Genomic DNA, 61,449 nt, shown 5'->3' with positions numbered 1-61,449 from the left:
TTCTTTTTCTTTTTTCCAGTAGCAACCGATGCTTATGATTGTGTCAGAGCACATTTTGAATCAAAACCTTGGGCATTTCACACAGGTGGTTGGTTGTTACGCTCTGGAAATGGAATGAAGGTGTCTGTTTTTAACCTTCTGGGGTACACGGACACGCAGCACCTCCAAATCACGAGTGATTTAAGCTGACATAAGCTGCAGCTTGTGTTGAAAGTTCGGAGTTCAAAGTATACAGAAATTTAAAAATGTTAATGACAGACCACTAAGTCCACAGTTATGATTAAAAATATATATATATCTGAGCTATGATCTTTTTCTAAATATTATCGTCATTATAAAAAAAAAAAATGTTCCTGTGCTACTGCGAGTGTAACTACCGCCCCTCCCCCCCTTCCCAGCGCAAAGCACAAGGCTGGCGTGCGGAGTGAAGCGGGAAAAAAGTGCGACTGAGATATGGAAGAAATATAGTATCATCAGAATTCAAGTATTTTTAGACATTGAATTTATGACACTGAATTTTTATCCTCCAAATTTCCCTGCAAAAATATTCACCTGAAAAAAATTCACCTGAAAAAAATTCACCTGCAAAAATTCACCTGCAAAAATTCACCTGCAAAAGTGATGAACTTTAATGACCCAAGCCAGAGCAATCAGCACCAGATCGAGTCGAGTGGCTCTCAGCCAATTAAATTACGCTGTTTGATCACATGACACCGTTAGCCAGCAGTGTGTCTCCTAAAAGAGAGCTGTTTAAAGAATCAGAATGGGGTTTATTGCCAAATGTTGAGCAGGTTTACAACATTAGGAAATTGCTGCGGTGCTTCAGTGCAAACATGCTGTCATAAATATCACTTAAATAGACATGAAAAAATAAAAGTAGGGATAAGAATTAAAAGTGCTACGTGGAAAGATATGTGCATGAGATATACATGAGATATATACATGAGAATAAGAATTAAGAGTGCTACGTAGAAAGATATATACATGAGTGCAGGTGGTGATCAGTGCCAAACATAGAATGATGCAGTGACACAGCGTAGGGTCATGTGTTAGTGGCGGGTAGAGGAGAAAGAACACAGCCCTGAGGGGAGCCGGTGCTGATGGTCCGGGAGTCCGAGACATTCTTTCCCAGCCTCACATGCTGCTTCCTGTCCGTCAGGAAGTCAGTGATCCACCGGCAGATGGGATCAGGCACATTCATCTGGGAAAGCTTGTCTCGGAGATGGTCTGGAAGGATGGTGTTGAAGGCAGAGCTGAAGTCCACAAACAGGATCCTGGCGTAGGTTCCTGGGGAGTCCAGATGCTGCAGGATGAAGGTGAGTGATTAAGTTTTTCTCCTAAATAGAGATCATTACAGAACGCCTAGTCCTACTTAAAATCCCATTTATTATTTTATTTTTTTTTTATCATCTACTTGAACTAAGGAAAACGTTTGACTAACTCAAAGACAATTTCCACGCCTCCCCTGCCTGACTGCAGAGGCAGTTTTGAATTTAGGAGCGCCAAGATGGCAGCGGAAAACCCTGGCGGCTCTCTGGTGAGTATATATTTTTTTTTATCTTCAAGTTAAATCCGTTGCTCACGTATAAAGTACACAGATGGGGTCTTTGCTCAACTCGTCTGAGGCGTGTCTCACTAAGCGCTACATGCTAGCATCCTGCTAACCGAGCTACCCTTTACATGCTGTGCTTTAGAAAATAGGATATTCGTTAAAAAAATACTCCGCAGATATTGATAGATAGACGAACACTGCAAATATAATGTTGGAAACGAGAACGGCCTTTGGTGAAGGGGTAAAATACACCATGAATAAAGCCATAGAGTGAATGGCTGCCATGGTTGCAGAACAGCCTGATTTAATGACAAGAATGGGGAAGAGTGAGGTGAAGTGAACCATAGCCACAAAACACGGTCAGACAAGGCGGCAAAAGGGCAGTGATCTGTCCGTCAGTATGAAGTTGGTGTGTGCTTTGGTGAACAAAAACTCCAGACTGGTAGCAGGAAGATGGGAGACTCGTGTTTCACTGGAATAGTGGTGAATTAAAACATCCTTTGTTGGGGACATTTCGGTGTAAATGCATCCATACAGGCAAGACAGAGGCAGACTAGACAGTGAAGAAAACAAGGCAAACATTAGAAATATAAAAACAGAAATATAGGATGAGTCGGGGATGAGTTCCTGCCCCAAGTGGAGGAGTTCAAGTATCTCGGGGTCTTGTTCGCGAGTGATGGGAGAAGGGAGCCGGAGATCGACAGACGGATTGGGGCTGCAGCTGCAGTAATGCGGACGCTGCACCGGTCCGTCGTGGTGAAGAGGGAGCTGAGTGTAAAAGCGAAGCTCTCAATTTACCGGTCGATCTACGTCCCTACCCTCACCTATGGCCACGAGCTGTGGGTAGTGACCGAAAGAACGAGATCGCGGATACAAGCGGCAGAAATGAGCTTCCTCCGAAGGGTGGCTGGCCTCTCCCTTAGAGATAGGGTGAGAAGTTCGGCCATCCGGGAGGGGCTCAGAGTAGAGCAGCTGCTGCTCCACATCGAAAGGAGCCAGCTGAGGTGGTTCGGGCATCTGACAAGGATGCCCCCTGGGCGCCTCCTGGGTGAGGTGTTCCAGGCATGTCCCACCGGGAGGAGGCCCCGGGGCAGACCCAGGACACGCTGGAGAGATTATATCTCTCGGCTGGCCTGGGAACGCCTTGGTATTCCCCCGGATAAGCTGGAGGAGGTGGCTGGGGAGAGGGAGGTCTGGGCCTCTTTGCTTAGGCTGCTGCCCCCGCGACCCGGCCTCGGATAAAATCATATGGAGACAATATTGGACACAAAAAATATATAACAATTTAGTTAAATGTAGCATTAACTCATAAGTCTTGCTAAAGTAAACCTTGTATTCTGATTCATCACAGCAGCAGTTCAGTTGGATGATGTCAGCAACTGCAGCAAGTGTCTTGCTGACTGAATAATTTCATCTTGCATAATCTGAAACAAACACATAAAGACAGAAACAATTTATAAATTAACGTTCGATAAAATCTAAGAATTAATCATTTATTAGATACCAATATGAATATGTCTACCATAAAACTTGTGTGGAGCGAAGTTACATTCAATCAAGATGGTCTGGCATGCTACAACTTTATAGTATTCTGGCTACAAGTATACATACCCATCTTGTACATGTTTTTTAACATTATTATTGTTATTATCCTACCCAATTATGTGTTTCTTTTAATCAGAGTATGCTGTTTTAATGACTTTACAATATCATTTACATTGTGTTCCTTACATTTTCCCTAATTGTATGTTATATTAATCCTATATTTCCATCCATCCATCTTCATCCGCTTTATCCGAGGCCGGGTCGCGGGGGCAGCAGCCTAAGCAAAGAGGCCCAGACCTCCCTCTCCCCAGCCACCTCCTCCAGCTTATCCGGGGGAATACCAAGGCGTTCCCAGGCTAGCCGAGAGATATAATCTCTCCAGCGTGTCCTGGGTCTGCCCCGGGGCCTCCTCCCGGTGGGACATGCCTGGAACACCTCACCCAGGAGGCGCCCAGGGGGCATCCTTGTCAGATGCCCGAACCACCTCAGCTGGCTCCTTTCGATGTGGAGCAGCAGCTGCTCTACTCTGAGCCCCTCCCGGATGGCCGACCTTCTCACCCTATCTCTAAGGGAGAGGCCAGCCACCCTTCGGAGGAAGCTCATTTCTGCCGCTTGTATCCGCGATCTCGTTCTTTCGGTCACTACCCACAGCTCGTGGCCATAGGTGAGGGTAGGGACGTAGATCGACCGGTAAATTGAGAGCTTCGCTTTTACACTCAGCTCCCTCTTCACCACGACGGACCGGTGCAGCGTCCGCATTACTGCAGCTGCAGCCCCAATCCGTCTGTCGATCTCCGGCTCCCTTCTCCCATCACTCGCGAACAAGACCCCGAGATACTTGAACTCCTCCACTTGGGGCAGGAACTCATCCCCGACTCATCCTATATTTCTGTTTTTATATTTCTAATGTTTGCCTTGTTTTCTTCACTGTCTAGTCTGCCTCTGTCTTGCCTGTATGGATGCATTTACACCGAAATGTCCCCAACAAAGGATGTTTTAATTCACCACTATTCCAGTGAAACACGAGTCTCCCATCTTCCTGCTACCAGTCTGGAGTTTTTGTTCACCAAAGCACACACCAACTTCATACTGACGGACAGATCACTGCCCTTTTGCCGCCTTGTCTGACCGTGTTTTGTGGCTGTGGTTCACTTCACCTCACTCTTCCCCATTCTTGTCATTAAATCAGGCCGTTCTGCAACCATGGCAGCCATTCACTCTATGGCTTTATTCATGGTGTATTTTACCCCTTCACCAAAGGCCGTTCTCGTTTCCAACATTATATTTGCAGTGTTCGTCTATCTATCAATATCTGCGGAGTATTTTTTTAACGAATATCCTATTTTCTAAAGCACAGCATGTAAAGGGTAGCTCGGTTAGCAGGATGCTAGCATGTAGCGCTTAGTGAGACACGCCTCAGACGAGTTGAGCAAAGACCCCATCTGTGTACTTTATACGTGAGCAACGGATTTAAATAAAATTAAGGTTTCAAAAGACAAACTTGAAGATAAAAAAAATATATATACTCACCGGAGAGCCGCCAGGGTTTGCCGCTGCCATCTTGGCGCTCCTAAATTCAAAACTGCCTCTGCAGTCAGGCAGGGGAGGCGTGGAAATTGTCTTTGAGTTAGTCAAACGTTTTCCTTAGTTCGAGTAGATGATTAAAAAAAAATAATAATAATAAATGGGATTTTAAGTAGGACTAGGCGTTCTGTAATGATCTCTATTTAGGAGAAAAACTTAATCACTCACCTTTAAACAGCTCTCTTTTAGGAGACACACTGCTGGCTAACGGTGTCATGTGATCAAACAGCGTAATTTAATTGGCTGAGAGCCACTCGACTCGATCTGGTGCTGATTGCTCTGGCTTGGGTCATTAAAGTTCATCACTTTTGCAGTTGAATTTTTGCAGGTGAATTTTTGCAGGTGAATATTTTTGCAGGGAAATTTGGAGGATAAAAATTCAGTGTCATAAATTCAATGTCTAAAAATACTTGAATTCTGATGATACTATATTTCTTCCATACTGAGAGAAAGGAAAAAACAAAACAAAAAAACCCCATGGCTCCCAATAAGGAGCAGGCTTGCGTCGTTCACTCGCGACCGACACATCACTAGAAAGAGAGAGAGCAAGTTTTGAGATGTGAGAGATTTGTGACGTTTAGCGTATAGTTAGTGCACTGTGTTGTCTTGTGTAGTCGTTGTTTTTTTGTTTTGCGTAGCAGTGAGGGCACTAATGAATGTCACAAAGGCAGATTGCAATGTAAACGCTGTCTCCAGGTGGAAAACCAGAAGAGTGATACACCTCCTGTTGTCAGGCCTGCAGGGTTTATCCCTGTGGTGGTCTCTTCTGTATTGTGTTTTTATTGGCACAAATAATTTGTGGGACATCTTATTGTGACACCTGATTGTTATAGTTATAGTAGTATTTTTAAGTTGTTGTACAAAATTTAAAAAAACAACAACAACAACAAAAAAAAAAACCCATGAGATGCGTGGGCTGAATTACTAGATAAATAGTTGCATATAACTTTGTTTACAAAATGTATGCATAACTTTACAAAAATTACTATTTATATTTCCATTTCAAGTTCTGAAAGTAATTTACTAAATATGTCTGTGGGTTTCACAGTAAAAAAAAATACTACGGTACTAGGATTTCATGTTTTTTGTGTGATTTCAGATCAGTTGTGTTAATACAGAATGTCAATGAAAAAATTACTGTAGATTCAGACACATGAGGTTGTGCTGAAAAGAATGATACCAAGCAAGGCAAGGTAAAAAATCAAATCAAATAAAACCATTTGAAGGTGAAATACAAATGTAAAATCAAAAGTAGTCAAAAATGGCCAATTATATTTTGCACCTCAGAGTCCAAAATATAATCCCAACAAATCGTGAAAAATAAGGTTTTCATTTTTGTTCATGACAGTGTAAATTTGTGTGAATTCAAGCATGTACCAATCTGATTTTTTTCTAACAAAAAAGTGAAACTTAAGTTAGACCTGTGTTTGTAAATCAACTGCCCCATGTTGGGTTGCTTTCTGGATTTTATACTTATTGGTAGGGCAGGGCAATATGGCCAAAAATATTTATCACGATATATATTTGAAAATGTGCGATAACGATTTAATTGACGGGAGACAAAATACTTTACAACTCCACAACTTTATTAGTGGGGGAAAAAAATCCATCAATCTATTTTCACTCAAACAAGCTGCTGTTTTTTTATGTGCATTAAAGTTATATAACAATCTAACAGTGCAAATGCAAATTCCTTGATGACAGTTTGGAATTTCCAGTGGATATTGGCCGACATATCCTGAGCATAACCATGTATAATATCCACAGAACTTAAAAAGAGGTTATACACACAATGCGGTAGTATTATGTTGAAGCACAGTACATATCACTCCGCGAGGCTCCTGACTACAGTAGCTGTAATTAGGGATGGGTATCGTTTAGGTTTTATCCGATACCGGTGCCAAACCGGTACTTTTGAAATGGTGCCGGTGCTTAAACGGTGCTCAAACCGGTGCTTAAAGAATGGAGAACACAAAATTGGTCCAAAAACCTCTCATGTTCAGCTGGTTTTTTGTAAAAAGATAACAATGTTAGCCTTTTCTGCAGCTATGGGGCATATATGGTATCACTCTTGGCTGGAAGCAGTGCTTAAACAATGGAAAAAACACAAACTTTGTCCAAAAACCTCTCATGTTTAACTGTTTTCCACTTTTTCTTTGGTCATTTTAGCCTTTTTGTCCAGGGTGAAGGGAGTATCTGCCATCAAACAAGAAGACAGCATCATGTAGCTATGATGATGTTTGCTAGTTCACCTTACATGCATTAATGTAATAACGTGGTTAGCCTACTCAACGTAAATTACACACGAACAACATTAAGCTACTCACGCAGAGAAGAACGGCTGCTGCTGCATCATCATCCGTCATCATTTCTGCTACACTGGCAGGGCTAGGGGCCAGGACTCTCCTCTTCGGGTTCTTGGGGGATGTTGCTAACTCCGGGTCCGATAACAGGCACCACACCCGCAGTAGATGCGCTCGGTGTGAGGTCTCACAGCAAGCTATCAAATATGGCACATTTCTCGGCTTTTAAAAAAAAAAAACGCTATGCGTTGCCAGGTGTTTCATCGGATTTGAGGTGTTACCTCCTTTGACAGTATCACAGTATCAGCTTAAAGCACTTGTTGCTGCTGAGTTTGCATATTTTGCTGCGCAGTACAGCCAGACTTTTGACCGCTTCGGCTTGGGAGTTTTTAATCTGTAGCTCTGCTCTAAAAGAACGTACGTACCTGGCCCCGCCTACTATCCTCGGAAACGTAAAATGATTGGCTAGAATCTAAAGTGTATCACAGCTCAGGAAAAAAAAAAGAAGCAAATGTGCGCTGCTTTTCGGTCTGGTTACTACAGTTTATGACAGGTACCGTTGGTACCCATCCCTAGCTGTAATGCTCCGACAATCCATCAAGCGGTGCAGCTTCATAGCTTAGCAAAGTCATACTAAAACATTTTTTGACAGATTTTTGAGCGCCGTGTACCACATAAAATCAGTTTGGTAATAACAATGGCCCGCTTGCATGCGCTACCAAAAAATGTGCTTTGGTGTGTATCTGACGGACGCAGCTGTTTCTTTGTGTTTGGACCTTTTGTCCACATGTAAACGGCTTTTCGAATCACCGAAAACGGACATTTTTTAAAACTCCTTTTTTGCGTTAACGTGTGGACCAGGAATACAGAGTTGGTCACTCAACGTGAAAGGTATGTGCCATGTCACGCTGTGCGCCACGTTATTGTTTACATGAGATGAATTGCAGAATGGCAGATATTCAGATTAACAGTATTTTGTCTCTAACTGCAGGTTTACACGCTTACATACTACATTAATGTCCCTCTATTTAAAAAGGCAGAGGCGTCACGGTGCAATTATTTTACGTGTAGTTGTTTTTTTCCTGTGTAATAATATTCAACATTGCTATCGATACATTTTTCAAAAAATGCCTCTCTGTGAAAAATGGGTTTAAAAACATAAAGAATTGTGGGATACTGTTTGTCCGTGATTTGAACCGGGGGAACAAATTGTGGCAGGATCAGCCTGATATTATTTGTATCCCGCTGTAACCTTACGGCATAAAGAGCTAACATCTTGAAAATGTCAGGAGTAGTTAGTCAAGAACTAAAAAGTGTTTGTGAACAAAAAATCCAGAATGTGGGATACTGTTTGTCAGGATTTGGACAGCCCAGCGCGTGCTCCCGACACAGGGGAAAACCAATTCTGCCGGGGAGACCTACCTTGGCACTTGTGCAGGTGAAGCCAAAGGAAAGATATGCTTCACCATATTTTCTAGTATTTGGCTTGGAAGGAAGTTGGTTTGGAAACATATTTGACGATGCTTTATCTTCTGCTTTGAGTTTGTGTGGGAGCCCCATCAAAAACCTGTCCTTTATGGTAGCAGTGTCCAAGCGTTTTGTTTGTTTGTTTGTTTTTAATTCATTAATTGCTCTGCGCTCGCCTAGGGAGCGCGCCCCACACTTTGGGAACCCCTGGAAGAATCAAATCAATCAAATCACTTTTATTGTCACATCACATGTGCAGGCACACTGGCACAGCACATGCGAGTGAAATTCTTGTGTGCGAGCCCCACAAGCAACAGAGATGTGCAAACACAACAACACAAACGAGCAAAATACAAGAATGGCCAACCTGAAACTAATAAATATATGTACAATATATAATAGTGTATGCATTTCTGGATGTGTATACTAAATATTTTCCTACGTGTGTGTGTGTGTGTGTGTGTGTGTGTGTGTGTGTGTGTGTGTGTGTGTGTGTGTGTGTGTGTGTGTGTGTGTGTGTATACACATTTTTACAAATTAAATAGTAAAAAAAAATAATAATAAAATATATAAAATATACAGAGTTGAATATGTGCAAAACAAGTGGCATTTATATACAGTGTGGAGTGCATAATGTTGAAGTTCCAGTAGTGAAGCTGAGGTGTCTATGAAGTGTTCAGCAGTCTGATGGCCTGATGGAAAAAGCTGTCTCTCAGTCTGCTGGTACGGGACCGGATGCTGCAGAACCTCCTTCCTGATGGAAGTAGTCTGAACAGTTTATGGCTGGGGTGACTGGAGTCCTTGATGATCCTCCCCGCTTTCCTCAGGCAGCGCTTCCTGTAGATGTCTTGGAGGGAGGGAAGCTCACCTCCAATTATCCGTTCAGAGCACCGCACTACTCGCTGGAGAGCTTTGCAGTTGTAGGCGGTGCTATTGCCATACCAGGTGGTGATGCATCCAGTGAGGATGCTCTCAATGGCACAGTGATAGAAGGTCCTGAGGATGCGGGGGCTCATGCCGAATCTTTTCAGTCTCCTGAGAAAGAAGAGGCGCTGCTGCGCCTTCTTCACTGTTTTGTTTGTGTGTACTGACCACGTAAGATCCTCAGCCAGATGTACACCAAGGAACCGGAAGCTGCTCACTCTCTCCACAGCAGCGCCGTTGATGGTGATGGGGGTGTGTACTTCTCTGCACCTCCGGAAGTCCACTATCAACTCCTTTGTCTTTGCGACGTTGAGGGTGAGATGGTTGTCTTGACACCAGTGGGTCAGGGCGCTGACCTCCTCCCTGTAAGCCGTCTCATCACCGTTGGTGATAAGACCCACCACTGTAGTGTCGTCCGCAAACTTCACAATGATGTTGGAGTTGTTAGTGGTCGTGCAGTCGTAGGTGTAGAGTGAGTACAGGAGAGGGCTCAGTACACACCCCTGTGGAGCACCAGTGTTCAGTGTGATGGGGGATGAGGTGATGCTGCCCAGTCTGACCACTTGGCGTCTGTCAGACAGGAAGCTAAGGATCCAGCTGCAGAGGGAGCTGCTCAGTCCTAGATCCTGCAGTTTCCTGTCCAACTTCGAGGGAACGATGGTATTGAATGCTGAGCTGTAATCTACAAACAGCATTCTCACATACGTGAGAAGAGGATTATGACAAGAGCAGCCTTTCCTTGTCCATGCCTCCCAGCTGAGGCTTTCTGTGCATTCACCGCTAGATGTCCCCACGTGGTCGACATAATGTGGTGCCGACAACTCCATAAGGCAGTGAACGGGTTAAAGCAAGTGGGCGGAGATTCCAGCTGGAAGCAAACCGAGAAAGCAACGCTCAAATCTGGAAAGGAAAATCACAGTTGAGCGCAGTTTTTGTTCATGTAATTTGGGACGGGATTTTTTCCTCTTTTAGCGATCTTTGAGTGGATTTGAAACGAGAGGTGCTATGAAGCTGAAGTGTGAGAGCAGTTGTCAGCTGAGGGTAGAGTAGACGTGGAAGGCTGCAGAGGCGTCAGACACCGAAGCCTGAGTTAAGAGAGCAGATCAACAGGACGGTGCAGAGCGCTGACTCTCACACTTGAAGACAATGGAACTGCTGTCCCTCACCTCACACGGATCATTCACTGTGATGAGCCCCAAACCCGCGTGTCTGTGGATGTGAAATGGTCTAAACACGCCACACTGTTTTGATTTGCACGGATCAGCTGGACTTATTCTGGTGAGCGCGCTGATGGGAGAGTAACACGGTGCCATCGGTTCCCGAAGAGATACGAAGCCGGTGTTTCCCTAAGCCTTTAAAAACACCCACAGGGACACCATGTGGAGCCTCGGGACGTGGATGTTGCAGGCGGCTCTGTGCTGCGTGCTTCTGCAAACAGTGCTGCCCAGTGCCAGAGGTAGGACGCAGGACTGTCTTCTTCTCAGCACAAATCACTGCCTGTTTTTGCAGCGGCCGTTGGGTTGTGTTTGGATCACACACGCGGAGCTGGAGCTCCTCGAAAAAACACTTCGAAGCCTCTGACAGTGATAAATGAAAGGACTACAGGCCCTAGGATAGATAAGGATTATTTTTAACTGTGAATCATGCAAAGCTATTGTGGAAATAAGATTGGAGCAAGATAAGATTTTTTGTTATTTATTCCCCATTCAGTGCCAAGGAAATCAACCTTATGTCACGCTTACCTTTAAATGGCCACACAGTCAGTCAGACAAATGTTTGAAACTATTGATAAATTTAATTAAGAGCTCACAAAGGCCATGATCACTCCAACTGATGTTCAGCTGCTAAATCAGAGCCTCCATGATTTCATATGAACAAGCAGCATGTTAAGAATATTGGCTGAGATTTTCATATCAGTTCTTTTTTTTTTTTTTTTTGTTACATCCCCAAAAATCAATGTTTGCATCAGCCTCCAAATTCTGTACTCAGAGTTATTCTAATAAATACGGAAAAGATGGAAATGAGCATCTGTTGAGGGTCTGTTTCCTTGGTCATTAATTTGAAATAGAAGTGCAACCGTGATAGGGATGAAAGTAGAAATCTAGCCTCTGCTCTGTTCCCGTCCCCCCTCAGGTCTCAACATGTGCATGAGTGGCAGTGCTACTTCCTGTGAAGAATGCCTCCTGATTCACCCCAGTTGCGCCTGGTGCGCACAAGAGGTATGGCTTAGTTGATCGATTATTTTCATCATGTACATTTACTTGTACAGGTCCAGTGAAGTGTGGGATGCATTCAGCACTTTTTTTTTTTTTGACCTTTTGGAAGCAGTATGAGTAATCAGGAATCTGAGATTTGTTGCTTTCTATATGCAGGATTTTGGAAGGGGGCGCAGTCTGACATCACGGTGTGACTTTAGTCAAAACCTGTTGAAGAGAGGCTGTGACGAACACTTCATTGAATACCCAACCAGCAGCATCAACGTCCTGCAGAACATACCCCTAAGTTCAAAAGGGTCTGGGTCAACCCAGTATGATGTGGTCCAGATTATGCCACAGAAGATCTCTCTCAGCCTGCGACCCGGTAAGAATCATAAACATTTCATATTTAGGATACGAGATAACCTTGGAACATTAAAAAAAAAAAAGTAATAAAAGCATCTCTTATAAATAATGCAAAGCTCACTGATTTTTTTTCATGCAGGAGACCAGACGTGGTTCAGCCTGCAGGTGCGGCAGGTGGAGGACTACCCGGTGGATCTCTACTACCTGATGGACCTCTCTCTTTCAATGAAAGATGATCTGGACACCATTCGCAACCTGGGCACTAAGCTAGCCCACGAGATGGGCAAGCTCACCAGCAATTTCAGGCTAGGCTTCGGCTCATTTGTGGACAAAAACATGTCCCCGTTCTCCTACATGGCACCAAAGTACCAGGAGAACCCATGCAATGGGTAAGTGGTGGCAAAAGGAATCGAGCTCTATAGCTGTAGGTGAAAGAGATTTACTCTGTGGCCACACTCTGTTTTTGCACCTTTCTGAATCCTGTACTCTTCATATTTAGAAGGCAGATGGAATAATGTAGTTCTTAAAAATGGCCCTAGTACTCCCACGGTCCCCTGGGGCTGGTGATGCAGGCAAACTGAAAGGGAGCAGAAGTGAAAGAGTAGAGAAAGCTGTGGTACACAATGTTTGCCCTGGAGGTGCGGCTAACTCTGTGCGCATCACTTCCCATTTAGGTTATGGCCTGGGCTGTGTGTGTGTGCCATGTTTAGATATTTTTGTGAGTGTGTGTTTGTGCATCAGTCACAAAACAATAATGCACTTTAGGGAAAAACTGAAGCGATTCCTGCTAAAAGATCTCCCTTCTTTCATAGCTATCCCATTCACTACATTAGAAAGAGTCTACAAGTACTGTATATGAAGTGAATCATAAGATACGCCATATTTAACATTTAAGCTTCTCTTCAACACAAACCAACCGTCAGAGCCAGGATTTATGCCTTTAAAGACACTTATTGTGTTTTTTAATTTCCAAAAATGTAAATAAAATCTTAACATGCAGTGTGTCTGTCACCCTGCACAGGTACAAGCTGTTTCCCAACTGTGTCCCCAGCTTTGGTTTCCGCCACATCCTCTCGCTGACTGACAAAGTGGACCGTTTTAACGAGGAGGTGCAGAAGCAGATGGTATCTCGCAATAGAGACGCACCGGAGGGCGGCTTTGACGCCATCCTTCAGGCTGCTGTTTGTAAGGTGATGATCTTTTTTTTCTTGTAGATGTTTCCATTCGCCCACCCCTTCTGTTCATTTATGACTTCATACTTTTATTATTGGCCTAGCTTACACGTAAGCTTTCCTTTACATGCAGTTAAATGATTTGCTTGTATTCATTTGGCTTATGGTGTAAACTGTATGCAATAACCTGAAGGAAGAGAGGATTATTATTATTATTATTATTATTGAGCAGTATTAGGAGATTTATCCAGGACTTCATCATTTCTTTTGTACATGTGCTCAGAGGTTGTTTGTAGAATATGAAATAATTAATGAACCCCACATGTGTGAACTGTTTACGCTAAGATTGCATGTGTACTGTTTGTGAATGGGGCCCTTTTTTAGTAGCAAAATCCAACCGTGTCTTTGTTCTGTGTGAAGCTGATGTACCTGGAGAGAGCCCACACAGGCATGGGGAGAGCATGCCTGTGTGGGCTCTCTCCGCGCAGAGAAGTCTCTGAGCTTGGCTGGGAGTCAATCCTGATGTTAGTGATATTAGTGAACTCAGTTTCTGTTTTACTGTAGCTAGTCTTGCAATTGTTGACTTTGGCAGTGAAAGAAACACATGTAGGCTATGCACTTGTGAGTTAGCATAAACATCACATTGTTTGTATTCTGAGGGGAAGAAAAAGTTGTCCTTCACACATTAGTCCACAGGCGTTTAGATGCTACTGAGAGTCAGGGAGGTCAAATGTTGCGGAGTTGCACTACAACCAGCTCAGTGTTCAATACATAGAAAAAAGTTTCATAAAGTATGTTTGTGTAGTCTTCTATTGCACCCTTTGAAGATTTATTTGTTCACAGTTGGTAACAGGTCTGAGGGACAGCTCCTGTGAGAGCAGCCCCTGTGACAGGCATCCTGCCTATGTGCTTGTTAATTAAAAACATCGGGGGTGGAGATGACAGGAAGTACAGTCTGGTGCAGCTGGTTAAACATGAGGATGAGTATCTTGCGGGCCCAGTCATATCCCCGTGTTCCTCTTCCAGTTTAATTACTTCTAAAGGAGGACCATGACTCCTTCCAGTTGGCTCCTCTGTTGTAATTTACTTAATTTGCACTGTTTTAGGCCACTACTGGTCATTTATCAGTCTCACTCACTGAGGCAGTTTTTTATTTAGGTTTTTATTCACAAGCAGCATAAATGCTTCCTCTTCTACAGTACATCCACAATAACAGGAAAGGCCACCCATCACACACCTAGATGTAGATATCAGTCTTATGACACAGCTGTGGTTCATCTTCAGAGAGGCCTCTGATAGGTGCATCCACGGATCTATTGTGCACTGCACAGGGCAAAAAAATGCCGAGCCCTCTTTTGTCATTGGCTGAAAAGCTGTTGTCACGCATCAGTCAGCATTCTGTCAGCGTTCTCGGTGCCCCCGCCTGTTGTTTCCTGTTGATAAAAGCAGAGAAAAGTCTGGCTTGTTGTACAGTAGTGGACTTGGGAGCACATGAGCTGTGTATCATTGCTAAGCTTTACCAGTCTATCAAAGAGTCAGCATCATGTGATTCAGACGTGGGTCACTTGTTCTTCGTGACAATGGAGTTGGAAGATGCGGAGTGAAAACTGACATCCAGCTCAAAACTCCTCTGACGTTTTTCTAATTTCTCTGCACCAACACTTAAATAAGAATCACTGAAGCATAAAAAGGCATCTAACTCAAGGGAGGCCCTTTTCAGCTGTAGCTTAGAGGCATAATGACCATATTATGGCTGCAATTGGCAGCTTGGTATATCTCGGCATGTTTTGCAATGTGTCCTTTAAAAAAAAAAAAAGAAGCAAAAGAAGCTGACTGAAGGTCAAAACAATCTAGAGCAAATGAGCACTATCTGAAAATCATGTTTTTAAGAAATAGGAAAAACACTGTCTGCTGAAGCCTCCTCAGGGCTGTGTAGTCTCAAAAAGCAGTTATTATTAAGTAGGAAAATAGCCACAAAAGCTAAAACCATGTTGTACCTCTCTGTAAAGATGCACATTTTAACGTGGGGGTCTGTGGGGATCATTGGACTCAGTCCCATTAGTGGAACGGCACTTTTCAACATTTCTGGGTTGGTTTCTTTTTCAGCCTTGGAAGCTGCTGCTTGGTTCTAATGATGTTGGCGATTTGGATGCTGGTATTTGTTTTTTGTAGCTAGAATTAGCTCCATTAACTTACTCCTCCCATTTACAGGAAAAAATAGGCTGGAGGAAAGAGGCCCTTCACCTGCTGGTGTTCGCCACAGACGATGTACCTCACCTCGCTCTGGACGGCAGGCTCGGTGGACTTGTCCATCCCCACGATGGACAGTGTCACCTCAATGACAACAACGAGTACAGCGCTTCCACAAAGATGGTAAGAAGACTGAAAATACAAAGTAGTATTCAGGGTTCAGGAATTTTCTGTACTGTGGTTCATATTGCTGGTGTTCAGTAAACGTCAGGTGCTTTTCACTGCAAAGCCCACCCGTGAACAGATGCTGGAATTTGCAGCATTTGGTCACTGAAAGGCAAAAAAAATATGACATGATGAACATCCTGCATACTTTCAAGGCTTTTAGGATAGTTTGCTTCCCTTTTCATGGCCTTCTGTCTCCACCCAGCTTTTAGCCACACTACATTACTAGATTTGAGTACTTCTTTTTTTTCTAACTAATTCAGTAAATAAGTAATTCACTAAGTTCTCAGGTAAGCAGGTAATCACAATAAAATGCTTATTAATGACAAGAGCCCGTGAATGGTCCAAATACACAAACAAACCTGGAAGGTTTTACAGGAGCATGCAGAGATGTGTGTTGTTGTTGTTGTTTTTGTTTGTTGGATTTTAAGCATCCTTGTTCAAATAACAGCTGATGAAGAGCAGTATTGGTATGAGATGCGTTATCCTTCTGACATCAGTGGATTCGTTTCTTATATTCGGTAAAACTGCACAAAGACAGGCTTTCAGACACAAGTTCATTAAGGATTTCTGTAGATGCCAGAAGACTAATGATGTAAACATGGATCAAAATCATGTGAAAGGCACTCGCTTCCATTTAAAGTGGAAATCATTTATTTGTAGCTCTGGTTTATTGACCCCTTAAGACTTTTTGATGCTGTTTCATGGTGAACTATACTCTGTACATATAGAGTTGCCTTGCACACTCCAAATCCTTCTCTCTTATTCCAGGACTATCCTTCTCTGGCGCTTCTCGGGGAGAAACTGGCAGAAAACAACATCTTCCTCAACTTTGCTGTGACAAAAAGGCTGTACGTGATCTACAAGGTACTCTGAATGTTTGTCTATACAAGCTAAAGATCACACATTCTAACAGTATTTAAAATCTTAAACCATCAGTGGTGCCTCCTGTTTTTTTTTCCCCAAAGAATTTTACTGCACTCATCCCAGGGACCACAGTAGAAATCCTTGATCAGGATTCCAAGAATGTCATCCAGCTGATTATCGCAGCCTACAATGTGAGTAATGCAAATCTGTGCAGCTGAGCATCTGCTTTCCCGCTGGTGGGAGTGAGAAACCATAAGCCATACCGTAAAAAAACCATAAGCAACGTAATTCACGGTTTAGTAACGCAGTGTGTTTCGGAAAAGTAACAGTAATCCAATTACTTTTTTTGCAATAGTAATCCCTTACTTTACTCGTTACTTGAAAAAAGTAGTTGGATGATCCTTTGCTGCCCATCTCTGCTTATATGTTTAATACTTTCCTCTAGTCTTTGAATTACTTTTTGTGAATTACGTGACAGTTCAGTCTCCCCTCTCCTCTAATGAAAGTTAGTCAGCCTTAGATCTACATCAAGTGTCGAGTAAGCAGCGACCTCTGAGGCAGACGAGTGAAACCAACCTAAATTGCAGAAAGTTGTAGTTCCTTTAGCAGCCACTCGAGGCAGGCTCAAAAACCAAGACAGTTTCCATAGACTCCCATTTTAAATTGGCCCAGTTTACAACATTAAAAGCCATGCTAACAGTGTGGTACAAAAAATCATTTTGTTCTCTTCAGTCGCAGGTAGAGTTATCTTAATGCAGGCTTCTCAGAATTGTTCTAATTCATGGGCCAAATTTGATCTGACCAGTAAAAAGAAAACCACAAAAACGAGATTCATATAACATCATTCTATTACTTAGTTTAAACTTGGTTTGGCTGACGTACGAATCTGGATAAAAACTGCGTTGTGGAGTTGTGATGGCAGCGAGGGCTACACTGATACAGAAATGCACATCGTGCTTCCTCCGTGGCCTTTTTATTTAAAGCCAATCATGTCTCCCTGTGCCTCGCTGCTAAACTGGAGCCACAGCCATCTGATTGCTTCTTATTAAACAAACAGCTTTCTGAAACCAGGAAACTGCACCTCATGCTGGGAAGCTTTCCCTAAATATTTTTATGTGTGGGCGAGACAGATTTTTCTTTTCTCTTGGCTGAGTCGGTGCATTCTGAGTGGCAGAAAGTTGTGTCAAATGCACACTTGACATGCTCAGTGTGTAGAAGCAATGCTGAATGAAGCGCTTTTAACTCGGGGCCTGTTAACATTCCAGCTGCCACGTTATATCCACCTCTGAGGTTTGATCGATGGACGGGCTTTTCCAAGCAGCGTGAGGTTCCTCCTCAGGTCTGACTGAGGGACAAAGCTGCTTCATGCTGTGATTGTGTTAAGGGTGATGAAAGTGCAAGTGTGCGAGAAAGAGAGAAAGCGAAGGGTCGAATGAAGTCATGCTTATCCATGTGCACCAAAGAACTCTCCTGATTTGTTCCTGGCACTTTTGCATTGCAGCGCTGAATGAACAACTGCAAACTGAGCAGGCAGCTGTGGTATTTCTTGTCCCCACACAAGCCACCTGCATCCATGCACAGCACTTGAGATTGTGGTGAGATTGGCTATAAAACAGTGTCTAACCAGAGAAATGCTCTCCTCCTGTTTCACTCGGTTTTCCACTTAGATGCTCAACTACTGTTAAAAGTGCAAAAAGTCCTGCTGTTGATGGCGTATTTTACTTGACCTTAAACGTTTCTGTTTTAAACCCTGGGTTTATTACCACATATGACTGAACTCTCCTGGCTGTGTTCTCCTTAGAACATCCGTTCTAAAGTAGAACTGTCAGTGTGGGACCACCCAGAGGACCTCAGCCTTTCCTTCACTGCCACCTGTCAGGATGGAAACCCACTGCCAGGCCTCAGGAAGTGTGCTGACCTGAAGATAGGAGACACTGTGAGTTCTTCTCCACGCTTACCTCATGTTATAAATGTTTCATGTGTCCTGCTGGCCCAGAAAACGTCTGAGTGCTCGCTCACACGCTTTTATTCTCTTGGATTATGAAATTCAGTCTGTGATTTTAAGAGTTTAAAGAGAGAAGCGATTGCTTTTTCTCCATTGGATGCCTGTTTTTGAAGATTTCCCAATGTGTAGATGTTACTTGGGCAGAGCTGCACAGTTACAACAATAATGCAAATCATTCAGACATTTCAAGTCTTTTTATTTTTTCCATCTATGGGAACCAAAAAAACTGCAAAGCCCTTAGTCTTATTTTGAAGGTGAAGTTGCAGATAAGTGTTTCACCACTTGCTTGCTGTTGTGTCGGCCCTTCACAATTCAGCCAGGTCTTTAGATCAGTGTACATACTGAGTGGTGCTCTGAATATAGCGGATTGTCAAACAAATGAAGGTTTTGATTTAGATCTCTGAGCTGCTTTTGCTCTATCTGAATTTGTTTTTTGTTTGTTTGTTTGTTTGTTTGGTTTTTAAAGCATCTCTGCTGCTGTTGGGCGTAAACATCTAGAAGTTGCGGTCACATGATTGGGTGTACATATCATGGCACACCTAATCTCTATCTTTCAGTCTAGGCACAGGCACAAACTCACGACTCGCATCCTGTTTTCATTTTTGTTTTATTCTGGAAGTTCAGTCGGGAAGTGCCGATTACTATCTCAGCTGGGAAAGTGATGTTTACAGCACCAAAATTACTTAAAAGCAAATGACAAAAGTAGGGAGGAGGAGAGTTTAAACAGCGATGTTATTGACATTGATTGTGCATATCATATGGCAAATGAACTTTAACCTCTTAGGACCTGGCGTCAGCATATGTGGACATCACATTTTGGGTTGTCTAGACTACAATACAAAATTTTGCTCTACAAGGGCCTGATATCTCTTACGAGGACATTATCCTGCCACTGTTCTATTGAAATTTTAAACAAATGTCCTCATATGTAGATATCAGACCCTTGTAGAGCAAAATCAGGTAAAAAGATAATTTTTACATTCATCTGGTCCCAGTCAGACCAAATAGCAAAGAGAAATTAAAAATGCATGCCATGAAAGAGTTCGGGTCTTGGGAGGTTAATATCGTCCACATGAAAAAACTGCAAGAATGTCCATATTTGTGCACAAACGTGATTCCTAATCTGTGGAGCTTGTAGCAAAAGGCAGGATAGATGGAAACAGTGTTTGAGAATGTAAGACATTGCACAAAAAATAATGATTTTCGAAGTATTTAAAGTTGCTGGTGTCAGAGTATTATAGAGAGAGACACATCAGTCAGTCCTGAACTGAAATCAATGGGAGAGTTCAGCAACGGCAAAGATGGAGGTTCAAGAGGGGAAAAAGCTTGCAAAACATATTTTAGGGTCAAAGTTAATAAACTTTATATTTCTTATTTTTTTGTTTTGTTCAGTTTTGACTGGTATTTATCTGCATGGACAGGTAAATGGACTGATTCTTATACAGCACGCCACATTCACACAAGCACTATCTTCTATGCTTTTCTTTTCTTTTTTCAAAGTGCTTTCTAACTAACCCATTCACACACTCTCATACTCCAATGGATGCAAGGATATTTGGCATGCAGACTAGGTGGAGCCAGGGATTGAACCACCAGCCTTCCGATCAGTAGATGACCTGCTCTCGCTCCTGAGCTACAGCATGTAGTTAACTGTCCCGAGCCACTTAAAATGACTGAGTACTGTTATTTTTGTTGAAAGTAGGTCATAGCCCAATTTAAGATTTTCCAAAATAAAATCGACAAACCGCAAACAACTACATTAAAAATGCCATCTACGAAAGTATACTTCTTTTCAGCACACTTCAGCTTAATGTGACACAGTTCACGAAGTTAAACACAACCTAAAAAAAGTCCCTGACTGCTTCTGCCAGGGATCGAATTATGTGCAGCAACATGCAGCTCTGATGGAATGGAAAACATTCATTTTGGTTCATGTATTGGAAAAGGTCACTGCTGGCAAATTTGTTTGTTTGTTTGTTGAAGTATATCATTTCCAGTGTGTGGTATAGTATCTAGGAGGCTGTCTAGGATCGTGTGCATGTTTTGGTTCTTAATGGTTTTTGGTACTCAGCCTGAAACAAAATAGTGGATGTTATGTTAAGGTTTCAAGTGCCAGTATTGTATTTTTATGTTTTTTGTCAATTAAAAAAATCGAATTCTTTTCAAAATAGAGGACCCAGTCACCCTAAAATCATCATATTTAATACTTGATGGGTCATACTTGCACTGAGTTCCTGCCTGAATGCGTTCAGCCAGAGGCAGCATCTGCACACTCTTTGCGTCCTACCTGGTAGTTCCTTCTCAGGTTCCACTGCAGACGTCTTAACACCTACGGCCTCTGCCTTTAGTTTAAACTTCAGCAGGTGCACTGCAGTTCAGTTAGTGATATCAGGTGATTGTTGACGGTTACTTGCTGAAATAATAATAAATCTGAGTACACAGCAATGCCAAGTTATGGCAAACGTATTCTATTCTGGCCAAAGTGATATTAATAATTCCTGTCAACACCTAAGCAAACAAGAAAACGCACAGTGGGACCCTCTTGGGGTGACTTCCTGTGAGTTGGAATTGAGACTGGATTCAGTTCACAGTGGATATAGCTGTGGGAAACACATTATGGTTCATCCCCGTCTCTATCCTGTGTTCAGACCAACAGTAGTACTGAAACAAAAACCCAGCTCACCAGTCCCTTACTCAAACTGGACTTTCTGGATTTTCTTCCTACCTGCTAGTAGTACCTGCTGCAGCATGCCCTGTAGCAGGTACTAGACTGAAAAGTTTGTTAAGATTGAGAAGTTTTATTTTCAGTCTTAACTCATCTTAAAGTTAAGACTTTCAGCAATTTTAAGATTATTTAATATAAAAAGAAGATATTATATTGATAAATATACAAAGAATAGAGTGTAATTAAATCTTCCAACAAACTCATGCATACTCATAAATCAATGCCTTTGAGCACTGGTTTGTGGAAACTGCAAACAGTTTCCCTATATATTTATATTATTATATATATTTAAATACAGTGGCAGGGAAGGTTTTTATATAGAGCTTTTATACTCGAGCGCTCAGTGCCCTCAGACATGCTCATATATTCCCAACAATGTCATGATTACCTGCAGATTAAACATGCAACTGTTGGTTTCTGGACAGCTGACAAGAACCAGCTAAACAACAATAACAGATGGTTATAAGTTTACATTAAGCTTGCTAATGTTAGGCTCAAGGGTCCTAAAAATCATACTTTCCCTCAGTTAAACAGTTTGATTACGTTCTCACGTCGCACAGGAGTTTATTCACCAAGTATCAGAGTACAATGTCAGATCCACTTCAAGCTGCTACCCTTCATCTCCTTTCACTGCAAAGGACAAAAGACATGAGCAGGCCTGGCTTGAAATTCCAGTAATTTATTGCTATATTTTTTGCATTTTTTTAGCTGGTGTATGTTTAACCTTTATAGTCTAAGAGAGGTTGTCTCTTATGTTAAGCACTTTGGTATACCGCTGGTTTTTAAATGTGCTCTATAAATAAAGATTGTTGTTGTTGTTGTTGAGCAGTCCTTCTGGGTTAGCTGAAACTTAGCTATCTGGTTATGCCAACCTCAATACTTCATTGTGTTAGTCCACGAACCAGTTTGTGACATTATAGTATTTACATCCATCTTTTATTCTGAGTTAACCAAGGTGAGTTTTTTTTGTATGTTTGGTGACAACATACAGAGTAATTTTAATGGACTTACACTTTAACATTTTGTGTTACTTATGTGTTTTTCACAGCCTTGCCTTTAGCAGTTGGGGGGTCTTTTCAGGTGACAGGTGGTTACAGTACATCTTAATTGTTTTGAGTTTTGCACTGGGCTCTTCGTGGCAGTCACTTTGTATTCTGTACAGGCCTCAATTGAGATCTGAATCTTTTGAAAATGTTAGCGAGGGGTAGTTTGATACATGCGTCACACAGCGAGACTTCAGCAGGGTAGAATGCTTCTCTGAAAACCCCCTGTGCTCTTCTCTTGGCCACTTTATTTTCCTGGGAAGGTTTTGGGATGGGAATGAGCAGTTTAGGGTCATTGTGTCAGGGGAAAAAAAAAACTCAAAACAGTGAATGTAAGGGAGCTCTTGGGTGATGGGGCTTGCTCATGTCTTTTGTCCTTTGCAGTGAAAGGAGATGAAGGGTAGCAGCTTATTCTGCTTGGGGCTACGTTTCCCAGTCTTTACTGAGGGAATGGGCCATTGCAGTGCCCAGGTGTCAGTCACTGGGACCCTGTGAGTCTGTGACGGAGCTTGTCGTCGCATCTCAATGACTTTGCACAAAAGTAGGCATGAGGAGGCCTGTGAAACTGCACAGCATGAAAGAGCGAAGCTGGCAGCAGGAGAAATGCTAGCTGGAGTATAGTTAAAGGAGCATGGTTTTCACTGTTTCATTCACACAACTGCAGGACTGAAAGGGCTCATGCATATGAATGAAAGTCTGTGCTAACATACCACGGGTTCTTTAAAGATTTATTTCCAAATGAGGCAGAAGCATTTGAACCTGGTTATGTGTGGTTTTGTTTGACCATAACCACTGTTTTTATCCCACTTAACTGAATTCAGGCAGTCATAAGAATTCCATCATCAAAACAGAGCTATCCACAGCAACGCTGCTGTGTTTTTCTGCCAGGAAGAAATTCTTGGTGAAACTGTTGGATACAATTTTGTCACTTCCCCATTCTGACTCCCTGCATCTCTCCTTGAATTGGATTAAACGATCAACTACATAGTTTTCTCAGTGAGCTCGGTCTTTCTGCACCCATCTCTCCTAAAGTGCCCTACTACGACTTCCTCTCACATTTTTGCCCATTTCCATTTCAGCTTCATAGTTCTCCTAACAAGCCACATGACTGGGTGAACTGGCCTCCTCGCGACTCACATTTACAGTAAATTTAATTGTGTTCCTCATTAACTTGTTAATGTTAGAGTAGAGGGGCTTTTTGGGCAACATGTGATGTATTCTCTTCCTGTATGCTGGACTAATGTGACAAGCGTTCCTCTGGTGCATTCCCCAATGGTACTGCGTCATATCGTCTTTTTTATCAAGCATCATAAACAAGTGAAGGAACACACAGAACTGGCTATGTAGCTATCTGTAGCAGATGTCACTAATGTCATCCTTTTTCGTTCAACATCATGATACTACCAAAACTAATGTTTGCCAACTCTGGACAGAATCTAGTTTGCTGCCTCTAATATGAAGAGCTGTTTTCACTTGTTTCTTTCTACACTAATTATTTGCTCGCTAAAACGCAACATAATACTAAATAATAATAAAAAGTGTACATTTAAAAAACAAAACAAAACCAAAACTGTATGGTTATCACATACATTGGTTGCCTCTGTAAATGGTTTATGCCTTCATAACAACTCTATGAAGAGTCTGTTTTGTTTTTTCATCACATCCATTTGGAATTTGTTGATGTTTAAAGCTTTAGGCCTTGGGCAAGATGCTAACCCAAAGATTAGCTTGTAGCTTATTATACAGACGAGATGAGAAACTTTACATTGATTGCAAGTTTACATAGCCCTGGACTGCTTGATTTGTGGTTGCTAAAGATGGTTGTACCCCCCCCCCCCCCAAGCCTCATCCCTTCACACCAAAACAACACCAACAACCACCACCATCATGTCTCAGTTTCTCTAGCACATATGCAACAGGATAGGTCTCAGGATGAGATGATCCAACTTATTGAGTCATGATACTAATATCATGATACAGATTTGTCCCTTTTGAGGAAGAGGAATCATTCTTTCGAGGCAACATCAAGCGTGACATCATCTCACTTGACCACAGTTTGCTCAAAGCTGCTGCAAGCAAACAGCACTTGCTGGTGTAGCATGCCTTGAATGCCTCCCTAAGTCTCCCAACCGCTTTGCTCCCCCCCATGCCTGACAGAGCAAAGGATTGGTGCATTTCTCTTTGTGCGAGACATCAAATTTTCAGGTGCTTCTAGTTAGAGCTTTGAAGCAGAAAATGTTGCATCCCCTCTGGTCAGTTTTCATCTTAAAAACAAAATAGTTAAGAATTTCCAACCCTCTTCTCTCTTTGCCAACTGCGTGCACTTCAGACTCACTAATCTCTTAGCCTATCAGTGTAAAAGTCAGCAGGGTGTGTTTATCAGATATGGATGTGAACACCTGCCAATTACTGTTGAACTCTGGCTGTTTAAGTCTGTGAAGGTTCTCAGTTATCCAGGTCATCGTAGTCAAAGGAGCTTGCAAAGAAAAGCGTCTGGACTTCTTTAAGTTACTTGAAGACGTAGGTTTATATCTGGGACTCTCCACCATTTGACCTTAGAACTGAAGAAGCTTCTCGGATGAGAGGTGAAACGTCTTCAAGTAACTTAAAGAAGTCCAGACTCTTTTCTTTGCAAGCTCCTCTGGCTGTTTAACTTCATAACTTTTGTTTTTATTTCTGCTCCACAGAACTCAAGGACAGAGCCAAACCACTGGAACACGTATCACTGTCCACTTTGTGCTTCTCTTTATGAGACTCTGTCATACACTTGTACAGTCTCTGGATCATTTAAGTCCAAAAAAACTCTTGTCAACAGGACAATTTTAATCGCAGAGAAAATTGAACTTTACACTGAGCCGACTGTCAGGAGAGTGCCAGAAAAACAGACTTATGTTTGATGATAAAGGCATGCCTGGGGTTTGGTTTCTCTTGTCATAACTTCCTTCCTCAGAGCAATCAAATGGGTGTAGATCTCCTGTCCCAGTTTCTCTGCAACTGAGCTATGTAAATTAGTCTCTGGAGTGAAACAAGCCCACTGATGTAAATGTGACACCACGGGGTCATGTGCTGGCTGGCTGGCAACTCACTGTGTTTGATGCAGGGTGGGATCAGGTCATTTGGGAGTAAGGAAACAAAAGCTGAGCAGAGATATCAGAGACAAATAAGGCCTCATGAGGCTGCTACTTTTTAAAAAAAGCACATTTGACCATTTGAACCTGACATGAACTTCCAGCGAGTGAACAGGAGGTCAGTTTGTCAGTATTGGTATCTTTCCTTTCTGAGAACATCACTCTGTTTTTTAAGGTCTCGTTCAACGTCAGTGTGGAGGCGAGGAGCTGTCCTCCCCGTGGGACTGACCGCAGATTCACAATCAAGCCGGTGGGCTTTAAAGACCGCCTGGAAGTGGCCGTGGATTACGAGTGTGACTGCGGCTGCAGCCGGAATGCACAAAACAATAGCGTCATCTGCAGCTCCATAGGTATAACTTTAACAATTCATATTTATTCACTACTTTTAAATCTTCATTTATAATCTTCATTTATGATCATGTAAGAGTTTTCATGTTTTTTTTGTTTTTTTTCCCGAACTTCCAAGAAGAATAACTGCTCATCTTTTCTTCCCCTTACTCCACTTGGAAATTTGACTGATAGTGTTGTTTACTGTAAACTAAAGTGTACAGGCCAACATATTCGTGCTGCAGGAAACTAAAGCTTGAAGGAACATGTGGGAATCAGTCCAAAATGACATGACCCCTTTTTACATTCAGTCCTGCCTTTTTTTTAGTTAGATTAAAAAACACGAAATGCAGAGAAACCACTGCTGCGCTGCTTTCTGAAACACTGTTAGGAGGTTAAAGCCAGAGGTGGGACCAAGTCATTGTTTTGCAAGTCTCAAGTAAGTCTCAAGTCTTTATCCTCAAGTCTCAAGTCAAGTCTCAAGTAATGTCAGGCAAGTCAGAGTCGAGTCTCAAGTCACTGGTGTAAAAGTCCGAGTCAAGTCACAAGTCTGAAACTTTGAATTTCAAGTCCTTTCGAGTCTTTAAAAAAAAAAACAACGAAAAAATAATGTTGCAGTTATGCTAAATGTAAATATTAGACCATGTAATTTTAAAATCTGTGTTTTTCTCAACACATGACAAAATAGTGAACTTAGAAAATATACACAAATTGTGAAATTGCACCTCTTTAAAATGCAGCTCAATTAAACCTAGCTCCAAGAATAATTTTCACCGACAGTTCTGAGATAAGCTGCATGTTATTCTTGGATGCGGTTGTAGGACCAGCTTTAAAATCGCATGACAAAAATATCATACACATTAAAAAAAACTGTATCACCAACGTATCCTGGACAACATTTGCTAGTTAGATGAAGTCAGCTATCTCATCTTAGCATATTTATATGCATATTTATAATCATACGGTTCTTGGAGTGAGTGCATACACTCATGAAGTTTAGTAACTTCAGGTCACTGCAACAAGCCCAGGTACAGTTTACCGACGGATGGGTGCAGGACCTTGAAATGCACCGTGTAGAACGAAAGACCATCGTACGTATCATAAGTTTACCAGTCTCACAAATCATCTTCATAAATACACATTCGTTAACCGTTTATTAATAGGATCTTTGAGCTCAACGGTAATTAATTAGTAGTGGAAATAATTTCTGGTAGCATCACAGAAATGTAGCAGTGACAATAATATTGTATGCTGTAATCGTACTGGGCAATTAGTGATACAAAAAACCTGTTTTATCCTGTGAATAAAAGTATATGTTTTTGTCAATGTACCATAATAACAGAAGCGAAACGCAATATTGTGTCAGGACAATTCACTATTTATGCACAATAAATAAAGGAGCATAGCGCGACAATTTCTGTTCAGCGCCAGACTTGCTTGTAACCTATATCACTAAGAAAAATGACGTATTAACTACTAAAAAACACTGACCTTCGTGTAAATGCTTGGAGCAGACTAACCTGTGAGCTGGAGGGTTCTGGGACGTTATATTTGATCTTTGAATGGCTGCAATCCAGGCCATCCGTCGCGTCTTTGTTACTTCGGAAACATGACTCGAACAATTTCTCTTCAACGACGTAATCCGATAACAACCGATCTCTTTACCCGTCGGCTTCCCGTGGCTGTCATGCGACCGGCTATTGCAGTTAATAATACAACAGCTTCTTGACATTTTTGTGTTTCTTTTTATCGCTGTGTGACTGATTTCAATTGAAAGCCTGCGTGCGCTAGTACCGCTTGCCACGAGTTCCCAGAATCCTTTGCGGTTCTACCCGTGAATGACGTCACATTTTCAATCTCTATATAATATGCATGTTAAATTTTATATTTGGGGTAAAATATCAAGTCTTTTCAAGTAAACCGGTTCAAGTCCAATTCAAGTCCCAAGTCATTGGTGTAAAAGTCCAAGTCAAGTCACAAGTCTTTAGAACATTTTTTCAAGTCAAGTCTAAAGTCATAAAATTAATGACTCTGACTCGAGTCAAAGTCATGTGACTCGAGTCCACACCTCTGGTTAAAGCCATTCATCCAAATGGCTCTCAAACTTAATCTGGCATACATTTTACAGAACTGCCTGCTCCAACCCGTATAATCTGCAGAACAACACAAAAAATAGGTGAGAAGGTGAGAAATGTTCAACATTTCAATCACAAGCATAAGGCAAATAAAGTTTATTTGAATGTGCTAACTTCTGTCATTAGCCAATCAAACTGGGCTATGAAAATCCAGAGAATGAAGCAGTTTTTTGAAAAGCTTGTTATTAATTTTAAAAACAATTATTACGGTCCCCATTAGATGCAGCAATTCTTCCTGAAGTCTCAAATCTTTGCAACTGAAGGTGAGTTGAGGATTTTGGAGAACACAGTTACAGTGGCTAGCTTGGCCAAACCAGATTTGGCTAGCCTGGTTTATACACATTGTGAGTTGTCATTAGCATGTTTGGGAGTAACTGGTTATTGTTATGACAGTTACACCAGTAAAGATGGTCCCAGATGTCAGGCATGTATGGTGTTAAAACACAGGGACCAATTGGTTGTTTCTGATATATTGTTTGCTTTATGCTAATGCCTGTAAGCTAACAAAGAACATCAATGGAAATCTAAGCGAACATTCAAATGTGACAAAATAATTCCTCAGTATAACTTAAAAGTAGACCCTTTAAGCTCATTTCCAGCTCCATATTTTTAGTAGCTTTGCATTCACTAATGTAAGTAATACCTAAGATATCTTGTTCTGTTCATTCTTTTTCTGAAACAAGCTGTTTTAGCTTTTAAACTTTCCTTTAATTTTAACCTTTCTCTGATTAGCAGTAGCTCCTCGCACACAGTGCATTTCAACAGCAGGTCGGTGGCGCTTCTGCTCTCACAGCCAAAGCCGTGTGCCTGAGATGACCATGGGGTACACCATGAAAAACTTCTGCTCTCACTGACCTTATACAGAGCAAGAGTAGAAAAGAACTCGGAGTCTCAGTGTGTGGAGCCGTCTTAGCTTTTGGTTGTACATATGCTGACCTCATTATTTGAATCTGACTATGTTTAATATGAGCAGTCATGACTGTAACTGTGTGTGTGTGTGTAACAGAAATGAAGGAAAAGTGAAGTTAAAGAAACCTTTTCCTTGCAGGTACTTATAACTGTGGGACTTGCCAATGTGAGCCCGGCTACCTGGGTGCCCGCTGTGAATGCCAGGAGGGTGAGACAAGCAACATGTTTCTCAGCGCCTGCCGGGAATCCGAGGGCAAACAGATCTGCAGTGGACGAGGCGAGTGCAGCTGCAACCAGTGCCTGTGCTATGAATCGGAGTTCGGAAAGATCTACGGCAGCTTCTGCGAGTGCGACGACTTCTCCTGTGCTCGGCACAAAGGCATCCTCTGCTCAGGTAGGAAGACCTCTGACATATTCCTTCGAGGATCGTGCTTGCAGGGTGATGTTAGGGTAATTCTTGTATGTGATTCTGTGGAGTTTCTGTACTTGTCATGAAGGAGTAGTTTGAGCTAAAGCTGGCGAGAGACCACACCTCAGAGGGCACTGAACATGAACACATCAAGACTCTTTAGATCTGAGATGCTTGTTGTGGGTTGGGTAATCCACATTAACAATAGTGAGTCACGTCCCATGCCTGCTCTGGGTGTGTCTTGGTGATTTGACCTTGTCCTGACTGCATTGAAACCAACCCAGCTTTTCTGGGTAAACTCAAACAGTCACCTGCAGAGCTGCTCTCTTTACTCACCAAACTAGATCAAAGGAGCAGCTGCAAAAGTAATGGGTCTAATGTTCATCTCCTGTTTTCTTTGCCGTCTGCCTCTGGGGGCATGTCTGTTGAAAAGATTCAGTACATGTTTTCTGTTGGTGTGGAAAAAGGAAACCAATGCGTGCAACAAAACAGCAGTTCCTGTAGTAGCCACATAAAGGAAACCAAGTCAACTACCGTAGACTACTTTGTTAAAATGCCCAACTTGGGCCACCATTATTGACGTGAGTGAACCTGGACCTCTCATTGATTTCCAGTGTTGGTGCCTTTTGGAGCATTTTTAATGTAATTATCTGGGGTGACCACTTTGTGGTACAAACCATTCAAAAAGGGGGATATTGGTGATGTTACGATGGCCATGTGAATTTTCTATATCTACCTACCTAACAGTTAATGACTACAGCCTACTAACCAGCCTTGCTATCCTTAGCTGATAATTTGGTAACCATGCTTTTGTCCAGATATAGTTACTTTTGACCCCAGAAAAATTACTCTTGCTCCCATTTGGTGATCATCTCACCTGTAGCCATAATAGGAAGTTTTGAAACCTCTGTATACATCATTAAATAGAATAAGTTCCAGGCTTTTTCCAAGCCCTATTAAACTGTGTAGACAGAGATCACCCTCACTAACATCTGATGCTTATTCTGGCCGCAGGCCTGAAATATGACAGAAACATCTGAGTTTAGAAAAGAGGACCAGTGGTCCTCTGGTAGGTGTCCAAGGGGTAAAGAGTTAAATGTGGTATCCAGAAACCAATGCACTGTGACATCATTTAGTTGCAATCAAATCTTAGCTAAGTATTCAGACTATATAAGAAAGATCTCTTGTCCTCTCATTGACTGTCCCAGCTGTAATCTGATGCCCAGAGAGAACCAAGACTTGGTATGAAAATCCAGGTTTGGCTCAGGGTGTATCTGCCGTTGTGTTCCCAAAACACTCGGTCCAAGACTTTGAGTTCTGATGTGAGACCTCCTGGCTGAAGGAGACCCACTGGCTCATCCCCAAGCCAACGGCTGTTCCTGTGAAACCACAGAGAGCGCTTTGTGGCAGTGGGGCCGGCTTTGGCGCGATCCTGTTACACAATGCCTGCCTCTATTTGTCTACAGTCAGTAGAAACAGAAGTCTTTCGTTCAGTCAGTGGCGAGGCTGGACACGCTCAATACACAGATGCATAATGGCTGTTTGTTTGTACTGATCGTCCATAAGCAGTCATTAAATGTTAACAGTCCACTACTTTCTGTCCCTCTCCTCCTCTCTCCTGCCTTTCTCCCTGTGTTAAACTGTAATGAGGTCCTAATGATTCTAAACAGGACACCTCCTCCATGCTTTGCTCCTTGCACTCCTCTAAATGTGTCAGTTAATTATTGTGGACCTTGTGTAAGACACAAGAATTACAATAATAATAACAATGTTAATATAACACCATTAGGTGACCACTGGAATACTGCTAAGGGGTGCTTTGAGCCCCTCAGCTCTTGTTTCACTGAGATTCATCACAGAGAGTGAGCTGCTCAGTCTGACACCTGGGAAAATCAGGCTGATAGCTCATTTTTTCTGTGGATGCTCATATCAAAGTTTTTGACCATTTTGAATAATGAAGTCAGTTTATTTAAAAGTAATCTCTGTGAGTCTAAAGCTCAGGCTTCAGACTGCTTTAAATACTCAATTTCAGAACGTTTTGCCTCTGTGTGATGTCACTGACAAGTGGAAGGTCTTCAAGGTCTTCTTAGACACACAGCTCTGGTCGTGAGCACAGAAGACCCATCCACTTGCTGTACAAACTTTGTTTGTAAGGGACAGCCATTCAGAAGAAATCTGGCTCCAGTGAAGGGTGAAGGGAGCTGAAACGGTTTGTTTCGGAGAAGATTAGTTGAATGGCTTCAGTGAGACCCGGTACAAGATTAAAAAAAATATTTATTTGGAACAGTTATTCCTGCAAGTGAGGCTGCAAGAAAATTTGCATATTAGATCCACATTTGAGAGAGCTGGAGCTATCAGCGAGTTAATCTGACATGTAGTTTGAAGAATGTGGTGATAGAGGTTTGATTTCAGTTGATATAACTTGCGATGTTTATTAGATTATTGCTGCTCTGCAGTGTGGAGGCTATAATCCCGACCGGTCTATCTTATAGTCAGCCTGTGTTCTTGGTTACCATCAGTATTTAACTTCAGTCAAAGGCAACCAGATTGTGTTTGTGGCGTCTTATTCACTATATTGCTGTAAAGTTTTTATCACTTATTATTGATTTTACAGTTGTGCTGTTGGGCTATGTCAGCATGTGAATGTTGGGATTGAAATATTGACCAGACAAGTGTGTTAATGTTGCTGTCATTGCAGCCATGCTGATGAAGCCACTAACATCACGTCAAGTGGCTTCGTCAGCAGGTTAAAGTGGCAGCTCTCTCTCACTCAGACATGCTCGACAGTGAAACGTCCCTGGGTAAGAGTCACACCCACAGAGCTGCTTCCACTTTAGTATTATGATGGCTGATTCTCCAGAGACCTGCAGTCAGCACTTCCGTGTTACTTTGTACTGTCAGTATGTTTCCTTGATCTTTATACAAAATAATCCAGTTCGTTAAAGAAGAAATGTGTCAAGCTGGATTACATCCTCTGCAAAAGCAAAACTGCAGTAGTGCTGGACATGTGTGAGATTTTGAGATGAGCCAAGTTTAAATCTGAACACGTTTACTCCAGGAAATGATAAAACATTGTTAACGATTTGTTTAGGAATGTAATAGGAAATATGGCCTGGTGACCCAGTGTCGACACAATCAATGGTAATCATGCTCTGGACTGTTTTTAACCACCATTTTTTTCCAGTGAAACAAAGTTTTCAGTTAATACCAGTGGTTTGGTCACTCTTGGAAAGCTGCTGCTAATCCTCTCACAGCTGAACGTGAGGACACAGAATCGGGCTGCACTGTACATCCAGCTGGAGTTCACACCTGCTGGGCAGACCGGCTGTTTGGTTGAGCTGTAATTGTGTGTTGTGTGGGCGTGTATGTGCTGTGGTGGCACGAGGCAGTCAAAACCACTGGAACAGTGACATCATTATACATCCTAGAGCGCCTGTGCTGCTCCGCCTCTGTTCCAAGGTAACAGGGATTCATGAAGACTTGGTCGTCCTCCTGCCCCTCTGACCCACATCTCCTCTGCCGACTCTGCAGCTGGTTCTAAATAATGATCTCAGCACTCAGCAGGCTGCAGGAGCCAGAAATAGCGTGGGTCTTTTTTCCAGACTTGGACAGGCCATCTTTTACCTCATAAATAAAAGCGTGCATACACACCATGTGTATTCACTCGGAGGACTGTGTCTCCTTATGGAGTAAACGGAAACATGTGTGTTTATTCACTCTCGTGCAGAGCATTACTGGAACTGTGCTTGAATATAGAAAACAGTTCTCTTCAGCCTTAATTGGTCTATTTGTTTTGTCACAGAGCCGTTTGGTTAAAAGCAAGAGATTGACTTTTCTTTGTGCTGCGCTGAAAACAGACCAGTTTGACACAATAGGACTGCAAGTGTGATTGATGTTGTCCCAGCTGCAGAAAATACATGTTGAAACGGCTCTAACAGTCCTGGAACACCTTGCTAAAATATGCACAGTTGCCAAAAATATTTGATACTAATTACATGTTGTTGTAATAAGAAAAGCCTTGTCCCAGGTCAGCTGTGTCAAAGATAAAATCCTCAGATCCTGTTATGATATATTTTTCCTCTGATCAGTGATGGATCAGAGTAGCTCATCAAAACCAGTAGCTTGTCTCAAACACCATCTGTGGAGCAGAAGCATGCAGCTGTGGCTCTAAAACGAACTATTGGACTTATCTTCTGTCAGCTACAGTTGTGATCAGAAGTTTGTGTACTCATCATGGGCGTGGATATCACGGTAATTTTGGTCTTTTAATGATTTCTTTGAACTGTTTTTTTGTACAGATTGTACAGCACACGTCGTTAATGCCTGACAAACACAAGAACTGGACGCACATTAATTTATTTTGGATTTTCTCTAATCATTTAGATCGACTGTAACGTGTTGGCCATCTGTCATCATTCATAAATTAGATGGCAGTTATTTGCAAAATTCCATCAATCTGTCTGAGAGTGATTACAGTCGGTCTGAGTCTGACAGCTATTGTTTTGAGAGCAGTAGCTTGCCATCAGATAACCTGAGCCATCACCCTGTGATCAAAGTGTTGTTGAGGGTGTTTCATGCTCAGCCTCTGGGCAACGACTTGCAGTCAGTCTCCAACTGCCAAAGAAAAGGGAAAAAATGAGCACAATCACTGGGGAAAGATGGACTTTTCCAAATTGCAGAGAGGTTGGTGCTTTTACTTTAATGTAACTGAGCTAATGGTGAAGTTGATGACCTGAGCTTTGTATTAGAAAATGTTCTGTTCTCTCTCACTCGCTCTGTTTGTGCACATGTTTCTGCTTAAATACAGAATAGAGAAAAGGAACACTAGAATTAAATATGCTAAATACTTAAAAACAAGTTTAGTGAGACTTTAACAACGCAACCAACATAATATAAATGTTATATGTAGTACATTGTATTCATTCATCATATTGTTTCTTCATAATGTAATGGATGATGAAGGCTTTTAAATAAGTTTTTTCATGGATAATTAACTTATATTTGTTACTAAAATGGAAAAACCGATACATTCAGTCATGTATTTAATTTCTGCCATATATTAGATATGTTTCTCCCTTTTTTATCTTTTATTTTGTAAGATTTTATTTAGAGTCCAATTTGTAATTCCTTTTGCATATTTTCAACATCATTTCAACAGCAGTGCATATGCCTTTTTATTGTGAAAGGCATAGAACGAACTGATTTCTGAATAGGCAGTGACAGTGGTATTAAAGGGACACAAGTGAATTGTGCTATTTCTTAAATTTCTTAAATTTGTAACATGTTGTGTTGCTAAATAGTTTAGTCTGTTACTGTTATTTATACTGTAGCAACTGTAACCCACATAATTTCCTTAGAGATTAATAAAGTATGCTGATTCTAATTGAAACACTTTGTTTCAGACAAAAGATGAACTGAAGTTCTGCCACCAGATAAATCAGGATTATTTTGGACATGTAATCAGTTTTAGTCTGTAGCTATAGCAGAGTATAAGAATGCAAATGTGGACGTGGAAGAAAAAAAAAATAACAGTAGGATGACTAATATCTGTCCTGCAAAGACAGTTTAATTCAGTGGCTGTGTTTCTCATTAATGTTTTATGTGTCAGTACTTGAACATGCTGCAATTAGTGTGCCTGGTGTTCATTAAAGCTGGGCCAGCAGCCATACCACCAGTTAAAGGGTCACAAGCAACACCAGTCTCATGGCTACAAAGAAATGATTAAAAGTAATGCTACTGTACATATTTCTGACACTTTGATGTCAGTTTGAGTGTTAGCGAAATGCTAGTATCCATTCGACTATTGACTAGGAGCAACATTTTTATCATGCGCTGAATTTATGCCAACATTTGAGTTAATTCTCTGTGAACTGTTCTGTGTCTGACTGATCAAAGCTACATACCCTGCACCTGGGAACCTGCTCTCATTTCTCACACTCTGAGGTAAAACAAACACCGGACGTCTCCTCCCTCTTCTTTGAGACTTGACTGAACTTGACCGCTGCAGACGAAGACCTCAGATTTCTGCTCTGAACTACTATAACACAGATGCACAGGATCACACACTCTGTGGCTGTAGCTGGAAGAACACAGCTACAGGATGGACTTATAGATTAAGTCCTTTAACCAAGTGTTGATATCCAAAATGATCTGTGTGCAATAACTAAAAGGTAAAAAAAAAAGCTTTTATTGAAGTGCAGTTTTCAGATTTATATGCTCTTCACGTGTTAAATACTAGTCCAAAAAAACCCAGATAAAACCAGAGTAAAAGTCACTAGCAAAAATTTTCTTACGTATGACAGCACTGGATCTGTGTTATTTTTCATTTTGAGTGATCATGTGGGAAAATAACACACAAACACAGAGGAAGATTTTCCAGCTGTGTTTGGGGCTCACTCTGAAGTCTGGCAGGGGTAAAGCTAGCTCAGCCTCTTGGGTGGTTTGTCAGTTAGAGGTCACTGCTTCAGCCCCTGGGTTAATATCCTTAAGCTAAACAGCTGAGTGTGGGATGAATACAAGAAATCAGCTTGGTTGTTGCTGGGTGCATGCTGTGCCATCCACACAGTGCTGGGCGGAGGAGAAAATAACCACAGAGCAGCTTCTGAATTCAGATTTGTGTCCGGCAGATTCCAGTAACTGGAGCCTTCTGATGCTGATTAGAAGGTGATCTGTTGCTGATATGTATTCTCACACACGACAAATGAATGACAGGAGGACTTCCAGGGCTGGAGGCAGTGCTAGAGTATGCCAAGTGAAAGTAAATAAAAACAGAATGCAATGATTCTACAAAAAATACATTCACGAGTTGTGGAACAATTTCAAAATAATGTTCCTCAATATAAAAATACAACTCTGAATATCTCATCACCAACAGTACATGAGATATCAAGATTCAGAGATTTTGGAGAGAGGACAGAGCTCAATCTCCCCTGAGCTCCGGAGCCTCATACGGCACTATACGTGAAATCAGCCGTGATTCTGTCATGGAAGTCAGTGCACTGACTCACACCACTTACTGTGTTATCTTCAAATCCAGCTTAAAGTTCTACCGTGCAAAGATCAGCTGAATTCAAATCTTGAAATAGTTTTTGAAGAGCCTGGGTGCTGTTGTTTTTAAATGCTGCACAGTGGCAAACATGACATGTTGCTACCATCAAATTTAAAATGTGCTAATGGGGTTTTTTTGGTTTGTTTTTGTTTTTTAAATAATGCATTTTCTCATGCATAACGGCCCAACTTTTAAAGTTCATGTAGTATTTTATTCACTGTTTAAAAGCATCACATTTTTTAGGTGTGTGTGATGAGAGATGTGTATACCTTTTCTCATGATCTTCCTACACTGGAGCCACATATACGTGACTGATAATAAGAAACAGAAGAAGTCGGTCTGTCTTTTTCTTTCCGTGTCTATGTTGTGTCTTAGTGTGAGTAATGTTGATCAATGCAGAGGCATTCTATGACTTGCAGTCTGAGGAGAAGAAAAGTAAAGACTGTTTTCATGGTTGATAATGATTGTTGTCATCTGTGTGCTGTTATTCACATAATAATCCCAGCTACCTGTAATTGCTGCATGCTCTGATAGTTTTAGCGAGCTCTGCAACAGGCTGCATGTCTTACGTTACCTTTATTCTTCTTTTACTGGAACTCTTAAAACAGCCTCACGAAAGAGGAAGTTTGGTCTCCTAAGGTTTTTACTCCCCCACATCTCATAGAGACCAAATACTCTGTTTATTCCTGTTGATGAACTTTGCTTAGCTCAGCATACATGAGAGAGCTTGTCTTGGCCTGCACATTTTAATAGCATACATATTTTAGCTGTTTGACCCGCTCACTCAAACACTCACACAAAGATACGCTAGCAACATTGTTTAAACTGCCTTTTAAATAGAAGGCATATTGACTAGAAAATGGATCCCATACTGAAGTAAAGATGTATCAGATGGTTGAATCTGAGAGAGAATAACTGTGCTCTGACAGTAGTGTGGCCTGTGACACCTGTAAAGCTCATTTTGCTGACTTAAAGTTTGACGTGTGCTTATTCTGTTGTGTTTCTAGGAGATGGATGGAAGTGTTGATACCAGTCTCTGGTGTGAGTAGTAGTGCTGTAGGCCGTGTCTGCAGCTGTAACATTTCCTGGCAGAAAAAATACGAGTGACTGCCTGGAGTGTGCTGTACTGTATATTGTCACAGTGATTGTGACAAGCCAGCAGCAGACATGCTGCCCAGATAAAGTGCAGTACTTGTATCCTTATTCCGTATGCACACAAAGTGTTCCTTGAATTCAATTCAATTTTATTTATACAGCAACAGTTCTGAATAACACTCACCCTATAATTTTAGAAAGAATTGCACAATCCCTTGTGAGGAAGCACTTAGTGAAAGTGTGAAGGAAAAACCCAGGCAGTCACAACCAGTTGGAGGTGAGGTGATATTGAAGAGAGCAGAGAGAGACAAGGGGAAAAACAGGGATGGATAGTCAGACTGTCAGTTGGTCGGTCTGTGCGTTGGTCTGCCACGGGAAGACGCCTGTTCTCTCAGGATAGTTTCATGTCTCCCACTATGGCGTTATTTTTGTGCCACTATTCTGAGCGCATGTAAAAAAAAATTTGAGCGGACTTAAAAAAAAATTGCAGGTGCAAGTGTTGCATTTTGAGGAGAAATGTATTTTGAGCGAAGAAAAGCTAAATTTGAGTGAACAAAATTCATTGCTGCGTGCAAAAAATGTATTTCAGTGTTTGCTATTATCCACACACAGTAGCAGCCCATCTCGCTCAGTTTTTGCATTTGCGCTTGCTCGCAATGTGTTGCTCGCGCTCTCAACATTTCTGCCCGTGCGCGTTCAACTCTTTCTGTACACCGTTATGTTTGTGCCACAAAACCAGCCAATCACAGACTTGGATGCAAAAAGAAAACTCTGATTGGCTGTTTTGGTCTTCAATCAGCTCGAAATGACGAAATGCAATATCCCAGAATCCATTTCGTCAAGAACAACAAGACAGTGTACATCACTGTGACAACAGCATTTATTTTAGTTCAAAGGCTTTATGGTTTTTCCTGTATTACCTGGTGGTGTAGCCGGCAGATTTTTTTTTTTTTTTGTCTTTTTTTTTTTTTTTGTCGTCAGTTCAGCCTTATATATTATGTTTAACCCGAGTGACCAGCTGGTGGGTAACAGGCATCTCCGAAAACGTTAGAGCACTTTTGCAAATATGTGATGTCTTGATAAATCGAGCAGATATTTGAAGTTAACACAGCACCATTCTCGTATGAAAATATCTTAAAAGTTTATTTTGTGACCCATAAAGAGTAATATTTCAAACTCCGCCACTCTATGTTCCTCCGCCACTGCCTCGTTTGAGTTTTGAACGAAATGGATTCTGGGATATTGCATTTCGTCATTTCGAGCTGATTGAAGACCAAAACAGCCAATCAGATGGTTTTTTTGCATCCAAGTCTGTGTTTGGCTGGTTTTGTGGCACAAATATAACGGTGTACAGAAAGAGTAGAACGCGCACGGGCACAAATGTTGAGAGCGCGAGCAACACATTGCGGGCAAGCGCAAAAACTGAGAGGGGCTGCTAGTGTGTGTGTGTGTGTGTGTGTGTATGGATAATAGCAAACACTGAAATACATATTTTGCACGCAGAAATTAATTTTGTTCACTCAAATTTAGCTTTTCTTCGCTCAAAATAAATTTCTCCTCAAAATACAACAGTTTCACCTGTAAATTCTTTTTACGTGTGCTCAGAATAGTGGCACAAAAATAACGTCATATCCCACCTGCTCTTGTGTTTTGCTGCTGCAGTCACACTGCACAAGGCTGAGGTTGTCACTGTTTAGGCTTATAAATCATCAAGTACTCTTGAGTTTAACAGTTCTTTCATGTCACTGCATATGACTTAAATTCATGGAACCCACTGACAGTTTCAGCCTTTAATATTTGTTGGTCTCTGGAAGTATTTCATTCCTCCTGCTCCAAATTTCCACATATAGACAGAAGTAACTTGGTGTGTTTGATCTTTTCCTCTTATCTTGTGAGAACAGTGTGTCTCCCAGATCCTAGCCATGACAGAGGATTAAAAATGTCACTGAGGGTGTTTAAACCATGACAGCAGTGATAAGTGATAACATGTTTTCATTTCTACTCACTGGGGACACAAACTGAAGCCTCGTCGGCACTTTTGCTGCTCACCGACTCCCTGCAGTCACTCCAGATGTTTCGCAGGACCCTCTTAGAGGATTTGTCTGCTGGTGATACTTTACAGTTTTTGTTACTGTCATGAAATCATCACTACTGCCATTTTGTGTCTGGCAGGGCGACATTTGCTGACGTGTAATTGATGTGGCTTGGTTTCAATGAACCATAAATGGGGAGAAACGTCTACCAGGCCCATCCTCTAAACAATAACCGTGTGTTCTTGTAAGCCCGTTTTAGAGTACAGTCAAAGAACCCTTGGGAATATTCCTTTCAGCACATTGAAACCTTGAACTCACAACACGAGCAGCTTCTGTTTAAAATAAGACACATTCCGAGGCCAGTCTGAGCCTGTGACTAAACAGTAATCTTATCCTACAGCCTACTGTGTCATTAAGATGAATGGTTTACAGAGATATTGTTCTCCTGTCAGAGCACTCATTTAAAGTGGTACACTCATATTTTGAGGTTCCTTCCCAGGGTCAGGGAGGTGCTGCCTTGCTGTGATGGATTTGTCTCGTCTCTGAAATGAGTGTACAGAGCACTCTGTCATTTGCTTCTTCAAATGATGTCAAACAAAAGAAGTGCCACCACAGGCATCATGTAAGATAGTTATCAACTTAAATGTTGTTATGCATAGATTGTATTTCTTTTAGTACTTTGTATTCACTGTAAGCCGAAAAAAATTGACCCAGAACTACTTTTGTGGGTCCTCTGGTTTTAGAATAAATAATACTTTAGATCAAACGTGGAAGACAGGACTACACCCAGACTGATATTTGGTCATTCAAAATCCTACATATCCAGTTTATTTTATGTGTGTTTTGTTGTTTTCGAGTGGCGTCCAGTCTGCAAACTATACAATATCAACACATGTTTGAAGGGTGTTTCTTTAGGGTCTTCTTTACTTTTTATTTTTTATTTTTCAATGATCGGCCATTAAAAATACCAATGCCAGTATACTGGCAGATAACTAGCAGAGCAGTCCTTCAAGGTCTGACACCTCCCAGCAGGATCAGGTGTTTTTTTGGACAGTCACCTATCAGGTGCTGTTGGGGATAAAGGGGTAGGATCCTGCGTGGTAACGACTAGATATAGTGTAGGTGGATGAATCTTTGGGGACAGTACTATTCTGGTATCCAGCTTTGGGGATCCTGAGTGAGGAGCACTGGAAGTTCTGTGCGGAGCACTGGAAGTTCTGTGCGGAGCAGCCGTGAATCGCTGCCAGGGTTTCCACCTAAGAATGAGTGGCTGAGTCATGATTGGAGAAATTAAAGAAAAATGACTGGCACTACCTGCTCGTGGCAGTACTCATCATCACCCATCAGATCTAATTGTGGGCTCGTGGGTGATTTGAAGGTCATTTGGGAAGATGGGGAAAACCTAATGCTGGAATTTGACTGATGTTTTTGAAGGAAAGGACGTGTGTGGGTCACCATTTTTTTTCCAAAAATGACGAATAGGTATATCAAACATTAACCTTCTCCTCTCTCCAGCATGCAGTTTTTAAAACTCTTCTGCGCTGTCCCCTGCAGTATCCTAAAACACTGCGCTGAACTCAGCGGTGAGCGGAGTGCATGCCGACACTGGGAACTGGGCCCAAATTACCCTCCGTTGACTGGTTGTGGCAGCTTTACCTGGTGGAGATGTTGCTGGGATATGAATGAGTTTTGTTTTTACAAAGATTTCTTACTAGCTTTTGTCTCCTTTGGCTTTCTGTGTTTGTCTTTTTTGGACAGTATCTCATCTCACAACAATAAGCGCTTCACTGGTACATATCCTCTTTAGCAGCATGCTTCTTCTGTTTTTGTTGTCTAGTAAAAAGGAAGTGTCTACGTCTGTATTTAAAGTCAAGAAATAGTGCCAGAGGAGGCTATTTTTTTGACATCCTGTACTGTGCAGATTTATAGCACATGAATGGATAACATGCTTTGAAAAGATGTTTCAAACTGTGGATTTTTTGGTTCTATCTTTACTTTAATTCATATTTTTGTATCAACTTTATTTAGAACATTTGAACTCAACTATGCCAATTATGTACTGCAGGATATCCCACAGGAAATGGAGCCTCTCCAGAAGGACACTTTTTACCTCCACTTTTCTTTTTCAAGGCAAAATAGCTTTCTACCACAAACATTTCCGATATTTGGTGAAGCCTTTGCACAAGACCACAATATAGATTCAGACTGCAACTGGAGACGTTGGAGGTTGCCGGCTTCGTTTTCCTTCCAAACATCACAGCCTCTGGGACACAGGCTCCTCTTTGGCCACCGCTGCAGGAAGTGACTGTTTCTCTCTCTGCAGTGGGAACCAGAGGGAGTGTTTCAGTCTTCCTCCACTCCTGCTGTAGGCTGCCACACCATATCACACATTCACTGCATTCCTGCCGAGGGTTACTGAGTTCAGTTTGTTGACCTCCAGACTAGAAAAAGAATCTTGGCTCGATGTAAAGCTGATGCTTTCCACTTAATGGGACAGCTAATTGCTGCTTGATGTTGCTGCTGCTGTCATAAACTGTTTGGTTTCATCTTCAGAGCTTATGGCATCATTTGAAGGCTTTCATTTTGAGCCAAATGTTCAAAGTGTCAGAGTATTGAGTAATTCCAGCTCACAGATCTAGAAATAATGTCCAGCTGTTCAAAAACAACTGGAACTACAACTGCAACCATCTCATGAATTGTACATCTGTGTCGAGTCCATCGTTTTCTCTCTCTCTCCTGTTTTCCACCCACAAAACACGCAGAGGGAGGGAGAGGCTGATGTGTCAAATCCTTCTTTGTACACTCTGGTTTGCACAGACATGCACAACAGTTCTCCAGATGGCCAAACAATTCACTCTGTGGACTTTTTATTTGTCTGTGATGCTTTTATTGAGAAACATTAGTTGAGCTCCCGTTTAAAGCCCAAAGCTCCTGTTGTCTGTATGATATGATGGAAGAATTATCCTTCTAAAAATACCCCAGAAGCTCATTTCCGTTTATATAATCTCCAAATATTTATTTAAGCTCGTTTACAATGTGATGTCTCTCTCTCACAGCAAAAATAATATGGACAGGCCCTCACAGGCTACATGCAATGTTAGGATCTACTCTTGATCCTGTCATGCCTATAAAAGCCACCAGTCTGACAGAAGGGACTAATTATTTATTTTATTTGCTTGTTTTCAGCCTTTGTAATCCTTCCAAAGATATCCCCCTGATGTTTATACTGCATATTATATGCTCCAGTGTTATGAGAATATGTAATGCAGCGTATTGTGGTGTGAGATGATCGTATACTCCTGTTTTTGAGGATTTCTAAAGAATAATTATAGGTGCGCTTTTTTTTTTTCTTTCTTACCTGTCTAATATTTTACTAAGAACTGTAATAGCATTTTTGTATAAATTCGAGTGAGTCTTAGGCCATGCTATGTTAGCTTATGTCTCTGCACCACTCTGCAAGTATATCTATACAATACTAGATGGCAGTGTTATTACCATGCTATGCGGATCTGTTCAGACCTCAAACACTTTGCATTTACATAAAAGATGAACTTACGTTGTTGGTTTGCTTTGGTGAGGCTGAAGCAAAAGGCCAGAAGGAGGTGACTCACTGTTGCATAGAAATATAGGAAAACATGGGAAATATTGGAGAACAGCCCTTGATTTCTGAGCTCAGTGAACACTTTTCTGATGAGTTTATAGTCTCAATCACCAGTTTCAAGTCTTGCAGAATAGAACACAAATCAACACATTCCTTTTTTTTTTTTTTTTTTTTAAATGGCTGTGGATCAGGAGGTAGAGTGCGTCCTGTACTAATCCAAAGCTTGGAGACCAAAGTATCATTGGGCAAGATAATGAAGCCTGAGTTGCTCCCAATGCATTTGTAACCGGACTTACGACTTATCATTAAGAATGACCGAACTCCACTAGCCAGTAGCAGAAGATCTAGGATCGGCAGGAGCCCAAGGTATAAACACCAATGAGGAGAGACCACACCACAATAGACTGTTCACAAATTTATTATATTTGACACACAGCAGCTGCAACAATGTAATGAAAAAACAATAAAATAAAATACAAAATATTTCCCCCAAAATAACAAACTAAATAAAAGTGCGCGCATACAGCTTTCTCTGAGTCAATTGTATGAATGGACAATGTCTGGTAACTGATGGATCGTTGGGGCCCGTTCAGTTTGTTTAACGTTTGTCCTACCACACTCCGATGAAGGAAGAAAGTTCGTAGTCCTGCAGGTATCTGAAGCTTCAATGGGAACGAAACTTTGGCTTCAATAAAACCTTGGCAAATCCTTTTCAATTTCGGGTTGGCTCGCCATCCAGTTAACTGGAACTGTGGAATCACTGCTCCTCGATGGGGCTTGCTTCAGACTGGGTCTGTCTGTCGAGTCATCCGTTGACAGGGTGAAACTCTGAACAACCAAAAACAACTGCAGCAGACTTGCTTTTAACTCCTAGCGATTCGACTTCGGGAACATTAGTTTCTCTGGCACATGGCATTATATGAACAGGAACGAAAATGGCAACACAGGAAATCATGTGATCAAGGTCAACAGCAAGGGTCACTGGGAGCTCATTGCTGATTGGCCAAGTTAAATGACAACAGATAATCTTATTGGTCCACATCTTCCTTTAAACATAAAAGAAAAAAAGAAATGACTAAATTGTTTACATTATACATGAAAAAAAACTACTTTCCACTGCTCTTTTTTTCTAGCTGGGCTACACATTCGTCAGAGACTGAATGTTAGAAGACAAAACACACCTAGATGTAGACAGAAATAAGGCCCAGGTGCCAATCTGCAGCTTCCCCAGCTTTCCTGTCAGTTCACAAAAAGAGAAAAAAACTTAGATCCTTTGTAATATGCCTTCACTAACCACTGGTTAGAGCTGGACCTGAGAAATGTTGAAAAGCAGACGCTTTCGCTGATTTTACTGCAGCAGTTGACTGCAAAGATGGGTAAAATTGTGAAAATAAAGATGTATGGTAGATTTTAGGCTAGTGCATTACAGTGAGCAAGATATAGACATATGTAGTATGCGTTCATGCTTCATTCATTCATGTGGTATTCATAGTCAGTAGTGTGAAGACTAGAACACTATTCTTTCCATTTTTTGTTTTTCCTTTCCATTTTGAATTTCCTCTAATCTTCTTATGGGAATCGAGCAACATAAGGGAGTATAAGTAATAAGTATTTGACGGCCTGAGATGGTGGTAACGAAACAGAAAGCAGCCTAATGTCAGAAATGAAAAGTCTTGGATGTCTCCAGAACAACTCCTTCCTCTTCCTCATTTTAACTCATCTTGGCTGCTGTTCCAGGCTGACAGAATGTCTCGAGAAACGTCATGGAAAAGTTGCAAGCTAAAGGGGAAGGTCACAGCTCTGAAGGATCTGAACACTTTCCATGTTCCCTCCTCCGCTACAGCTGTGTTTATTGTGAGTACTGCTTAATCTCACAGCAGAGAAGAAGAAGTGAAACAACTTACCAGCTAAATCACAAGACTGAATGGCAGGATAAAGAGCATGTGCACTTGCTCCAAACATCTGGTTCAAGGCATATGGTGACGGTTAGCTGTTGTAGACTCGTGAAGTGTTGATCGCTGGTATTTTCTTCTGTCGGCACGCCAGTTCATTTCACGATTGGTGCAGTGGTTTAAAGACTGTCAGCATCTAGGAAAAGAAGCGGTGCCTAACATATGACGAAACAAAGACATCTTTAACTTGGAGTTTGGCCAATTTTAAGCTTGTTTAAGTTGAGCATGAACATCTCCTAGCATGAATTTGTCTTGTTGCATAGACTTTTATAAAAAGATCCCCACATAGCTGATCTTCTTCTTTTCTTTATTTATTTAAAGAAAAAAATTGCAGCCATGCAGTGTGATGCAGAAAACAACATTTGTATACAACAGGAAATTCCAAAAGCTCAGTCATAAGCGCTGGGAAAGAGCACAGACATGAATATTTCACATAAATATTAGAGGAGTATTTGCACACAGCAGATCTATTAGCAGCTCGCCAGGACATGTTGAATGAGAACACAGCTACACTTCTTTTATCCTCCCCATACTGTCAGGAAAAGATCCCAGTTCGTGCCCTCTGAATGCCCACAAAGCAGCGCAGTCATCTAAGGACACGTTCCCAGTGTTGGTACTGTGAGTCAGCCACATGCCACTCATCGTGGTAGCCTCCAGTGACTGAGGGCTAGGAGTGGTGCTCTAAACAAATTTCATTTGACTGGTCTCAGGTTTTCAACCTTGAGAGAAAAAAACATGCACAGTTCTGCAGCATGCACTGAATAATTAGGAAGTGTTTAGACAAGAATAGGAAGAATTTACTGCATGTCTGTGATTCCAGACAGTGTGTTGCACAACCCTGACCACTTGCTTGATGATTAGAAAAAATGTTTCCTCTTGGTTTTGAGAAGTCTCTGTGACCTCTTTCAGGATCTGGCTGCAATCAGAGGCTCAGTTTTTCCTCCTAGTTGTGTCTGATGTTGACTGGCAGTATACTGCGATTGTCTTTCTTGACTGCCAGGAGAGCCCCTTTGACAGAAGTAGGAACCACTCCTACAGTGATTTCATTTGTTAGTGACCCAGTTATTTCTTAGTCTCCACAAATAACTGTCTTCAGTGTTTTTTCCATTTTAACGGCTTTGAAATAGGAGGACTGGAAAAGTCAAGTGTTTAATGTACCAGCCTACTCGATTAACGTGCTACATAAGAACCAGTCCATTCCTTTTCTGTTGATAAAGTCTGTATTGGTATAGTTTGCCTACAGTATGTCCTTCCTCTTTCTTATCATTCTCTGGGAGCAGATTCATGAATTTGGTCTTTGTGGAGGGTCTTGGAACAGCGGGTGTGAAATCAGCTTGTCAGTAAGGCTTCTTTGATTGCAGCTGCTGTCCTCCTTATATCAAGGAGTCTTCTTGTCTCTGACTGCTCTCTCTTTACCACAGGCTGTTCTTAGACAACCAAATCAGAGTTATAGCAAGAGCTAGAGCCCGTTCTCGGACTCATTCCAGTGTTGATAAGTCAATGAGTGCAGTACAAACAGGGCAGTTTGCTCAGTGCTGGTAGGAGAAGAGCATGATCAACACTGCAATACTCCAGATGTTTCAGTTTCCCACTGTTGCAAAGGAGAAGCAAAACCACCTCTATGAACTGTCAGCTAGACTCTGTATATGTTGCTCAATCTCATGTCACACGTGAAGTTTAGCCAGCGGCTTCTAGTGTAGTTTTTGTTCCTCTAGCTAAATCTAAGTCCTTCAGTTCTTAGACTTAGCCAGTAATCCACTCTTCAATGATATTCAAGTTTGCCAACAAAAGCATCTCAATATATTTCCAAAGCCATGAAATGAATCGCATAAAACTCCAATTTTTGCTTTTTATGAGGGTTGCTAATTATAGGGATCTATGTCCAGAAAACCTTTTACCCCACAGCTCTAAGAGGCCAATGGGGTGTTGTCATCACCCTGCTGGGTGTTCAGGTGGTATGGACGCCCAAAATTGAATGTGACCTAGGTGTTTCAAACTCAGAGCATCTGCTAAAAATATCTCTTATCACATACAGTGTCCGAGCTGCCTCGCTGTAACATTGTTTCTCTGCTGACCTGCTGTGTGTTCCTCTCACGGCAGGTCATGGTGAGTGTCACTGTGGGGAGTGTAAATGCCATGCCGGTTACATTGGCGACAACTGCAACTGCTCGACGGAGACATCGGGCTGCATTTCAGATGACGGGCAGATGTGCAGCGGGCGAGGCAGCTGTGTGTGCGGCCGCTGTCAGTGCACTGAGCCCGGAGCCTTTGGAGAAACCTGCGAAAAATGCCCCACTTGCCCCGATGCCTGCGGCACAAAGAGGTAAGTGCCGTGCTGCGGTTTATACCTGTGGTTTACACAGTCCAAGTTGGAGCTTTACCTGCTTGTTTGGGTTGCTAATATTCGCTGATAGATGAGAAATAAGGTGGAAAATTGAAACCTTCAGGCTGTCTGCAACTGTAAGCTCCAGGAAAAGCTCTAAGTAGTCTAAAACCAAGACCTCACATACCTCTCTCACTTGAAGACTGATCAGAAAACTCTTCCCATGCCTTCAAAGCTAACTCTCTTGTCATTTGTGACCTGAAGACATGAAACCATTTGTCTGCTGTTTGAACTCGGATCACTCCGTGTAGCAGCTCGAGCTTTTGATGGAACTACAGTTTCCTCTCAACAGGCTTCCTGTGAGAGATAAAGTTTAGTTGACAAACTAATGTTGTTTTTATTGTGCAAAAGCGCAAGTGCTGGTCAGAACTGATTTAAAAACAGGATTTTTGCTTCCATAGTGGAAGTCAAAGGCATCACTGTGCATTTGCTGTGCCAGAGAATTGATGACATTTCTATAACTGGACAATCAGTGGTCCAATCCCTGCTTCTTTCAACCTCTGTGTCGAAGCATCTTCTGACATGATACATAGAACAAGTTTTGCCTAATCCATCCACTGGAGCCTGCTGGGCATAATGCTTAGAGGCATATAAGAATAGTGTTGTATCGATCTCTTTGTGAATGGGTGTCTTGTAGTAAGAAAGCGCTTTGAGCTCTCAGAATAGAAAACCATTTCTTTTAAGAACCAAATCAAGTTTAAAAGCAGCGTTTAACAAACTTGAAGCATCTGTGAAAGGTTCCTGTAACCTGCACCAGCAACAGTTCATGCACTCATCAGGTTCTTTGTTCTGTGTGCTGCACGGCTCACTTGCTGTTTAGTCGCAGTTTGTAGTAGAGACAGTTCCAGTGTTTTAGCAGAGCACAGTGGGGCACTTTCGACAGCTGATGTAGCAGAGCAAAAATAACAAACTGAAGCACAGTAACAATGTCATATGATTGGCTTTTGGGTTGAGTGATCTCTGCCTCCTGAATGTAGATATAAAAATGTATGCATATGTTTAGCGTGTCTTTGCCCTTCTCTGATTCAGGGAGTGCATTGAGTGCCGGCTTTTCAATTCTGGAAGGCTTGCGGACAATGAGACTTGCCAGCGACAGTGCAAGGATCACATCATCCCTGTGGAGACTCTCAGTGAGTAAACACAAATACACACACACACACACACACACACACACGCTAACACAGAGACCAACTTGCTGGCAGAGAAAAGTATTCACATCTGTAGCATCTGCAAAAGTTTCATTTTTCACATTCTGCATACCGTTTATTGTTGTTACTGTGGGACTTTGCTAAAGTAATTGTCTGACTCCCACTAATGAGGCACTATTAACACCTGATGTAATAAAGTACATTCAGATGCTCAACAGCCTGAATGCACGCGCAAGGACTTTTCCATTCCAGGAAAAACGATATTTTAAATATCAATACATAGAAGAACAGCTCGAAGTGATCTTCTACCTTTAAGCTTTCATGAGAAGCAGGATACATACACCAGACAGAAACGACTGAAGCAGCAGAGCTTGAAGCGGCTTAACTGATTAGCTGAAAGTGAAATAGTTGGCCATCTTTTATATACAGTCTATTTTAAAAACAAATTATAGGAAAATTCAAGTTTGTATTTTGGCAACAGAAGTGACCATTTTAGCAAATGGGGGGACTGGACTGTTTGATTGGACCTACAGTATTTTATTTCAGCCAAGAGTGCATTCGGCATGGACAGATGAAGTATAGTACATGTCGAGTCCTGACAGGTGTTTACGGGATTGTCTAAAGTAACGTTTTTAGTTCCAGGTACTTTGGATGGACATGTGACATGTCACAGCTGATTTAGATTTGTGCTGTGAGTCTCTGACTCTATGCAATAACCTGTAAAAGTAGCCAACTTTGTTACCAGCATTCATGCTTGTGCGTGTTGTTTCATGTGTGGTGCAGCCTCGATAAGAAACAAATAAAATGTTTGGTTCCCACTCTTTGTTGTTGTTTTGGTTTGGCTCTTTTTCATTTTCAGAGACAGACACATTTGTACTTCCCTCAGGTGCATTCTGATCGTTTCAGCAATCTCCCTCGAGGAATATGCCGACCACTGGGAATTCTTTTATCGAGGCTGTGATTGTTCTTCCTGTACTAGGACGATAGCCGTTATTCTTTTACTGATAAATTTAAAAACAGTGTAGTTACTTTTCCACGTCAGCTTACATCATATTATGTGGCAGGGTTTTGGAGCTTTCTGGTTCCAGTAGCTTAACACAGAAGTATAAATCCCCTGTTAGCATCTACAGGTGCTACAGCCTCTGAGTTTCTTTTCTAGTATGGCTGTCACCTCTGTTCCACTCTCTGTGGTTGTTTGAGGCTTTGCTGCTTGCACCCTTTCTTTTCACACCTCTGTGATTGCTAATGAAAGCACACCCAGTGCTCAGCGGTCAGGCTTGGCCTCGTGTTCATGTTATTATGTGGAAGACGGCGGTCTGGACCTGTCGCAGCTCCACACAGCAGGCAGCTACACCATCTCGTCTACAACCCCTCGTTTGGTTCAGAGTTCAGTCTATTTTAGAATCCAATCCTCCGCTGACACCTACCTTCTCTACAGGGAGAATCCACCCGCTAAACAAACCAAACCTGCAGTGCACTGCCTGTCTCGTGGTTCATTGTAAAAAGCCAGGGGACACCATCCAAAATGTTTGGCAGTGCATCTTTTTTTTTTCCTCACAGCCTGGTGCTGGACACTCGGGGGAAATGTGAAATGTTTTAAGTGGCACTGTGACACTGCATGGCCTGAGTCTGTGTTTAGCCATAGAGACTATTATATTAGCATTCCATATTGGCCCAGCATGGCCCTGGCCCAGGTCTGATGTGTTTCATAGCATTCTCTGCTAGTTCAGCCATCTGACTGCCCTTAATGGTCTCCACATGTACATTCCAGATACTTTGTGCATGAACTAGAGGAGCAGGGGCTGATGGGAGGGGTGGACCAGGACGGAGTGACCTCATCCTCCCTTGTGAGGTTTTGAATCTGGCCAGATAATGATGATCGAATGCAAACAATGGCAAACAGAATGTCAGCATTTCAGTCAAGGCTGTCTTTTTTGTTGTTGTTGTTTTTAAATTGTGACTTCACAGCAGAGACATTGACCGATGTGTTAAACATTCATAAGTGGTTCCGTTTGCCCCTGAGCGTGAGATTCCTCTTGGATGTCTTTTGTTCCAGTATCTGAAGCCAAACCTTAATAGTTTTTTATAATATCAAAGTCTCGCTTTGTTAGAACAGCAGTAGAAAGTGAGAAACTTGCATTTATTGAAAAATGTGTCTGTGTTTTCTCCCACCTCCCATCTCTCTCTGTCGTGCTTAGAAACTGACGAGCCCGGCGCTGTGCTTTGTTTGTACAAGACAGACGACGATTGTGTCATGAAGTTCACATATTCTGAGCACGCCAGCGGACAATCTATACTCTCAGCTCTTAAAGAGCCAGGTCAGTGCTACAAACAACAATACATAATGTTGTCTTTCCTGGGTTTTTTGTTTTGTTTTTTAGCAGCACTTGTTGGTAAATTTGACAGCTGGTAATGATCAGGTGCTTTTGGATTGTACGTAGGTATCAGCTGCTTGATTTTCACCACCATCTTTAAAGATTCTGGGTTCATTGCTCCCAACCTTACCTCACATTATTCCCCCTCAGTGGTTACAGACAATGAACCTGTCACTACAAAGGAAGCTTAAGAGTGTAGTACTGAGTGACTGTCATTCTATGTCCAGAGTCAGGGGTGTCGAATTTATTATTTTTGGTCTAATTTGTTTTTACAAATTGAACCAAAAACAACTAGAAATTTTCAGGCTGTACAGGTGGATTAAAACGGTCATATTCAATACAAACATTTGTTAACATTACTGTTACTCAAAATAAAAGACTGACTGCAGTGGGGGATGTCAACTGTTTCATGTTACCTGAGTTCGCTGTCTCCGTTTACACACTGGCTCCAGAAAGTCCACACGTCTATTTTTAAGTGGGCAGAGTGACACCCTGGCCCTCTTGCTGTGTTTTCAGTGCCGCCTTAGCTGTGACTTAAGTTAAGTGAGCTTGTGTTAAATGTTGTTTCCTGTGCCTGCTTCAGAGTGCGTCAGGGGACCAGATGCCCTGATGGTGCTGGTGGCAGTGGTTGGGAGCATCTTGTTGGTAGGACTGTTGCTGCTCGCTGCCTGGAAGCTGGTCATCACTATCCACGACCGGCGTGAGTTTGCCCGCTTCCAGAGCGCCCGCTCGCGTGCCCGATATGAAATGGTAAGGATGAGCCTAACTCATGAGTATTACAGCCCCATCATGTATACTAGCAATAAACTGAGGCTCATAGTTTGAGGCTGAAAAACCTCAGCACCTTCTATGTAGGTGAGATAAACCAAGCCAGTCAAGTAAAATGGGCCCTTCAGGTATTAAAAGTCTCATCTCTCTCCCCCTCAGGCCTCTAACCCTCTGTACAAGCACCCCATCTCTACACATTTTGTGGAAACAGATTTCAGCATGTACAGTAAGTCCTACAATGGAGGGCTCCACTGATCCCTCAGTACAGGGCGCGGCGGGACCGGTCCAACAAGTAGATCAAGGAGACGTGCCTGAGGTGGATGGTGGACTGAGCACACTCACCCGTCTGCACAGTGCACACCCACGGCGATGGCAGAAGAGAAATGACTTAGTGTGTTCAAAGAGAAGTCTGTGGCCTTTTTTTGTTTTATTTTCACCCGGGAGATTCAAACCACCTGTGTCTGTGCTTCACCGAACAAATTAACACCACCCTCGTCGTGATCGGGATACAGAGTGATTAGGGTTAGAAGTGAGCTCGTCTGCAGTTATTCATCATAGACCAACTTATGGAAACCATAACTCCAGCCACATAAAAGCACTGCTCATTCTGTACAGATCAGGCAAGATATTGGCTTCTCTTTGTATATTTTTGTAGGTGTTGAAGATGCATTTTTAGCACAGACTGCGCACCCAGCACGACTCTGAACTGCAGATGATTCCAATTCACATGATTCTTAAAAAGCACATATTTCTGAGGGGGCCGGGGCTATTAAAATGTTTGGTACTACTAACTTTTACTAAGCAACTTTTCTTACCTTCATTTTGCACAGAAGTTATTGAGTCAAGTCTTGGAAAGATTTACATAGTTTTTTTTAATGTCTTAAGTGTGTGTGTGTGTGTGTGTGTGTGTGTGTGTGTGTGTGTGTGTGCTCCAGTTGCACTCAGTTGCAGGGTACAAACTCACCCTTCAGCATCTGAACACTGACGTTTCAGTCTGGTGTTGCTCTGTAACAAGAAAAGAACAAATCTGGCAACATTTTGGTCTGTTTCTAGAGCTGTTCTGGCCTCCTTACCACCTCTAAGACACTGCTAAAAAAAAACCCATTCCCAAACATTTAGCTTTCTTTAAATGTACAACTAAATAAATAACATGCATTACATTCTATACGTTAAAACACATTCAGCAAGTATTCAATCATGGGCTCTTTAGTATATTTATATACAGTATATATTATGGGTTCATTTATTAACTTCCTTGAATATAGGCAGGACTGGATTTAATGTGGTTATGTTTATTGATATAAGCCCAGTGTTAATATTTTTAAACACGACTATTAAACCTCATCTTGTGTCGGGGAGGCTGAGTGGCCAGATTTGGCCCCTGGTCACCATTAGCCTGCCCAGTTTATTTTATGTTGTAAAATAAATGAGTGTTAATAAATTAATAAGCTTAGTATTGGGAGGTCACAGGTCAAGGTCAGTCAGCTATCGCCTGACGGTAATGCCAGTCCAGATCAGTTCATACCCATCTGTGTATCTTATTGGCCAATCTGAGTTGCTGCTGCCACTGCAAAAGCTGTTTTTGCAACCCACCTCAGTTCCTCTTTATCATGTATGTCATTTGTACCCGGTCACATTTTGGACAGAGAAGACAGATGGTTTGAAAGAGGAGTAAAAGAAGCCATCTATGTGCACTGTGAGCGGCCATCTTTGAATAGAGGCGGGGGTTTACGACACCAACTGTCTGCCATCTATAATCCAGTTTTGAGATCCCTTCCCAGACGCCTTAACGCCCACACACATCCTGGGCCATTTGACCTCAGGACATCGCATGAAAGGGTGGGGCTAGGTCTCACAGTGAGTTCACCCGAAACCTTGGCTGATTGTGACCTACACCCATTTTCACACCTTGGCTCATGTAGAGGATCATTAGGGGGTCCATTGTCCCTCTTGGGGGGGACACTCCCATAGGGCTTAAATCTGGGACTCTTAGAACTGAAGAAGCTACTCTGATGAGAGGTTAAACCTCTTCAAGCAGCTTAAAGAAGTCCAGACGCTTTTCTTTCCAAGCTCCTTAGTCTACACTGACCTGGATGACTGAGAACCTTCACAGACATACCTGGTTCAGTATCTTGCTTCTGCAACGTCCTTCTATTTAGGCTTTCCATGTATGACAACGAGAGGGTGGGAGGTACCAGAGCCATGCCGCCAAATCCAACCTCCTGCAGATAATTTGGATAAAGTGTTTCTTACACAATTATCTTTTTGACTGTTTAGACAAAACAAGCAATATGATGATGTCACTGTTACAAAGTGACAGAACTAATAAAGTGCTAGAATTCCATTCACCAAATATGAAGCACAATCTTCTTGGAAATATTGTGAGATAATTTTACTGAAAAGCCTTAACAAAATCCAAATAGATAAGTTAAATAGGATACATTTTTCACCCATTATCTAGTTTGGTCCTTTCACTTTTGTTTAATTTTTCAGTCTATGAATATGCCACTGAGTTGAATAAAATGTATATATGCAGAAAAAAAACATTAATTATAATCAACAGTGTCTTTTTAAATGTATTGACAGTAAGGAAAATCTCAAACATCACCAGCCTCTGATTCTCTAAAACCAGCTCCCAAACACAGGGTTAGGGGTCTGCGCTGTGTGAAATAGCCAGCACTGTGGTAATGACGTTCTCAACGGTTACGTTCACGTGCAGTGGAGACACAGATCAGTGTGACTGTGACATGTGCGGTGCTGTGTTAATGTTATTTGGGCACATAATATGACTGGCTTATAATATGACTCTGTATTCGCCCTGCCAGCTGTGGGAGTGGGTGGAAGCAAAGTGTCCAGGGTCATAAATCAGCAGTCGTTGTTCCCACAGGAAGAAGCTCTGTCTGAACCGTCAGAGGGAAAGCAGGACGTGTAGGGAGGGGTGAGCCTGGGGGAAGAAGGTGCTCTGTGGGCTTTTTGGTAACAATCTTAAGTGTAAGTGGCAGGAACTTGGAGTTGGCGTGAGTGAGTGATGAATGTTAATAATATTACATGTGGGCATGCGAGGCTAAAAGTGCCTTGCAGTTTTCACTTGGCTCGGGTGTGCTTCTTGGCACAGCTGACTGAAGTTCTCCCACCACTACCTTTTCCAGCTCCTCCTCTTTGTACAGCCCTGAACATTTACACATGGAAAAACAGGACTCGCAGCACTCCCTGTAACACTGCACGCACACACAGCAAAACAATAAATCTGCTTTTGTCAAAACTCCGTCAGTCTCTTGTGTTTGCTTCAGTCCATTGTTGAATTTTCTCAAAGGCTATTTTAGGACGAACGTTGTGAATCCGAGTTCTATTCCAGGACATCGCACATGCGTGTGTGCACACTTCAAAGTTTGGTAAAACATCTGTTTGCACCACTAACTCTGCTCTTACATGTTTGATGTGTAATTGCTCAGACAGGACTGCTTCTCTGATGCTGTAATTTACACTTGGTTAAACTCCTCCCACACATTATCATAATGACTCTGTAATTAGGTTTATTCCATGTGCTTCAAATTAACTTTTTTTTTTTCATTTTTAAAGAACAGCAGCTAATTTAGTTCATTCTCTCTGTTTAATATGTCACTAAATGTTGCACTACACATTTGTGCAGAGTTAATTACATGTCCACACATCAGAATCCATACAGAGATGTGAACATTCGCATGTAACAGTCAGTATTTTTTGATTTGTTATTTTTATGTTAATGATAAATGATTATAAAAGATCTTATAAATGACAGTTTTGTCTCTCACAATAAAGTGAAATGTGTTTAAAAATTTTACAAAGGGATTGAAGACACTTTGTACTTTAGGGGAACCCCTTTAACAAAGCTGTTAATCTCCACTGCTTTTGCATTGTCCTCAGTTTATCCCCGTCCCCAGAAGTGTCTGTGATATGCTGTATGTACACACACCAGAAAAAAATCTTAAAATGCAACAAAAGAAAATACTTTTTTTCTTTTGAGGTTTTTTTTTTTTTCATATTTTCACGATTACCTCCATGCTCCTGGGACAGAGTTTTACAAAGGGCTGATATCCTTGTCGATAATACAGAGGACAGTGTAGTGTTGTCGGTGTTGATACAGTGTTGTCTGTATGTAGGTGAGTCTTTCTCAGCTCCATCCAGTCCGGCCAGTTTGCCACAGATACGGGGTCTGAGTTCTTCTAAAAGGGGGAAAGTTCCACCATCAGTGACCCTCAAACAAAAAGCTTTTTTCTTACATTGCAAAGGTTCAGGATAACACAGCACACATTGACCGGCTCACTCGTGCCTGTGGTTAAGATTTCTTCGAATGGGAAGGAAAAACTCTGTCCTGTGTGTTGCCCTGCTCAAGGTGAGCTCATAAATCTCCACACCCACCCTGGGTGGTTTTGAGTTTGTCTCTTCTCGCCCTCCTGCCTCGTTTGTAGCACCAGCACTGTGAGACACTCGTGGAGTCACAGAGCTTAGGTTCAGCATGGCTGCCAGAGGACGGAGGGAGGGGGAACTTTAGTGTAGATAACAAAAAGAGTAAACATGGGAAAATAAAGTGTTAACAGCTGGAAGATGATAATGGAGGCTAATTACTGCTGAACAGACGTCTGACTTCATGTTCTGATGAACTACAGCTCGGGGGGATAGATGGTCTATTTACTCCAGTTCTGTTAAACTGACATTTTATCATTTTTAAGTATGGTGATCCCTGGCGCATCCCACTGGTTATATTTGTGAAGCAGGATCCATGTGGTTTTTAAACCGTCCAGCATTTTCTGACAGGCCTTTATGGAAGCGTTTGCTTTAATATGGCTTTAATGCACTGATATAATGGACAGCTAACCGAGGTCATAGTTGAATATTTCACTTCCTTTTTTGCCATCTTTCCTGTATGAAAAACAAGCTTCCTTCTGCTTTATTGCCACAAAACATTGTGTTTGTGCTCGCCCTGCATCATTTCACTGTCCTTCTCAGACTGACACCTACAGCTTGGAGATCTGCTGCAGCTGGAAAAGTGTAACTGCTTTTGTTTCATGTTGTATGCTTAGTCATTTAAAAAAGAAAAACGGGGGGAATAAAATCCCACACTTACAATAAAGAGTAAAGCTGGACATACAAAGTGAATGTACCAAGTCTGTCCCATATTCAGCAAGTGAAAATAAAATAAACAAAAGGTGAATCAAATGGACCATTACGGCAAGCCTGGGATGGTCAATTTGGTAAAGTAAATCCGTTGGGCACAATCTTACTAGAGGCATCATCAGCTAGACTGCATCCTTAAACAACCATGAGCACCTCACAACTCCACAAATAGTTAATTCTAGTATTCCTTTAAGCAGCCGTGTCTTGAAAAGTGGCCCATTTAAGGGCTAATGACCCAAATGTTTCATGCAGGTATGGTCCAGACTGGATTTATTCTCTTGATAATGTTTGAGTGCTCGATGTTTTGGCAATAACGGTTCACACTGAAGTGCTATTGCATTGATATTTGAATCAGTTGGGTTTTTTTTTTATGCCTCAGTAATGCTGGTAACAGCTAGCCTTGTCAGAGATTCCCAGACTAAGTTATGCCACAGGTTTCTCCTTCTGCACACACAAATGTATCTTTCCCTTAACACTAAAAAAAGAACAAGTGCGTTGTGTGTGCCTTCCTTGGAGCGTTAATCTGTCTCTAATGTAAATGTTTTGTGTAAACTGCTGAGTTTAGTTTAGATCTGTGTCTGGATGCTGAGACAGTTCAGTGGGTGGTAGATCGTATGAGTGGGAGTAAGCAGCTCACTCGTCAGCACTCTTCTTTGTTGTTGTCCACGTGCTTCAGTGAAACTGTGTGAACCAAGTGGGAAAATATCAGAGACCTCTGACCTCCACTCCTGAAGACTGTCATTGTCAGCCAATCTGAGACTTAGGTGAGATTTAGCTTTTGATGCAAAGCTGCATATTTTTCATACATTACAGTATACTGTTTAACTAGCAAGAGGCTTGTGACAGGCAAAACAAAAGGTAACACCATCTTCTCATCTACTGTATGACGCGCACGCTGCACTGTCAGCTGTGCTTCCTCTCAATGATTTATTCAATGTATTACAGGCTGAATGTACGCCCAGTGTGCTGTTGCATCTCTCTCTAAAACTTTAAGTCTATTGCCGTCTTTCATTCTCAAAAGAGTTTTTGTATGGTTTATGGTCTGTGGCTGTTTTTATTTTTTGTGGTTTTGGCATGGCTCCTTGTTTCCACTAAAGGAATTTGCTACAGCATATAAGAATCACTTGTTTGCAGCAGGACAACAGAAATTCCTGTCTGAAGATAATAAAGTTGGGTCCACATAGAAGACTGAGCAGCAGAAATGTGGGCTGTTGACATGTATGTAGATTATTAGTGCCTGTGTATCTGTGCTCATAGTACAGTCACAGCAGATCAGTCCCCAATATCCAGACTTCTGCTGCCCTCTAGTGAGTAGAACCATGTTAGTACAGTTGGGGAAAAAAAGAAAGAAGACGTTTTGTCCTCATGCTAAATAGACCGTTTTTCAGAAGACTACACTTCAAATACTGTCAGTTACATTCTGGATTTTGAATATTAAAATATTTTCCATGCATGTGTTGAAAACATGCAGAAACCTGTTAAATCCTAACCCTAAATGGCCACAGGTGACCTAGTGGCTGTCACAAGGTTAGCAGATGAGATGTTCTTGACAGTTTTCACATTTAAGTCAAAGTCTTCTTTAACAAGTCATTTAAAATACATATTTGAAGGATGTGGGTAATTTTTTTTTGATGCTGCTTTATATTTTCCCTGCATTTCAAGGAAGGAAAATATAATACTTTTGAGCTCATTACAGTTATTTTACAGCTGTGGTTGTTTTTCTCTGCAGTCCACAATAAATCACAGCATAATATAATTAAACTTTCCAGCTGCATTTCCCTAAGGAAAGATTACTTGAAAGAAAGAACATAACATGTACTGAAGTTTGAGAAATAATCAGTTTGGCGATTAGAGTCAGATGTAGCAACAGTGTGGTGTCCCAACAATGGATGGTTGTAATAGAAGAGCCCCTGATTCTGGGCACTGCTGGTGGTAGTGACGCACGCAGCTGACAGCTGGAGACTTGGATTGGAGGCTTTGTGAGTGACCAGGTTGAGATGGAAATGGTGAGGAAGCGGTTCACCACAAACATGTCTGAAGGACTGAGAGACAGAATAGTAGTGATGGGCAGATGAAGCTTCATGAAGCACTGAAGCTTTTCATCCATTTGGTTCACCCCAGCGCAAAGCGTCTTGAAGCTTCATTTGCTCTAGCAGGACACCTACTGGACGTAAAAATATTAGTTGGCATGAATTTGAAGAGTGTGGCCTTTTGCACACAGCCTGTAAATGTCAACAACAAAAGGAGTGTGTAAAACATCTATATTGTAGTGATGGCAGTATACTGTGTATATTTACACTGGCAGTATGGACAATGATCATTTGGAAATGCTTAAAATGGAAACGATCATTTACTGTGAGGTGAGGTGTGGTTGGGGTGTGGACAGTAGTTGTGCTTTAGTAACGTTGAGGTATGGACAGCTACACACTGAGGCTTTGAGCCTCAGTCCTGCCTGTTCACATTTTATTCTGTAAAAACCAAATTTTCACTGCTTTTATGACCTTTTTAGTGGGGAGAACATAGCTAGGATTTAACGATTTAACAAATCTTTTAAATCCTTTGTCCTCCACAATGCTAAATGGCTGGGAGTCCTCAATCACCATGCTAACCAGGTCTTCATCTATTTGAGATTGTTCTCCTGAGGAAAGACAACAAAAACAAAGCACAAATATAAATATCACACACGTAACTTATTACAGTTGTATAATATTGTTATATCATTTAGTAACATTACTGCATCCTATATTATCATTGCATTTGATGGCTCACCTGGTCTTGCTCCACAATCGGTGTTCCACCTATTCTCATGCAAAGCTCTGTAGTGCCTAAGCATGGATGAGGTGTTGCTGTTATATCCCAGCTCCCTGGCACATAGCAAACACTTCACCTTGTACAAAAGTAAAAGCTGCTTAACATAAGTTTTATTGCACCATCAGTATTATGAAAATACATCTTCTGTAGAAATTCACATACCTTGTTGGGAGGAATAAAATCAAAATGTTCCCACACAGGGGAGGACATCCTCCTCTTCTTAGCTGGCTCCATTCTCTCCTGACTTTCTCTCCTCACTCTCATAAACCTCCAAACTGTCTCCAAACTCTCACTAACCGCAACTCTCCATCAAACACCCACATTTTGAATGAAGTCTGAGGGGTTTATATCGCTGTCATAGCTCGTGGCAAATTTCGAACCACTTCATGAACCAGTCACGTGGTACAGCCGGGCAGCTCCCATAAATGAAGCAAGCCTCGATATGCGCATCGCGGAAACGCCCCTCAATTACTCGACACAAGCTTCGAAGCCTCGATACAGAACGTCACCTCACTACAGAATAGCACTGGGATGGAAAGCACAGAGAAGAGAGGCTGATTGGCAGAAGGCAAACCAGAGTGATCCTGCAGGGTTTCCTTCAAATTGGAAAACATCTCTAAATTGGCTTTTGGCTTTAAGTAAAACAAGCAAGTACATCGTCTGTAAGGTTCTCAGTCATGGTCATGGTAATGTAGGGAGCTTGGAAAGAAAAGTGACTGGACTTCTTAAGCAAATACACAGTTTACTTACGAAACACACAGTGTTTCCAAGATGGCGCCAGTGTTCACGGCGGAGCGTCTCTTCAACTTCTGTTTGCTGTTTGTTATTTGTTCTTTTTTGTGTTGTCTTGATGTGTACGCGGGTTTCACATATCAAACTCTTCTGAATCTTAGGCCTTTGCATCACCAAACACCTGCTCTGAAGTGGAATTCAGAAAATTTTCCCCTGCTTCTGCCGGACTTTTCTAACTGCCTACACCGCTTACCTTTTTCTCCTCCACACAAGAAGCGATCTAGGAGACGGGGTAAACGAGGCGGTCTCCGTGTTAATCAAGGCTTTTCTAAATTTTCATAATGTGGCTACTCGCAGTGCTTTCATGGATACCCTGCCACCTTCCCATGCTCACTGGGATCACTCAAGCCACAGATTGTTTTGTCATCGCTGGATTCGCCATGTTGGAGCTCATGCTCCCGTGGACCTGCCGGCTGAGGCTCCACCTGTTCAGAGTTGGGTACGGTCTTCCAGAGGCGGTGTGAACCACAGCAACCTTCGTCAACTGAGATATGTTCCAGCCAGCAATAATGCGACCCCTCTCCGGATGGCCCTGCTAAACACAAGATCACTGGCAAATAAAACTTTTGTCTTAAACGACCTTTTTCTCTCATCGGAGTTGGATTACTTTTTCCTGGCGGAAACCTGGCTTCGTCCTGGTGAGTTCTTCTCCTTCTCGGAACTTCTCCCTCCCTCCTGCCAAGTCTGCCTTCCTGTCAGGTATAATTACAAAAAACAGTCCCAAGCCTCGAGTCCTTTTTAAACTCTATGATTAACCCTGATGTCATTACTCATAGAGATGCGTCCCCCGCACTCTGTGATAACTTCCTAGGTATTTCACTGATAAAATCTTAGTCCTAAGGGCTCCATATTTGCCGACATTGGCTGGCCAAGTTCCTGCTTCTCAAGTTCAGATTGTTTTTCAGCAGTTTGAGCCAGTGTCTTTCTCCACCTTAAAGGAGATAATTGGTCACCTTAGAATTTCGAACTCCCCGCATGATATTCTTCCCTTCTTCTATAATAATTCTTGATATTATTATCAAGGCTGGAGCTTGGTTTAAATCATATTTTCAGAGAGGACTTTCTCTGTTGCTATGGGCCAGTAATTTTCTTCTTCTGCCCCTATCCACTGTGGTGTGCCTCAGGGGTCTGTTCTTGGTCCTACTTTGTTCTCCTTGTATATGCTGCCTTTGGGCTCCATTTTCAACAAATATAACATCTCCTTCCACTGCTATGCCG

The 61,449-nt window shown here is 41.9% G+C and overlaps 1 protein-coding gene and 1 long non-coding RNA gene across 4 annotated transcripts; one reads left to right on the top strand and one right to left on the bottom strand.

Annotated features, from left to right (window-relative positions):
* Positions 1-754: 754 nt before the first annotated feature.
* LOC113008091 (uncharacterized) lies at positions 755-5,501 on the bottom strand. 3 transcript variants are annotated; one of them, XR_013902224.1, is made up of 3 exons: positions 4,850-5,501; positions 4,628-4,685; positions 755-1,303 (listed from the first exon to the last, which is right to left on the bottom strand). It is a non-coding gene; the product is annotated as an uncharacterized LOC113008091 (long non-coding RNA). The 3 variants fall into 3 exon arrangements; XR_013902225.1 differs by adding an exon at positions 2,882-2,976 and having other exon boundaries at positions 4,628-5,495; XR_013902222.1 differs by having other exon boundaries at positions 4,628-5,495.
* A 4,734-nt stretch (positions 5,502-10,235) lies between these two features.
* itgb5 (integrin, beta 5) lies at positions 10,236-52,265 on the top strand. Its single transcript, XM_026144221.2, has 16 exons — positions 10,236-10,831; positions 11,509-11,594; positions 11,748-11,955; positions 12,076-12,325; positions 12,958-13,126; positions 15,320-15,481; positions 16,295-16,390; positions 16,492-16,581; positions 18,192-18,326; positions 25,467-25,641; positions 28,802-29,056; positions 46,901-47,123; positions 48,213-48,313; positions 50,530-50,649; positions 51,290-51,456; positions 51,634-52,265. The coding sequence occupies exons 1-16, from the start codon at positions 10,753-10,755 to the stop codon at positions 51,727-51,729; spliced, it is 2,412 nt and encodes an 803-aa protein (XP_026000006.1). The 5' UTR covers positions 10,236-10,752; the 3' UTR covers positions 51,730-52,265.
* The last annotated feature ends 9,184 nt before the right edge of the window (positions 52,266-61,449 follow it).

The sequence above is a fragment of the Astatotilapia calliptera genome, chromosome 16, assembly GCF_964374335.1.
Source record: "Astatotilapia calliptera chromosome 16, fAstCal68.1, whole genome shotgun sequence".
NCBI lineage: Eukaryota > Metazoa > Chordata > Actinopteri > Cichliformes > Cichlidae > Astatotilapia > Astatotilapia calliptera.
Note: the sequence above shows the minus strand (reverse complement) of the source record. Positions and strands in the feature narration are given on the sequence as shown.

What these genes read in the sequence shown, in the direction of transcription:
- itgb5 (XM_026144221.2), top strand. Translation starts at nt 10,753, where the DNA reads ATGTGGAGCCTCGGGACGTGGATGTTGCAGGCGGCTCTGTGCTGCGTG. An exon ending in GATGCCTGCGGCACAAAGAG is followed by an intron (nt 47,124 to 48,212) that starts GTAAGTGCCGTG and finishes TCTCTGATTCAG; the next exon opens with GGAGTGCATTGAGTGCCGGC. An exon ending in CATCCCTGTGGAGACTCTCA is followed by an intron (nt 48,314 to 50,529) that starts GTGAGTAAACAC and finishes TGTCGTGCTTAG; the next exon opens with AAACTGACGAGCCCGGCGCT.